Source organism: Crinia signifera, chromosome 6, assembly GCF_055691185.1.
Source record: "Crinia signifera chromosome 6, ASM5569118v1, whole genome shotgun sequence".
In the NCBI taxonomy this organism is placed as follows: Eukaryota; Metazoa; Chordata; class Amphibia; order Anura; family Myobatrachidae; genus Crinia; species Crinia signifera.
This window is the reverse complement of record NC_139222.1, coordinates 72,328,871-72,389,818: the sequence shown is the minus strand read 5'-3', so window position 1 is coordinate 72,389,818 and position 60,948 is coordinate 72,328,871. Positions and strand designations below refer to the sequence as shown.

Genomic DNA, 60,948 nt, shown 5'->3' with positions numbered 1-60,948 from the left:
TGTTTGGCATTTAATAGAAATTTAATAGAAAGGAGTTGATTTAATAAACCATGCAAAATATGACCTTCCATTGCCCTTAATAATGTATTCAAACCTTATATTTGTAGCCAAATGTGTTTCACCGAACTTGTATTATTATTCTTTTTTTCTTTCTGTACGATGAGCGCTGTCTGGATACAGCCAGCGCTTATACTAGACCATTGGATGGATTTAAATTCAGTCTGTATGTTATTTTCTAGGCAAAATTTGAGTTTGCTTTGTCCTGACATTGGCTTTGTATTGTTCTTGTATCGATGACTCTGCCATCTGGTTTATATACACCTTGGAGGAGGTGGATGGTTTACTTTTTTGGGGGAATATGAAGGTGAGTCCTTTTCTATTTAAATGTCTTTGTTGTAGTGACTATCGAGCAATTGAGTAGCAGTCACCATATGGTATGCTCTATGGAAAAGGGAACTGTTGTAGGTAAAGCAAGATACTGGTAGTTATAGAGGACTCATTGCAGAAAGCGGACCATCATATCCACCACTCCTTTATAAAAAAAAGTGCTAAATGTTTACAACAAGGAAACCTGGTGATGAATCAATTGCCTGTAACCCCAAACATCCCCCACCACTACCCGCACAACCTCCACCACCAACATCAACATGTGTCCAGCTTCGAAAAAAAGGAAACTTCCCTGTCTCTACTGTGTGTAATCCATCTGCAAACAATAAGTCCAGTATACCATTAACTTGAAACAATGTTTTGATAGTGAATTATTCCTGATCCTTCTGATAAATGCATGCCCCAAATTGTGATTTCCACACATACAGTATCTTGATTTTATCATCATATTGTTTTGGCTATTTTACTGTTTATTAGATTGTTTAACTGGTTTGTTCATATCTGTGAAACCATTTTTATCTTTTTTTATTGTGCATCCTTCTTCCTCCTTGAACTCTCAATGTTGTACCCATTTAATTTATGCAAATAAGGAAAACATTATTAGTATATAAAGATCACTCAATTCTATTAATTCTTGCGGAGGTTACTTACTCTCAAACTGTTCATAGCTGATTAGTAAGTATTGTGCTATTCTACTTATATGAATATTTTATTACTCAAAAATGTGTAAGTGTGGATTTGTAAGTATGGAGTTGCTTTACCAAATAGTTTTAATTATTAGTAATTAGTGGAACAATTCAATAACATTTGGAATTTGTGTTTTAGAGAATTGATTTTGCAACGCAGGAACAGACAAAAAACAACAGATTTATGTGCCAAATAATATTTTCTATGTATTTGTAAATACATTTTTTTGTTTAAACCAGCAATTTAAAAAATGTAAATTTACCCATCTGTTTTAGGTATCATAAACATTTATATTGCCTCCAATAAAATTTATATATTTTCTCATCCTCAAAGGACCTTCCACATTTGGAAAATGCAAGCTCTTCAGGTTTTCTGCAGCCTGGTCAGTGTGTCCTTGGTGTTATCTAGTACCCAGATATGTAATGACCCAGACAACAATGCTTATTCAATCATTACATGTGGGGCTCCAGGAAAAGATGGTTTACCAGGCAAGGATGGTAAAAATGGGCTTAATGGAGAAAAAGGAGTACAAGGTAAAACTATTCTATGGTATTCTATATTAGAATGATATTCAATCTAAATTTTCATGTCTGTGCAACTTTGTTTTTTTTTAATTGTTAAGCAGTGTTTATTCACTTTAGTAATATTTAATTAAAACTTTAGTAAGCTTCTGCTTGTAGATGTAAAAATATGTTTCTTTACTTTCAAAAATTCTCTATATATATTTTTTAAGGACAACCGGGACCAGCTGGACCACAAGGCATTGGTGGACCTCCTGGAGCAAAAGGAGAACAAGGTCCTTCAGGCCCGAAAGGGGAAAAAGGGGACAGTGGCGCTCCAGGTAAAACATTCTGGAAACAAATCTGAAATTTTGTAGTTAAAGAATATTTTTGGATACTTAAATAATAATAATATTGTATAGAAAAATATTGATATCGTCTGTGAAATTGAAAACTATGATATTTAGTGAGAAAATATAATACATCATGCAGGTATACTCGAATGAAATTAATCAACTTTTATTGATTACTATAGTTAGGGGCGAATTCTTGATTAAATGGGTGCCAGGAAAAAGGAAGCAGTTATCCCGGGTTTAAGAAAAATAAGCTTACTGTACATAGGGGTACATTAAAAAAATCACAAGAATCACAGAATGGTTATTAAATTATCTCAAATATAACCACACACAGGATTCCACCACACTCGCTATTGTTAGGAATAGGGCGCACACCGGCACTCGCTGGGGGTGGGGGTGCAGTGGTCTGTGACCACATTACTTATATTAAGAAACCGAGAGCTCAGCACTCACCATAGTAAACGAATTTACCTTAATACACAAAAAACTTAATCATTTAAGTACTCTCCTTGCATAATTATTCATGCATATGCCAGTATTGAAGCGATAATGGGTACAATGCAGCCCATGGAATACACAATACATGATACATCCAGCCCTAATGTTAAATTGTGTTTTTTTGCCTATTTGGAAAGTCTGTAGTCATCTATATTAGAATATGTGCTTTGCAAAGCAGTCTAAACTTTGGGTTCTAATTTTGCAAATATGAAGATTTTTCAGAGACCTAGCTATGGGATTTGAAGGAGAGTTTTTTAAAGGCATAACAAGGTTCATTTTATTATAATGTTTTTTTTTTAAATTAAAATAAAGTATCAATGATTTAAATACAGGAGAATATATGCAGATAATTGACATTAATACATTTTCCCCAATAGGACTAAAGAAAATGCTTAAGAAAATTGTTTATTAATTATAGTCTCTTGGTCACACAAAGTTTCATTCATATTTTGATGTACAGTAAAGCTAACAATAAGCAATGTTTTCCGCAGCACTCCAAGTTCTTACAACACAACTGACAAGTCTGGATGGAAGAGTAAATGCATTGCAGTCAAGATTAACAAAGCAACAAACAGGTTTGTGTGCCCAGTAAAATTGTTTGATTCTGGTTAATGCACTCCACTAGCCACTCCGAGATCTAGGGTTCAACATGGTATGTGACCACATTGTGTAAATACAAATCACAGAAACTCTTCACTCACCATAATAATTAGGTTTTCCAGGGATCTGGGAGGGCCACCTGATTTTGAGGAGCCTCCTGACCATTTGGGGAGGGTAGGCAAGAATAATTTCAGTTCATATATTGATCAACCTATTTAAGATTGCAGCCCCCATTATAACCCAATTGTTCTGCAAGTCCTACTCTCTATCACTTAGAATTATAACATATCATGTCTATTTCTCCACGGGCTTGAATTGTTTTGGACAATGACCACTCTTTTTGTTTACGTTTGTCTATTTCTTTTGTTGTACAGTACATGTTTAAAATGTCTGTATAGGAAAATCACATTAATAAACCTGCTGAAATCTAATGGCAAAAATATTCAATTGTTATAAAGCTGTATTATAAATTATAAATGTCCACCAAACATCACTCTGCACTTATTCTACAGCCAGTATAACCTGCAAAGAGGCAAACAAGGTCAGATAGGGACATGAATGGCTCACCAGGAGAAGGCAATGTTAGGTGGCTCACTGAAAAACTGCCAGTCCCTAGTGGAACACATGTTATTGTCCAATCAGAGGGAACTCTAGATAGGACAAGCTGACAATTACTGTATAAAATAGGCATAATAATGGAACACAGGCAGGACAGGGAGGCATCGGATACAGAACACAAACAGGACAGGAAGACACATAGGATATGGAACACAGGCAAGACAAGGAAGCACAGGTTATGTAACAGACAGGCAGACATAGGATATGGAACACAGACAGAACAGGCAGACAAAGGATATGGAACACAGACAGAACAGGCAGACATAGGATATGGAACACAGACAGAACAGGCAGACATAGGATATGGAACACAGACAGGACAGGTAGACATAGGGTATGGAACACAGACAGGACAGGCAGACACATGATATGGAACACAGACAGGACAGGTAGACATAGGGTATGGAACACAGGCAGGACAGGCAGACATAGGATATGGAACACAGGCAGGACAGGCAGACATAGGATATGGAACACAGACAGGACAGGCAGACACAGGTTATGGAACAGACAGGCAGACATAGGATATGGAACACAGACAGGACAGGTAGACATAGGGTATGGAACACAGACAGGACAGGTAGACATAGGGTATGAGACACAGACAGGACAGACAGACAGACATACAGTAGGATATGGAACACAGACAGGACAGGCAGACAATAGGACAGGCAGACATAGGATATGGAACACAGACAGGACAGGGAAACACATGTTATGGAACATAGACAGGGCAGGCAGACACATGTTATGAAACAGACAGGCACACATAGGATATGGAACACAGGCAGGACAGGCAGACATAGGATATGGAACACAGACAGGACAAGCATCAAATATCTGACCACTTAGCTGTTATATTTGCAGTACTGCTACAATGGTCACTGCAGTGCTGGCATCTGGATGGATCATCCCAGTGAAGCAGATGGGTTGGAGGGCTGAAGGCTGGACAGCATTCTGTTGAGGCTTTCTCCTAATCCATTGTCGTTGAAGCCCTAAATCAGGGGTGGGAAACCTCAGGCCCGGGGGCCATATGCGGCCCCCGTAGCCGGTCTGAGTGGCCCGCCCACCCACTTCTAAACTTAAATATTACATAATAAACAATGAAAAAATCAACAGCCTCAAGAATACTTCAAATGTACAATCACCCATTTAACTTTTCCTTTTCATTTGATTTCAGCTTTTACGTTTTTCAGGGGAGGAGCAACAAGCGGTGAAAAGATCTATATCTCAAATGGTGATAAAGCGAATTATAATGATGCGAAGATAGCTTGTGCCAGAAAAGGAGGCCAGCTGGCATTACCAAGGAATGCTGATGAGAACCAGGCTGTGTTATCCATACAAGCACATTATTCCTTTCCTCCATTTTTGGGTATAAATAGTATACAGACTAAAGGCATTTTTAGATATCCAAATGGTGATGTAATTACCTACTCAAATTGGAGTACCGGTGAGCCTAATAACGAGAAAGGAGTGGAGTCTTGTGTAGAAATGTATGCCAATGGGAAGTGGAATGATAAGAATTGTAAAGAAAAACGACTTGTCATTTGTGAGTTTTAATCTGTTTTAGCTCCATTTCTAAATGTGGAACATTTTTTATACTCACAGTTAATGGAGTGATTCCTTTTATTTTACAAAATGAAATATTAATTGGAGGATCAGTTATTTTAGGTTGGCGTACTACAGACAAATAGACACTGCTGTTTTATGGGGGGTTAAGGTATTTTTTCTAAATACAGACTTTTATGTAGCTGCCCTTCAGTCACATACTGTATGAGCATATTACAGATGTAATTTTTAAAGAGTTCTTTTTGTTTTGAAGAATTGTAGATCAGAAGAACCCAGCTTAGAGGAGGTGCGGACACTTTCTAGCCTTATCTGTTAATAATAACAATGTATCTGTTAATAATAACAATAAGTTTGCAATAAATTCATGAGCTACTGTACACCCTGAAGTGATCTCAAAATGCCATATAATATCAAAATAAGAGCTTTGGGGCTACATCATTTATTATGGTACTGTATTATCATTTCTCTTAAAGTAAGAACATTTAGCATGTTAAAGCGGTAAGACAGACTGATACCTCCCAACTTTTAGCAGCCAGGGGCAGAGCCGGCCCTAGCCTAAATGACGCCCTAGGCAAGATTTTGGCTTGTGCCCCCTAGCACCACCACTAGTTCCGCCTCGGACCTTGCTCCCCTTTCCCAGCACCATCAACCGTCATCATAGCAGTCATCATTTTGGTGCTCCTACCCGCAATATTTTAAATAGAAACCGTGCACACATTCGATGTGGAGCCAAAACAGGGGTGTGTTCTTGCTGGGAAGGGGCATGGCCACACAAAAGTACCCCCAATTCAAATTATGCCACACAGTAGTGCAACTTTATTCACATTATATCATGCGATGGTGTCCCTTATTTATACATGACACACATAATGACCCTTACACATATGCCGAACACTATTGCACAACCAACCCAACTCGCACAGCCGCTAACACTGTAACCTCGGCCACTGCTTGGATACAGATGTTTCCTCATACATCTTGCCTCAATAGACCATGCAGTTCCTGGGTGCATGTTGGGTGCCTTTTTTTTCTGAAAATTCATCTTATTTGCATTGTTATGTGACCAGGACACACAAGGAGCTTCCGATTATTAAAATGATATACGGCATGCCTATATTCTGTGTGTGACTGTGGCTGTACCTGCATATGGAATGCTATGTTACAGTGATTTCCATGAATACACTATTTCATATGCAGGTACAGCCTCACTCACACACAGAATAAGGCATGCTGCATATCATTTTAATCAGCAGAAGCTGCTGGTGCCCCTAGGCGTTCCAAACGCCCTAGGCATTTGCCTAGTTTGCCTATGCCTAGGGCCGGCTCTGGCCAGGGGAAGGACAAAGCAGCATGGCTAGGGGGTGTGGCGCCTCTTGCACACTTCCCACAAGGACACACCCTGTTTTGCCACTGAAAGGACATCCCACTTTCCTGGTGTATAGCTGCTGTGTGCATGAGAAAAGCATCTATACACTGCTGCTTTGATAAGCAGGGCTGTGAATGAGAGATGGGCTCCCATCTACCCCACCAACACCAGCACAGCAGGAAAATACTGCCCTAAGGACAGTATGAGAAAAAAAACAGGTCTGTCCTGCCAAAATTGGGACTGTGGAAAGGAATGGGTAGGCACCAAATTGACTAAATAAATCAAATATGTCACCATACATAAGAGAATTGGAGGGCAATATACATGGGATCAATAGGTTGCAATTTAAAATGGCAAACTGTAGTGGTAGTAATATTGAGGATTTGCATGAAAAACCACACACACACACACACACACACACACAGAAAGGATTCACTTATACCCCTTTCACACTGCAGCTCTTAACCGGGGGTGTGGTATAGGGTCCTGACGTCAGAATCCCGACTGCCCAGACTCTGACAGCATGGTGAGCGCAACAAAGCCCCTTGCGGGCTCTCTGCCCTCGCCACGCTGCGGGCACGGTGGCTCGCTACGCTCGCCACCTATTCTATTCTCCCTCTATGGGGGTCGTGGACCCCATGAGCGAAAATAGCGGGTGGCCGTCGGACACCTGCCTGTCAGTGTTTTGACAGTCGGGATCCTGACATCGGGCCTTATTCTGGTTGGAGCGGCCGGGCCGTACGCGTACGTTCCGGTGTTTTTCATGATCTGCGCATGTGCAGATACGCTAATGCGCCGGCGCGAACACTCCACAACGCTTACGGCCGGGGTCTCAACGTGCGAAAAAACCTGTACGCGAGTGTACGGGTAATGGGGCGGCATAGGGGCGTGTTGATGGGAGCGGCCGAAACAATGAGGGAAAATGGGCGTAAATATGGGCGTACACGGGGGTGTGCACCAAAAATGAGCGGTGCTACTACCGCACGATCGCCTAAAGCACCGTTCATTTCGGACACCAGACAGGCGCCCGGCAACCGCCAGCTCAGACCACCCCTACAGATACCGCATGCCAGCGTGCGCCTGGGATTGCTAATTAACGCTAATTACTACTCAAACACATACACCTGAATGTAATAAGCAATGCTGCAGTCTATTAAGTCCAAAGCATGATTTCACTACCTGCAAGCCACACATACAGCACGCAAACACATTGGAAGCTTCTCTTTCTATACTTCTCCACATTTAAACGTTTGTTTAATTTAAGGTAAGAATCTTTTTAAGACCTGCTTATATACGCTAAGGTAGGGATTTGCTAAACAGTAAGACACATTCACTACGTGCTTTCATAGACTTTACACAGTAGCACACTCAATCTACACAAGTCGACATGTGTCAACGTGTTCACTCTAATACAAACATAGGTTTTCTATTTAGGATACCATAACATAAACCACATCTAACACCTACAAAGGATGTTTCAGCAATGTTTGAAGGCCATCACCACTATTTTGCACACAATCTTTGTATAGTACCCAAAATACTGAACTGTACCACTATCTTATCTGCTATGAATTGGATTTGACTACACTCTGGATGTAAGATGCCACCAATCACATTATTGCACTCACATCTCTCTAACAAAGGATTCCTACATCTGCTTATGACACTGTCAAATCATATATATTTAAAAAGTTATGCATGTTTGTTCACAAGCTATTTTATCATGTTTGGCCCATTCACACATCTTTTTTTAGGGAGGACACATATGCATTCCTACACAAATGTACCTTTTCACCCTTGTTTCTCTGCCTCACCCACTCCATGAGGAAAGCATTGTTCTGGACCTGCTTTTACCTACTACTGTAGGAGCTACCTCACCTGCACACAAACTGCTTTCTCACCTATGAAGTTGCTCTGCACATGTGCTGACACAAACTAATTAGCTGGGAAAAGTTGGATAGGAACATGGTAATGGCCATGGAGAGGGTTACACATGGGAAACTTCTACCACACTTCATCAAATGTTCAAAAATACCCTGGTCAGTAAGTACACATAAATCTAGTATTTGTTTCACACAAGAAATTACACAGACCACAATTTTGATTTAATTGGGAAAAGAAATTTATTTGCTGTTCAGCATCACAGCTTATTTCACACTTTAATGTAAGAAATCAAATAAACAAATAAAATAGACACAAAAATAAAAAAACTGCCAGAACAAGAGGTTGCATATCTCCAAACATGTGTTACCCTGCAAATGCAATGGTGAAAGAAATGGGGACACCAGAATACGTACTGCAACAACCAGGGTGAATACTAAGCAAGATACACACCACCAAAAAAAATATCCTGCATTTGTAGAGGTCAAAATACGAACTTTCATGCCCATGGCACGCAAATGGATCGATGGCCAACTCAGGAAGCGGATGTCCAGTGCAATTTAAACCTTTGGGCTCCAACCACAGAGGAAGTGAACCAGGTCTCATTTGGGCCCTTTTTTGCCCCTTTTAGATGGGGCCTTGGGGACAGGGGCCTTTGGCTCAGCTGGCTTTCGGCGTCTACCCCTAGTCGACACAGGAGGGTCATCAGAGGTGGACCTACCCCTAGTCGACACAGGAGGGTCATCAGAGGTGGAAGGTTGGGGAGCAGCTTGGGGTGGGGCAGCAGATGGGGGATTGTCCCTTAGGGACCTGGCGGTGGACAGCTGCTCCGCAAGAAGTTCATTCTGGCGGCTGAGGTGTTGGCCAATGCTTACTATGCCAGCCGCCAGAGTTTCATTAATGCGGTTCAAGGCCTCAACCTGCAGCTTGTTTGTGGCCTTCCACTCCGCCAGAAAATCCGCCACCTGCTGCTGACGGATCGCAGCATCCACCCCTTGCTGCTCGATCCTCTCCAGCGTCACCAACAGGCTCTCATCCCATGTCTCCTGTGGCTGGGGCTGGGGGCGACGTCTTGGTGGAGGCTGGACCACTTGCTCCACCTGTGGCTCTGCAGAGGAAGATGCTGCCGGTACATCCTGGGTTTCTGCTAATGCTAGGATAAGAATTGAAAACAATGTCACCATCACATACGCAATAAAAAATATCTTTCTAAATACAATGCATTACTGTGACTTACCATCAAAAGCAGCAGCAAAGACCTCCGCCGGGAGCTCACTGTCCATATTGGAGATCCCCCTGATCTCCCCCACATCAATCACGTCCAAGGAGTCCTGCTCCAGGGGGGTATACTCCAAATGGTCAGGCATAGGACCTCTCCCGGTGGACATGCTGTGGTTGTACCGGTCAGTCATCTTCCTCTTCAGTGTACTTTTGAAGTCAGTCCACCTACAAGTTTAAAAATACAAATATCACCATGAGATATGTGCACCACTGTGCTACGTGTAGGGTTACCACCTAGTCCCTTAAATTCCGGACACATGTTAATTACACAGGTTCTGTGGCAGTTTAAAATTAGGTGAAGTGGAGTCTTGAAGTCAGCCAGCCACAGAACCTGTGTAATTAATATGTGTCCGGAATTAAAGGGACTATGTGGTACCCCTAGCTACGTGACATTTCCTAGTGTGGGTGCTCTTATGTTTTTTTGCCATATGTGTCCCACACACACATTCATGTCTAAATTAGGAGGCATTTCAGTGTCTCATCTCATTCATTAGGCCACTAAATGCACATACATACATCACTATGCAGAAATGACATCATCCATGGCCAAATTAGGCACCTCCACCTGGTGTGAAACTACACATTCCACCATAGCTTGACAATGTGGTTATTATGGAGTAATTTAACTATGGAATGGCATACTGGGATGTGTAGTTTCTCACCAGCTACATGTGCACAGTTTGGTCATTCTTGTTTCAGTAGCATCATATGGAACATGTTACAACAACTCTTTCAAAAACACACTTTCTCTTGTCCCATCACATACTTCACATGAGCAGAACTGTGCCCATAACCTCACATCACACCAATGGTGCATGTTTCATATATCAATGTGGGTTATTAGACATGGTTGTGTTCACATGTGACATTGAAGTGTAGCACTATCTACAAACACACCTTTCTATTAGTCTCAAAACATACATGTAACATATGTACACACATATGACATCAGGGGGACAAAGACCAGGGCAATTTTTCAGCAGTCTCCAGCAGGAACTGAGGCCCTTATTCTAGTTCACTCTTTCTGCCCAAATATTTCTTTGATGGACAAAACCATGTGCACTGCAGGTGAGGCAGGTGTAAAACCCCACCCAAATCTGATTATCTCTGCACAAGTAACACCTGCCTCACCTGCAGTGCACATGGTTTTGTCCATCTAAGAAATATTTGGGCAGAAAGAGTGAACTAGAATAAGGGCCTCAGTTCCTGCTGGAGACTGCTGCAAAATTGCCCTGACAAACACACTAACCTTTTCTTCACCGCGTCCCAATTTTTGACCACTGGTGCCACCTGGTTCACTTCCTCTGTGATCTTCTCCCAAAGGTTTCTCCTTGCACTGGCACTAGGCTTCCTGGTTGCCAATTCAATCCATTCGCGTGCCCTGGGCACTAGAATTCGCATTTCGGCCTCTACAAATGCAGGGTTTCTCTTTCTGGTGGTGGTATCCTGCTCAGTCATCACCCTAGATGTTGCAGCACGTTTTCTGGTGGCCCCAGTTCTCTCACCATGCACCTGCTGGGTCACACCTGTTTGGAGAGATGCAACCTCTTGTTCTGGCTGGTTGCTTGGCCCTTGTGGAGCTGGTGGAGGTTCAACAGGGCCTGTTACTGAGGGGCCCGCTTGATCTTGCAGGCTACTCCTCTCTTGGGCCCTCCTTCTCCGCTCCTGTTCCCTCTTGTTCAGGCATCAAGCAGGGATTGTGCTGTAGCTCTCTGCAGAGCGTCCTCAGCTGCGGAATCGTCTGAGTCAGACATGTTTGCAGCAATTGTGGGCTGCATCTGACTGAATATTTATATGTTAATCTCCCGCCATGAACAAGGGGGCGTATATTTTTCCACGCAATGTAGATGCAAATTTACGCCGATATTTCCCGCCGATAATTCCCGCTTACATTACGCAGGTCTCAACGCACCTGATCAATCACCTGTATATGCACATACACAGGTTGTGGAGCATTGTGGGCTACATCGTGAAATGTGTGCACCTGTCATTCCAATGATGAGTGTTGTCAGCTGGTATCTGTTGGAGTTCGTGTATGCTTTGTGAGTCACATTTCAAAACATCACGTTACAATGCTTTCCTTACATATGTAATGTGTATGAAATTGTCATACAGCAACATGTCGCATTGTGGCCCTTTAAGCAGCGTAGTTATAAGTAGAGGGTTGCGTGTATTATTTTCCGCACACTGTAAATACAGTACTCCTCTCCATGGAAATCGGTGTATCGTGCCCCCTTTAAGCAGCGTAGTTATAAGTAGAGGGTTGCGTGTATTATTTTCCGCACACTGTAAATACAGTTCATCTCTACATTGAATGCATGCTGTTGGTTGTGGTGTGTGTATATCGGAACGGTCCGCGTAAGTTTCTATTCGCATCCAGTTTGTTAATGTAAGAGGGATTAATAAAGTTAATACCAAACAAACAATTTTTTCGACCAATCAGCAAGCACCAAAAGTGATATATGTACCTGCAATTAATAACTGCGCTATTGCCAATATGACTTGTAATCGAGCTAGGCCCTTTTCCACCCCTGAGCTGTTGGCCCTGGTCGACGTTATGGACCGTCACCTGGGGCCCAGGGGCCCATATATTAGCAATGCGGACAAGCGGCGGGCGTATACTGCTGCCCGCCGCCTGATCTTCTCGACGACCGGCGTCCGCAGAAGCCTGGGGCAGGTTGAGCGGCGCTGGTCAGACCTGCGCCGGCGCCAGCCAGTGTTTCTCAGCAGCCTTCGCCGCCATATTGCCCGATGTAAGTTTTGATTACTAGTGATTACTTAGCAATTACTAGTGATTACTAAAAAACAGCGTTTTTTAGCAATGTTTTGTGTACTTTTTATAAATATGTTCCTGAGTATGGGGGTGTATATGGGGGTGTATATGGGGGGATATGGGGTGTATATGGGGGGTATATGGGGTGTATATGGGTGTATATGGGGGGTATATGGGGGGGATATGGGGTGTATATGGGGGGTATATGGGTGTATATGGGGGGTATATGGGGTGTATATGGGTGTATATGGGGTGTATATGGGGGTATATGGGGGGTATATGGGGTGTATATGGGGGTATATGGGGTGTATATGGGTGTATATGGGGGGTATATGGGGGGTATATGGGGTGTATAGGGGGTGTATAGGGGGGGTTTAAGTAGTTGCTCAGTTTTTGGGTGTAGGATATCAATTAGTTTGCATGATAAATGTTTGAAATATCACAGCAATGATAATTTTGAAGGTTATGAGCATGACTAATGTGAATTTTTCTTTTCCCCTTTTTTATGAAACCCAATCTTCGATTTCTATGCCATCAACATGAACATTTCAGCACGGGCAAGGGCACGCATGGAAGCCCGGGAGCAGGCAGCCCGGGACCAGGCAGCCCGGGACCAGGCAGCCCTGGAGGAGGAAGAGGAGGAGGAGGAAGAAGAGGAGGAGGAAGAGGAGGAGGAAGAGGAGGAGGAAGAGGAGAAGGAGGAAGAGGAGGAGGAGGAAGAGGAGGCCGAGACAATGGCTCAAGCTTGGTCCCACACAATTTCCCCATCCCCTTCCCCCACCCCCTCCCCAACCCCCACCCCCTCCCCAACCCCCACCCCCACCCCCTCCCCAACCCACACCCCCACCCCCTCCCCAACCCCCGTAAGTAAATAATGTGTCTAATGTTTACCTACACATTTCTACACATAAACAATCACAACAACCACATATGTGTATCCAACATCAACATTAGTTGCAACATATCACTGCAGGGCGACCATGAGGTGTGTCCAGTGGCGTAACTATACCTCCGCAGCCCCCGCGGTGGCGGGGGGGCGCAGAGAAATTGGGGGCGCTGCCGGGGGGGCTGCGGAGGTATAGTTACCTGTGGTCTTCGTCTCGCCCGGCTCTCTGCCGGGACCTGCCTGACGTCATGGTCCCGGCCGGCTCCTGCTGCAATGAAAACTGACTATTATAAAATGGCTGCCCCCATACTGCAGACAGTTTTCTGTCTGCAGTATGGGGGCAGCCATTTTCTAAGAGTCAGTTTTCATTGCAGGAGCCGGCCGGGACCGTGACGTCAGGCAGGTCCCGGCAGAGAGCCGGGCGAGATGCAGACTGCGGGGACAGGTAAGTGTGAGAAGGGGGGTCAGGTTAGGTGGGGGGGTGGCGGGTGGCGGGCGGGCGGCGGCGGGGGCGCCGAAAAAACATCCGACGGGGGGGCGCTGAAAACCTAGTTACGCCCCTGGGTGTGTCCTGTCCTTCTCCAGGAACAAGGGTCCCCTTGGTGGTTTTTTTGAGTGTGGCCATGCCTCACCCCTTGAATAATTGACATAACAGTACATCCAATGAGATATCCGACATTAGTGGTGTGGTAGTAATGTGGCTCCAGGTGTTGGGTAACTCCAGTTCCCAGCATGATGTGCAACATAAATGTAGAGATTGTTTTGTTAATAGTGTGTGAGGCCATGCGGATGCATGCTTTACAAACATAGCTGTAGGCCTATAATTTGTACAGCAATGTCCTAAATTTTAAATAGTAAGGAGTGCTTAAGCCAGTGGTTCCCAAACTGTGTGCCGTGGCTCCCTGGGGTGCCTCAGGACACATGTAGGGGTGCCACGGCTTGGTGGTCTAGGACCAACTCAAATTATTAGTGGTTAATTATTTATGAGCAAAACCAGTGCTGGTAGTTGGCAATCATAGAATGTGTACCAACAGAAGCAAATCCTGCCCTTTACCACATAACTGCCACTAAGAATCGCATATAAACCCAATCAAAATTAAAAAAAATTGACCTAGGGGTGCCGTGAAAAAAAGTCTGATTTTCTAGGGTGCCGTGAATCAAAAAAGATTGGGAACCCCTGGCTTAAGCCACAACAATGTCATAACCCTTAAATAGCACAGCCTAATTGTGAGGTTAGAGGACAGTCCCCCAAAACCAAACTACCAATTGGGTCTCAGCATACATACATTCAAGAAGGAGTAATTGAATTAATGTTATTTACTATGTACAGTATGTGTGTGTTAACATATTATTTTTTAGTACTGTGTTTACAGCAGACCCATCTTCAATGTAGTTTCAAAATGTATGTGGCCTTCACACATAACTCAGAACTTTTTATTATGTACAAATACAACAAACATTTGTGTATGTTATATATTAATTTTTTTTTTTTTATCCCTTCACTACAGACACTGAACAGCAGCAGGAGGAGGTGGCAGCCCTAATGCGGGAGATCGTTCTCACCCTCCTGTACCTCCAGATCCTGTTTGGCCTTCTGGAGGCCCGCATTTAATTTTTTTTTATCCCCCCCCCCCCCCCCTTATTATTTGTGTTATAAATAAAAGTTTATGTACAGTTCGAAATTGCCTGTGTTTTTAATCAGAAATATGTTAGAGGGCTTGTAAGGGTAGGTACATACAGATGTGTACTGTAAGTTATACAGTACTTGTAATTTGAGGTGAGGGGTAATGATTGATGTGTGAATGTGTGTGTTTTTGAGTAAAATAACACATAGTGAAAATGCATGAATGTTTAATGTTGTTCGATTAAAACATCACACATAACATCAGGGTAGGTATACATGTTACACATTGTGGACAAAGTAATTATGGACATAATTTAGTACATATACTGAAACACCAACATAACTTGATTTAAAAGTAACAGCAATATGGGGACACATAGATAGGGATTAAAATGCCACATTAGAACATAACAAATATACATGTAATGAGGGTTCAAATGTTGTTTTATTAGGTCTTTATTAAGGTAGACAATTGAGTTAATAGAAAACAATAATAGATTAACAAATAGATTAATTAATCAATTGTCAGAATTGTAGTTGAAAGGCAAGATTTGCAGGTCCATATATGTGAAGGGTATGGCAGCGTACACGGACGTACGCTCACTCTCACGAGCGGTGACAAGCTGTGTTTTCCATTGAAAACAATAGGGACCCGTCCGTGCAAGCTGGCGTACGCTCAGATCTACGCAAGAAGTCGGTGGGAAGACGGACGAAAGACGTCCGTAAACGGCGCCGTACGCTCAGTTGTACGCCTGTTGTCGGAGTGCAAGGCTGAGCCGTCCGCGTACGTTGCCGTACGCTCATTTGTACGCCACTCCCCTTCTGCGTTATTTCTGCCCGTACGTAAGCGGCTAATTTGTGGGTGGACCTAACCCTAACGGCCGCGTACGGCTAGCGTACGTTAATGGCGAACGTACGCACGTTTGGCCGCTCCGATCAGAATAACCTCCATCGTGTAAATGACTGTCGGGATCCCAACTGTCAGGACCGCATCCGGCACCCTTAACTGGTATATTGCCGAATTTTTAGCCATTTAAAACAGTTAGTGTGAAAGCACCAGTCTGCATTTACTGGTTACAAATAATCAGTATTTGCAAACTTGTAAAAAGCAGAGTCCTACACGGTTCAAAGCCATTTTTATACAGTGTGAAAGGCTCTGAACCGGTATATAGGACTCAGACAGTAGCTATGAGAGTGCAGTGCATATGTAATGAGCCGCTCATTACATATGTGCATATGTAATGAGCTGCTCATTCATATGCACTGCACTCATTACATATGCATATATGTAATGAGTGGCTCATTACATATGCACTACGCTGTCTTATAGCTACTGTCTGTCCTGCTGTCACACTGCAAACCTGCTTGAGACCCGGTATATATGTTCGGTGTGAAAGGGGTTTAAAACGGTAATATACCATTTTAAATACCATTTCAAAATACCGGGTCTCAAACGTTTAGGCAATGTGAAAGCAGCACCAGTTGTTTTTGAATTAATTTATACATATAATAAACTGTAAGGGGCCATACACACAGGGTGATTACAGCCTCATTTCTAAGTGATCTGTCTAGATCACTTAGAAATGAAGCACGGATCGCTTCATGTGTATCGCTGCACACTGCTCCTGTTGCCCCGTGTATAGGGGCATAAGAGTTGTGTCCAGCTGCAGCATCTACCATGAGCTGCAGGTGGGTATCTCTAAGCATATATATACATACATGTTATTATGGGTTGGGATCATTTGGTCTATTGCATTATGGTCGAAAGTCATTAGGTCGAATCCATTAGGTCGACATGCTAAAAGGTCGACATGACTCTAGGTCGACATGATTCTAGGTCGAAAGGTCATTAGTTCGACAGGTCATTAGTTCGACAAGGTCATTAGTTCGACATTGTGTATGTCGACATTCACAAGGTCGACATGGGGTTTTTCACTGTTTTTTTACCTGAATGTCAACACAGTCGACATGGACACAGTTTAAAGTGCACTGCATCCCCTCGCATCGCTCGCTGCGCTCGCGATGCGTCGGGCACGGTGCCTCGCTACGCTCGGCACACTATTTTATTCTCCCACCACGCCCTAGTGGATGGTAGGGCATGAAATACCGCCTGTCGGCACATGTTGGCTCAAAAAACAGTGAAAAACTCCATAGACAATGTCGAACTAATGACCTTGTCGAACTAATGACCTGTCGAACTAATGACCTTTCGAACTAGAATCATGTCGACATTTTCCCATGTCGACCTAGAGTCATGTCGACCTTTTAGCATGTCGACCTAATGGATTCGACCTAATGACTGTCGACCATAATGCAGTAGACCAAATGACCGCATCCCGTTATTATGCATGTAATATATGTGCTGGACAGGTGTGGATTATTAGGCATGAGTTGTTCACATTTTTTTGTTGCCAATGTGGACAACTGTTGACATGTATCCCCAATTAATTTACCGTATATACTCAAATGTAACCACCTTTAACAAAGTTACCTTTATCCAGTATAAAATAAGGTTATAGAGCATGTAAACAAAACATATGCACAAATGTATTACTAATGTGTACAGATATTTGTTATGGTCAGTTAATATTGTTATAATAATATTTTGAATGAGAAGTAAAGGACTTTTCATTTGAGCAAAGGAGAGTTGGAATGAACGTTAATATTTAACATTAAAGCAGGGGCACTATACATATATTACTGTGAGCTTTCTACAGGTTTCCAGAGGCCCCAAATTCTGGGAATTAGACAGCAGTGAGGGGGTTAAAACAGGCATGTCCATTATGCAATTGCCTGTGAGCTGATTTGAAGGTGTCCATGGCAACTCATAAAAAAACTATAAACAGCACTGCAGCAGTGACCTCTGACAGTTGGTGTGAGGTAAATGACTGGACAGGCAGAGACCCGCTGGCTGCCCTAATTCTGCTGAGGTGAAAGAGGGAGCAGCATGGAGCATCCGCAGCACTGTTGGAAGCAGATGTCTCTGAGGGAGAGGAGTGGAGCAGAGGACCAGCTGGTTGTCTCTGCCACAAACAGCTGATGGTGGGTGTGTTTGGGGGAGCAGCCAGAAAAGGTGCTGACTGGAAGAAGTCTGGAGAGGTCAGTACCTGCACCACTAATTAAATCAGTCACCTACATCCTGATAACTGCTGGAAAATTCGGATACAATGTCAGCCTTAAAAATATGTTTGTATACACAGTATAACCCACCAGAAAAAAAGTTTTTAGAAACATATGCCAAACTATCCCTCACCATCTCTGTGAAAGGACTGTACTTATACCGGCATTACACCTGCTGGAAGATCAGGCAGCGCTTTATATACTGGAGTTACCTCAGGAGGGGGGCAGTCACTAAGCACAGTTCCATCATCATCCTCACAGAGAACTCATTAGGCCTATAATAAAGGAACAGCCTGTACTATCACAGGTTAAGGAATACACTGAGGAGAAATTACCAGGAAAACCTCTGACAGCTGTGGTGCATAGTACATTACAGAGGAAATAGACATACACTTCACACCTACTGATAAAGATATCTTTCTGTGAATACTTTAATCTCCCCCTATCTGCAGAAGTATAGATACAGTATATATATGGCTAAAGTGGAGCGATGACCAGGTTATTTCTGAAAATAACGATATATTTATCCAATATATTTTGGAGGTCATTCTAGTCTGATCGCTCCCCTGCGCGTTTGTACAGGGGAGCGATGTTTTGCTACTATCATGCACAGAAGTACTTATGAGTGTGTGCAGGCCCCATTTGCGAATGGATGCGTCGACTTGTATAGTCGCCAGCCCATTAGCATGGAGCAGTTCAGGTGGGTGGCGGCAGGCACAGGTCCCGCCCATAGGAACGCCAAGTGTTTCATGGGCGTCCCCAGGAAAGTGCCGGGTGTTCCCATGGTAATTCACCCGTGACGCTGGTGCGGGGGGGGGGGGGGGGGGGGTGGGATCCTGGGATTTTGACCTAACAAACCAGAGATTCCGAGATTAGTATGCCCTTGAAAAGTTCACTTCTTTTTTTTTTTTTTTTTTACCTGGGCAGCGCTAAGCATCTTATATGGTTAAGATGCTGCCTGCTACTGACCCCCAGTGGTGCAGATGTGCACAGCACAGTGGGAAGTGGTGCCAAGGGTCACACTGCGCAGCCTGGCCACTGCCATGCTGCTTACTGTTAACACACTGTGCTGAACCTGCCCACTATGCTGAATCCGGTCACCCGGTTGCCCGACTACCTGATTGCTGTGCTGCACTCAGCACAAGAAGACAGCTATGTAAGAGACAGTACAGGGCAGGGGGGATGGGAGGATTGGGGGGATTATTTTGCCTTAATTTGACATGTGGGAAGTTTGGGTGTGGGGGGTGTATTTTTTATTAGGGAGGCTAATCTTGGGAATCCCAGCATTGAGCGTTTTTCAATCTCGAATCCTGGAATTGAAAAAATGCCCCGGGATTGGCATCCCTAGTTGCAGCCATCCTTGTGTCTTTTCCTGCAGTTGTACCTGTGACTTTATTCTTATTGCACTACAACGCCCTTCCCTCGCTGGTGTCATGGGCAGTTTGAAAATTTGGAAGAGCCCAAGAAAAATTCCCCAAAAGTGTCCCTCTTACATACCCACATATCTATTTAATTTTATATCAGTAATACATTTACTTTATAGTCTGCTTTAAAACCTCTGAACAATAAATACTTGCTCATAAATGTCATTAGGTACATTTGCAGACTTTCTTAGGAATTCTAAAAATCATGTAGTAAAAAGCTGCAGTCATTGAGATGTACTAGAATGTTATGTGACTGGTACGAACTTTTTATTTATTCAATTATTGGGTCAAATGCTGCGTACACATGGTGCGAGTACCGTGCAATGCGATCCTGATGCAATCTGCATACAACTTTGGCTATATAGTGCAGATCTGCCAGTGGCATAACTATAATAACAGCGCCCCCCCCCCCCCACCACCATAGGTTTCAGCGCCCCCCCATCCCCCATAAAAATATACCCCCCCCCCAGGTAAAATTAAGCCCCTCCCCCAACCCTGCCTTACCCACTGGTGCTGCTTGCCGTCATTGCCAGATGTGTGGCCGGGTGGCCGGGACCCGCAGATGTACCAGTCTGTGGTCCCGGCTCTCCTCCTGGCTGGCTCCTGCAGTGCTAATGAAAAGTTAGCTGTTAAGGGGGTGGACATTTTGTGTGAGTTTCTTTTTTCCATTAGCACTGCAGGAGCCAGATAAGAGGAGAGCCGGGACCGCAGACTAGTACATGCGGATCCCGGCCAAACACCCGGCCGCGGCAACGGCAAGCAGTACTAGTGGGGTAAGGCAGCAGGGCAATGCATAGCATCAATAGCCCCGCAGACCCCCAGCGCCCACACCTACTCGGCACCTCCCCGCGACTGTGGGTACTGCGGGGCTGCTATTACGCATCTGGATCAACTATGTAGTCAAGGAAGCCAAGACTTTCTGTTTGCGATACGTGAACTAACATCGGGATCGCATGGATAAAAAACCCGATGAGATTTTGACTATATACTGTAGTCTGTTCACAGAATAACTCAGACTGGATCACAAAACAGATATTTTTTTCTCAAACGGACAAAACCGTGCTGCACTGCAGGTGGGCAAATGTAACATAAGCAGAGAGAGTTAGATTTGGGTGAGTTTTTTTATTTCTGTGCAGGGTAAATTAGATTTCATTTTATGGGCCCCATCCATTAGTCAGACTTGTCTGAGCTACATGTTGCATCATATTTCTATTGAACTCTCTTGGGAGCTTCCTGGGAATCAGATCTGATCCTGGGCTAAATTTTCACTAGATTTGCTTCAGATATATTTGATGCTATCTATCCTGTGTAGGGATGCCAATCCCGGGGCATTTTTTCAATCCCGGGAACCGTGATTGAAAAATGCTCAATCCCGGGATTCCCGGGATCCCGGGATTGGCATCCCCACCAAAAAAAAACATTTTTAGCATAGGACCCACCCCGGCCGACCCGCACATCTACTTACATTAGGGTGCGGGCGGGCGGCCAGGAGTGGGTTTGGAGGTGCACGGTGCCTCCCGGCAAGTGCACCTCCATAGAAGACAGCAGGCGGGCGGAGGCAGGCGGGCGGCGGAGAAGAGGCGGGCAGGTGGGCGGAGTCAGACCGGCGTGCTGGCGGGCGGCGGAGAAGAGGCGGGTAGGCGGTCACTGGTGACGTGTGGCCTGCGCAGAGTGACCTCTACTGTCACGCTACGCAGACCGCACGCCGGGTCAGGCTACGGGAACAGCCGGGCAGCGTCTGAGCGAGTGCTCAGACGCTGCCCGGCATTAGACTGCGCATGCGCAGTCTAATCCCGAAATCCCGGGATTGGATTCTCCAATCCCGGGATTGAAATCCCGGACTTTTTTAGGCCAAATCCCGGGATCCTGCCGATCCCGATCCCGGGATTGGCCACACTAATCCTGTGCCAACAGATTGTAACAGATATAGCTGATGCACACATGCTATTAGCCTAGGCAGCTGGAACCCTTAATCAGGTGCTGCATGGAAGTCCTTTATGTTTTCAACCAAAGAATATCTCAATCTTCCTCTTGTACTTTGTTTACCTTTAAGATTAAGATCAGGGCATAGACCCTGATTGCACTTGAATCATGCCTGGCTGCAATTTCTCATGGATCTTTTTGAACATTCCTCTTGTGTACTTCATGGTGATGGACTGAGCAAACCCTGTGATACCCACCATAGGTGTGCGCAGCACATATTATTAGGGGGTGTACTGTTAAAGGGGTGGGTCTAGTACCGCCAATCAGGCATTTCTACTATCATCTTTTGGCACTCGCTACAATATAAAATGTCTCCCAGACACACCATAATCTCCTGCCTATTTCAGTTTTAACCTTCCAATTACTCTGGGTAACGGTACATGCAAATAAAGTAAAAAATACGCAGGTATGTAGACAGCGGCGTAACTATAGCACCACAGCCCCCCGCCACCGCGCCGTTACAACCCCCCCATATAGCACTCAGTTCTCTGAAACTGTCTGCTGAATGGGGGCGGCCATTTTGTGGTGGTCCTCAGCAGAAGAACGGAGCCGCCGGGACCAGCGAGATAGGTAAGGCTGCGGGGGATTGGGGGGGGGTTGCATGGGCGGCGAGGGGGTTGCTTGGCAGGGCGGTGGCGGGCCCCCCCCCCTAACGGCGGGGGGCGCCCACAACGTAGCTACGCCACTGTATGTAGAGCTATGACAAAGGTCTAGTACAATTACCAAAGCAAAACACACATGATCTATCTTTTAATGGAATACAGTTGTAAAAAGCAAGTCTTTGGTAAAAGGTATTACTGGTATTGCTAGCGGCAGGAGGGGTTCATAAGGGTGGGCACAGCATTAACACTCCATGTGCACACACCTATGATACCCACACTTTATACATGGAAAATGCTTAAATAGGCTGGTGGATCAGATCAATCCACCATCCATGCAATTTCTGTTACAGCATCGATTTCTCCAGCAGCCCCAGCCTGCACAGCCTCCCTTGTAACTTTGTCAAAAATATGACTAAGGTAGCTGTAGTGCGGTCATAGAGATCACAGCTGCATGCTGGAACATGGTTACATGCCAATGACATATATTGCTTCCAATCACCTCCTGCCTTCCACAAGTCATAGTGATGTCATATGCAAATTCATACACCATCACCCACCTTGGTTCATGTGTGTGCAGTAAGTGTAAGGGAAATAGTCAATCGACTGTGCAAAATCTGCATCTACCACTGAATCAGGCCCATAGTGATTTCGGATAATCGTGAAAAATGTCATCCCTTAATAAGTTTAGCAATTCCCAAATGAAAAATGAATAAATACAGTATTATTTTAAGCAACTGTAAGGTCGTTGTGGGCAGGTACATACCGTATCATACCAAAAAAAGAAAATCGGGCGCTGTAACTGTGTGTCCTCTCCACTAATATATAAATTATATAATGAAATGATTATAATAATAATAATAATGATAGTTATATAGCACTTTTCACCCAATGGGACTCAAAGTGCTTTACCATTGTCTTTACAGCTCAAAATACAAAACAAGCTTAGCAGTAGAAATCAGTAAAATGCTTGAGTAAATAGGTACGTCTTTAGTCTATTTTTAAAGGATTCTACAGTGGAGGCTACTCGCACAGTGTGAGGAAGAGAGTTCCATAGAGTTGGAGCAACAAAGTTGAAAACTCGACCCCCAGATGAATTCAGAGAAATTCTGGGTTTTGTTAGTAGTCCTTGTATTTTTTAAGGTGGACATTACAAATACTACTCCGGAGTTTGCCTAAATTGAATGCGATTAACAATATATCTTTTTCTGAGGAGTTGACGTAATTTAATTTTATTGATTAAGTGATTTTATTGTTATGTGTATATGTGATTTGTTCAGTTTACTATTTCATACATCATAAAGAATGATTTCTTATATAAAATTTTGATATTTCTTGACTCTCCAATCGTGTGGCGCTTATATATATATATATATATATATATATATAAGCAAGCCTCGGTACCAATGGTACCCGGGACGGGACTTCTCAATAAGGTAAAAGAGACTGCAGACCACAGCAGTATTCACACAGAGCACATCTCCTGAAGGCGAGAACTGTACCCTGAATAATCCCAGACTCTGTATTGAGATTTTATATTCATTTCCAACATTGACCTAACAGACATAGCAGTCTATTTGGGAAACCCCGGCAGATCTCGGAGAAACGGCCAAGCTGTTCCATTTCATATGAAACAGAGCTGTTAATATTTCAACCTAATTAAGGTGTATCTTTGTGTGTAAATTGAGAGGCTCTTACGCTGATTTATGAGTGAAAAGAGTGAAAAAAGTGATAGAGTACCCTCAAACAAATTCTTTATAAGGACCTAACAAATAAACCAACTCATTGTAGACACTTCCCCTACCAAAATCGTTGGATTTGATTATAATGACATCCGCAAACCCCTGATGAAGTCCCACGTAGGGACGAAACGCGTTGGAAACATTCTGTTTGCTATCCTGAAATAAAAGAAATATCGTGAACCTTTTTAATAAGTCTGGAAACGCCACTTACACTGTTGTGGAACAAGAGACTTTTTTTTAATAAATGTTTATAAACTTTGGACTTTACTTTACTTGTTTTAACGTTTGAATACAAGGCACTATTGACCCAATTATTGAGGTCATAAAAAAGGGCGCCATCTTACAATTGTCACCTATACTCTCCCTACTTATCCCTATCCAACAGGGGATCTTGTAAGTCAGGCAGCCCTAACATAGTAACCAAAAAACCCGTGGCACGAAACAAGAGTCTGTCCTCTATATATATATATATATATATATATATATATATATATATATATATATATATATATACAGTGGTCGAAGTGGGGCGGTATACGGGGGTATGCCATACCGCCACTTTAATCTGAAGATAAAAAAAAAACTTTTTTTCCCCCTCAGGATGCTCTCTGATCACTCAGCAGCGCATATTGTGCTTTTGTAATACCCCTGTACAACGGGGCAGTCTGGCAGGGGACGTTGATGGACAGGGGGGTGTCCGAAGGTGCGCACTATATTCACTCTTTACTTTTCCATACCCCCACTTCAAAATTTCCATACCCCCACTTCAAAATTTCCACTTCGACCACTGTATATATATATATATATATATATATATATATATATATATATATATATATATATAGCCAGTGGAGACGGCGGCACTCAAAGGGACTTTGAGAAGAAATCAGACCACTCTGGGGTTCAAGTCCAACGTTTCAGTCGGTTAGACCTTTATCAAAAACTTAATGCATACACAATTCATAATGTCCAAGACACCACATATATACTGCCCAAGTGATTAATGGTTGACTTACCCCCTGTCCAGGGCAGGCGACAGGGGGGGTCAAGGGGGACAAGTGTGATGGGCCCCAGCAATCTCAAGAGCCCCAGAGCTTCCATGCCCCATCACGGCCGCTGGCCTGTCAGTGACCCTCGCGGCCAGGCCGTCTACTGTGCACCATCTGTATGTGGCTGAGTCTGACTGACACTGTGTGCCACTGTTGTCTACTGTGTGTGCACCCTGACATGCGCAGGTCATCTGTTCCATGCCTGCTTGTAGTGCTCAGCGTTCTTTTGTGAAAGTGACAGGCCAGCAGAAGGCAGCAGCCAGGAGCCAGGTCAACAGGACTGAGAACAAGAGAAGTCTGCACCTGAAAGCAGGATCTGGAGCAGTGAAAGGTTAAATGAGGCTCGTACAGAATAGGGTTGTGTGGATTTGGGATTAGGTGGGGGCCCCAGAAATATAATTGTAAAGGACCCCAAGATTTCTGTTGCCAGCCCTGCCCCTGTCCACACGTGTGGCTCGCCCGCCCGTTCTCTCGCTGGCTTGATGACGTCAGCCCCCGCCGGTGCATCACCTCCGTGTGCATTGGCTGCAGCTGCGGGTATAACCCCGCCCACTGGGGGCGTGCCCAGCATTTGATTGCTTGGCTCGCGCCAACCACACCAGCGTGCGTCCATGCTCTGCGCCGGTACTTTGGCAGTGTCACTGGCGTTGCTGTGGAAACCAAGGGGAAGCTTACCTACAAGAAAGAATACAAATACAGTGATAATACATACATGTGAATCTTACAGTAGCTGTAAAGCACTTTAAAGACAAGACATATTAAAGACACATTAAAAACTGCTGTTGGTAGGAATGGGAGTCAAAGAACTGCAGATGAAAAGATGTTTGAGAAAGAGCGTGGTTGTGTGTGTTACCAATATCAGCCAGTGTGCAGGACTGGGTATGTAAGTGTGTATGATCGTGGTCCCTATGTGCCCGAGGGATTTCGCTGTTGCTGACAGGAATCACCTTCAGGGCACCAGAGTCCCAATTTATCAGGTTCAAAGGCTAAGGGCTCTATGAGGCGCCTGCCGACATGTACTGTGTCGTCTTAGATGTGGTATATATACCACTACCTGGATCTCCCATCATTCGGATTAAGCCCCATGGATGAAAAGACTGAAAAGGGTCTACCCCTTTCACTCTTTTCGGTACTTGTGTATTTTGGCGGTGCCCATCGCATCGCATACCATAAGGTATGCGATGCGATATCGCGCGATATTGTACAATGTCATACAATTTTAAAATTGTATGATATTGTATATGGCATACAATGCCCTACCATGCGATGCGATTAAACATTGTATAAGCACCCTAATGGGTGCTTACAATGTTAAATGCACCCCCACGACACCCCCCCCCCCACCCCACTATAAACGCGAACCCGAAGCGTGGCGAGCGCAGCGAGCCCGCGAGGTGCGGCGGTACGCGTCCTCCGACCTTTTCATACCCCCACTATCCACGTCGGCGTGGAGTTGAGAATAGAAAGTGTGGTGAGCGCAGCGAGCCACCAAGCCCAAAGCGTGGCGAGGGGACGCCGATACCTCTGAAACCCGCGAAGGGACGCGGATACCTGTCAAGGTATCCGCGTCCCCTCGCGGGGCTCGGTGGCTCGCTGCGCTCGCCACACTTTCTATTCTCAACTGCACGCCGACGTGGATAGTGGAGGTATGAAAAGGTCGGAGGACACGTTCACGGTTATAGTGGGGGGGTTGCGTGGGGCATTTAACATTGTAAGCACCCATTTGGGTGCTTAAAAGCACCCTTTAGGGTGCTTATACAATGTTTCATCGCATAGGGTGCAAAAATCACATCGCATCGGGTGCATGGCATGCGATGCGATAAAAAAATCGCGCGATGGACATCGGGGGCGCCGCCAAAATACACAAGTACCCTCTTTTCATCCAGGGGGCTTAATCACCCCCTGGATGTCTTATATACTGTATCATGAATTATTTACAATATCAGCCCTTTGGTAGTTAATGTTTAAAGCGCAGAAGTAGTAAAGGTCTGTTGTTTTCATAGAACAACATTTCTTTGGAGAGTGCTGATTATACAAAATAATATATTAAAATATAAATGAAGAACCATGAAGACACACTGGAGACCTGTGTTAATACAGTATTATCGGAGTAATAAATTTGTGTTCTTTTATTAAAAAGTTTATAACGGTATAGTTATTAAATAAGACAGAATAATAATCAGAAATCACTTGACACATAAGCCCGCATCAGCAGAGAGAATAACCATGGCTTGACCCCTTTAAGGACACTAGCAATTCAGCAGGTTTTTAACATAGATCTATAGCCAAGAAAGTGACTATGGGCCTGATTCAGCAAGGCTCACTAAGCAGCAGTCGTTCGCTGCCTAGCGAGCCCATAAATGCTACCTGCCGCCAAGTCAAACATCTGCCACCCCGGATGTCCCTCCCCTATGCCACTAAATCCCCTTGTTACCATGTGAGGGGATGTACGCGAACACATCCCCCTACATGAGGCCTAAACTGACTTTTATTCCTGTCGGAGTCTGCTGAAAATGGTGGCAAATGCTGACGCCAACCTCCAGCCCCAGACAGGCATCTGCCCGCATGCGTTCTCGAGGACACCCATAAAATGCTGGGCGCAAACCGCCCGACAGTGGCCATAAGGTATGACGTCATCCTGCTGCGTGGCTCCACAAGCAAGCGGAGGTTTCCACGAGCGGCGACACTAAAGGCACCAATGGAAATAGCAATAAGACAGTATTAATAGATAAATAAAAAAAATCAGATACAAAGGGTATAGTGTTACGCTGCCCGCCTGGGCACAGGGTGAAACACTGGAGGCTGGAGTTCAGGCGTGAGCCTGTAGCCGGGACCGCCGGTTAGGACGGCCACAGCGAGTCCTACACTGACTCTACTGAGTCCCCCGGGCAGATGGCAAACCCCTGCAGGAACTAGGCTTCACCTGTGGCCGCCGCTTCCGAAGGAGGCGGTTAAGCCAGCTCCAACCCCGATGCAGCTAGGTTTGGACAAGTGGTGAGCAATCGTCAGGGGGTAGCTCAAGAGGATGTTCTAACTACTGGGCCTACCTGGGAAAGCACCCCTGACTGCCGGCACCTGGCCAAGGACGGGAAAGCGACCCACTCGCAGACACTCGGAGACAGATGGGGAAATCTCCAAACAAGCGATAGAAACAGAAACGAATCCCCAAAACAAAACCAGGACCGAACTAGGGGGCTCTACCTTTAATGGAACAAAGATTTACAGGGAATGAGAAACTGAACGTAAAAGGACTGGTAACCACCAGTAGAGGAGACAGGCTAAGCCCACGGCGGGGCAGAGACTGGTACTCCCAAATGAAGTAATAGGCTGGTCAGCCAAACAAACCAAATAGCAATGACAGACTGTCAAAATGCAAACTGAAAAGAGAATAACCAGGCTCCAAAGGAGCACTTATGTGGACCAAGGCTGGGGGAACTGACAGGGCAAATCCTGGCACAAGAGACGCTGAACCAGGGCAGCAGGAACAAGAGACCAGGAGCAGGATCCCAGACCGGCAAGAGCTTTGGGTGAAACTATAACTGGCGCCATGTTGCCTGTGTCCACCCCTTAAAAGGGATGGAGCCGCCAATCCATGGCCGCCATCAGCAGCCCCCAGCCTAAATTGACTTTAGGTGGCCGAGCGCCACACTACTAGTCCCTCGGCATCCCCTGTTGCCCAGCAACCACTGAGCGGCTGCAGGGGAACGCCGAGGACGGGATGACGCGCTCCCCCGCCGGGCGGAAGTGACATCCAGCCCCCGGGCGGAAGTGCTATGCGGACGCTCGGTGGTGCCGGGCGGAAGCGTCCTGTGCACCCTCCGTGCACCGTCCCCCTGCCGCCGGGCGTCTGCCACCCTGACATATAGAACAGAAGCAAGAGCAGACCATCAAATACATATATATCAATATATATGAAAAAGAATATCATAGTGCGCTAAAAATATAGTACCACCCAACAGCACAATAAAATATTTTTAAAACACAAAAACACACTTCATGAATCCATGTATTCATGTATTGTTCAGGTTTAAAGCTGTTTAGTAAAGAAGATGGCCAACGCGTTTCATCAGATTGACTTAATCAGGGGCATGAACAAAATAAAAGTATCTTGTGATCTGTATCCAAACATCTAAGAACATTTTCTAGGATACATAGTGACAGATAAAATCAATTAGAATCGACAAGGAAAATATGAAGCAATCAGTTCAAGTTAGAAACAAGCACCACTGGGCTTCCCTTCTTAATATTTAGGATTTCCATAACAAAATAATGAATTACCAGTACATCTGCTCAATAGCATCCTAGCCTCATCTCTTCTTAAGCACAAAGTCGCTTTCTGAAACAAAAATTGCCCCACAGTGTTTTCGTGCCTCTTTATCCAAAACAAAGATGGCCGCACAAGCTTTTCTGCCCACCATACTGTTCGCCCGCAGTTCATTCCAAATGCAGGGAGCGGGGATCAGCTCATTAAATATTCACTGCTCTGGGTCCCTCTCATTAGATATGCATGGAGCGGGACCTCCGTGCCATGCCCTAAATACTAAGGCTTTTATAATTGCAGTCTGAAAATGGGTTGAAAGGGGTTTAACCTGCTTTGACCCGTTTTTTGAAACGTTTCAAAAACCGGGTCAAAGCAGATTTTGCGGTGTGAAAGGAGCATAACGTAACAATGTAAACTTATGTGGTTGCTTTACTGATAAAAAGCTAGTTTAACTGGATTTTCACATTCTGCTAATCATATCTACCCATCTTATCGCTTTTGAGTCATTGTAACTTTCAACTCAGAATATCGAGTTCCATCTATAAAAATTATGCAAAGAAAACAGTTTAGTAATACAGGATTCTTTCATGATTGTCAGGGCAAGCTGGGCCACCAGGAGTTGATGTGATATCATGTGCCAGAAAGGTGAAAACGGGGTAAGTGGAGCCACAGGTAAAAATATATATTATATTCTGCACTAATTGGATTTATTCCTAGTTACTTAATTTATTATTATTATTATTATTATTATTATTATTATTATTATTATTATTATTATTATTGTATGAATTCTGAATTCAACAGTCAACAATTATTAAAAATGTATACACATATGCTGTATTATATACAATATAGTTAGATTTTTCAGAATATGGCTGTTGACATTACCAAAAGACCTTGATACAAAATCTAAGCCAAACATCACCACCTGGATACTATATTGAAGACATTTTTTTTTTACTTTTCATGTGAGAGCTGTTCAAAGATGCAGTTGCAAACAGAATTTTGGAACCAAGGAGCCTTGGGCCTACATAATATTTTGAGATCCTACTGGTGAATGGGACAAGGGGGATGATTCTGATTCACTCGTTCCCCAGCTTGTTCGCACCAGGGGACCGATATCTTTGCATATCTGCATGTGTAGGGCTGTTGTGTGAGCACCTTTATCGACTTGCATAGTTGTGCTCACACAAGGGGGGGCAGGATGGAGGCATGCAGGTTGCATTCTTGGGTGAGCTCAAGAAAACGCTGGGCTTCCCCATGCGAACGCAGATGGGCACCTGCCTACCGATGATACATCAGCCGCACGCCCCGTTCTCAAACCCCGATGACACAAGTCTAGGTCAGTCCATTTGCATGCATGGCCAGTGACCATTGAATGATTTTGCCCTGTATGCTACCCTGCAAATGGATGTTTATGCAAAACATCCATTCGCAAAGCAGCGGGGATTGCGTGCCCAGAGGGTGGCATTAGGCTCATTAAGCTGCAAATTTTTGCTGCTTAGCAAGTCATTCAGAATCACCCCCAAGGTGTGATCACTACAACTATCACCTCTATTGCTAGACCACTGTCTTTGATCACCAAAGTGTAAAGAAAATGCAATTAACATATGTTTAAAGGGGATACGGTCATATTGTCTACAGCATTTAGGTCTACAAGCATTAGGTCTACACCACTAGGTCGACCTGCATTGAGGTAGACATGCATTTAGGTCTACATGACTGAAGGTCGACATGACTTAGGTTGACAGGGTCATTAGGTCAACTTTGATAAGGTCGACAGGGTCATTAGGTCGACATGGCGAAGGTCGACAGGCAAAAGGTCGACATGGGGTCATTTGACTGTTTTATGAGTCGACATGTGCCAACAGGCGGTATTTCATACCCTACCATCCACGAATGAGTACACCATCGAAAGAATATGGCAGAAATCACCATTCAAAAGAATGGTGGTTCCTGATTTACTAAGCAGCCATATTGATAATACGTCCGCTAATTAGTGTAAAACTGCCACGTATATACGGCAGGAAAATACACTTTATTTTCCTGCCGTATTTGGCAGAAGCCTGCACGGATCAGTAAGATCCGTGCAGGCTTCAGTGTTAAAAAATAGAGAAAAAAATAAATAAATAAAAAACAGCGTGAGGTCCCCCCCCCCCCCCCCAGAGCTGTAACCAGCACCAGGCTTAAAGAGCTGGGCCGGTAATAAAAAATCAGGGAACCCAACAAATAAGAGTTCCCCGATTTTTTAAAACCAGCCCCAGGCTCCAGGTCAGGGCTGGTTCCCTAAATACAGGGGACAAAATGAGTAGGGGTCCCAGGTATTTTAAGAACCAGCCCCAGGCCAAACCAGCCAGCAGGGTAATGCCACACAGCCAGGGGGAGACTTTTTATACAAGTCCCCCCCGGCCAAAGCATTAACCCCCTGACCGGTCAGCCTGGCCAGGGGCCCTGGGGGAGTGGGGACCCCCAAATAAAGGGGTGTTCCCCCCTCCAGGACTTACCTGACCAGGCTGAAGCCTGGTGCAGTCCCCGGTGGCCCTGTGCTGTGGCCACCAGGCTGATTCAGTGTAAAAAAAATAGACTAAAAACTATTGTTTTAAACTGTGGAACTATGAGTCCCACAGCAAGCCTCCCCCGCAAGCTGGGACTTGGAGAACCACAAATCCCAGCCTGCGGGGCATTAAAGGGCCGGCTGGCACTTGTAGTTCCAGCAGCTGGTTACTGCTCCAGCTCCACACACCTGGTATGTAGTTTTATATACTCGTTGGCAGATTGCTCTGCCTCCTGAACTCTGATCCCCGAGTCACCAATATCATTTGGTAGGTGGGATTCTCTAGTTTTTAATTCCTGGAAACTGGAGATATCTGCAGTCAAGCAAGCTGTCCTCCCACCAGAAAATTATGATTAATAAGCCCACTCCACTATACACCCCTCCTCTGCATATTAAACATCCTCTACCACCCTGGAAGTTATGTATCAGGGCCCCTTCATTCATCCCAATGCCCCCTTCTCCCACCCCATCTACCACCATCTGTGCAGTAAAGGTGTAATTAGTGGAAATTACTGATCTAGGCCCTACATGCTGAGCGGTTGATATAATACCCCCTACCACCTGGGGGACATCAAAGCTACCCCCACCGCTGGAGGTTGCCCCAATACATTGCTATGCCCAGGGGTCTACACTGCTGTTGACGTCCCTGTATATATATATATATATATATATATATATATATATATATATATATATATGTGTGTGTGTGTATATATATATATATATATATATATATATATATATATATATATATTATTATTATTATTATTTATATACATTTGGTCTATCTATAATACTTTAACTGACCCGGCATATACTGGGTCACCTAAGTGTCCATCTCCGTGCTTTGCTCCGCCCCTCTGGAAACCCCCTTCTGAAAATCCTGCGTTTGCCACTGGTATATGACTGCTTTGTAAATCCCCCTCCGGGACACAACTTGGCATTCAACTTATTAAGAATACGAATGCAACTTTTTGCATTCGTATTCTTAGTAAATTTCCCCCTATGTGTCAAATGTGTTGCCTATAAATGGCCATTAAGCACAGAAACACACTTTTCTGCATTTTCTAATCATGGCTGCGTTTATCATGAATGAGAGGATGAGAATTGGGGCTGTAACATACCTGATGCACTGGCAGCAGCGCAGAAGAAGACAACAGGGTCTAAAACTGAATATGATCAGCAGGATGTGCAGGTACCACTGAGGCTACAGAGGCCTAATTTATTTAATGTGCATTGTCACATACACACAATGCCAGATGATGAGGTCCTACAGTTGTTCCGGCTCTATCATACCAACATTCTCCATCTCTATGACGTCATTAGACTGGAGCCTCAACCTGTGACAGGACGCTAACACGCTGTCTCAGGCCTGGACGTTGGACGCTTTAAAGCCGCATGCTGCTCAGTCTATCTGCTTCTCTAGGGGTGCCAGATGGGTGCCCGACAGTCGGGATCCTGACAGTCATTAGCCTGATGTCGGGATCCCGACTGTTTAAACCCAGACACTCGGGGTCCCAACAGCCACCAGCTATTCTCCCTCGTGGGGGTCCACGACAAGGGACTTCGTTGCGCTCCCCCCCGCTGTCTGAGTCCGGGCAGTCGGGATCCCGATGTCGGGCTCCTATACCACACCCCTTTCCTAGATAGGATTCACAGTGGCATAATATCAGTGTAGCATTCTATAGCACATTTGTCATTCCTAATGTTCTTGGTGTGATAGATTGCACACACTTCCCGCTTATATCACCTAGACTCTAGAGGTAGGCAGACATCCGCTCTCGATAGAATAAGGGCCACCCCTAAGAAGTTCTGCCATATATGCTGGTTTTTTTCCTGCTTACATGCTGGTAAGTACAGTATGTTGATAAAAAAAATGTAATATTGACAATGAAATAATGCATTTAAGAACATGTTCTATGACATACAGTAGGTGCTTCATTATTGTTGACTTATGGTTTTCATATTTTTATTAAACATATTTAACATGTAATGATATGATAAGAAGGCCAAAATGCATGTTAGTGTAGCCAAATGTTTTTTACTCTGAAGAAAATATTATCCATATACATGAATACAAACATATCAATTGTATGAAAAATACAAATATAAGAAATAAAGCTAAGGATACTATAAAGGACAAATGACCAATACAAGGCTTTTTAGCTTGGGTCCTGCTACAGCCCCCCTTTCCTCCTTTGGCCATGCCACCCCTGGTTCTCACACTCCAAAGTGGCAGAGTAGTTGGAGACATCCTGATAGGAGTACTGGATACACTGCTTATTGTTGATGGGCCAGGATTAATTATAGTATCTGTCTGGTTAGTAAGGTGCGTGTGCATTGGTTTGGGCATTAATGGCTTGTGTTTGTGCACCTACGCTTTCATTCAGTCTCCTAAGGGAATCATTTTGTGCCCTTAGGGCTGACTGATTTCAGATCTATAGTGACTATCTATAGTTGCTGTCAGGCAGATTTTTATACTGGCAGGTACCCTTGCGCAATTGCTGGCACATATTTCGTAGGTACCCTTGAATATTTAGCATTTGGTTTGTTTGATTTGAAATGAGCTCAACCTGTTTGGTTTTGAAGCTGTCTAAAGATCTAGCCAGATCATCATCACTATGGGCTGCTTGTGTTTGGGCTGGATGTTGGGGTTCCATGCCACTTTCTGGCCTTTGTGTGATGGATGGTTGTGTGGTTTCCTTCACAGGATCAAATGTCTCCACTGTCTCCAGAATAATTTCCTGTTGGTCGTCAATGATTTCTGGCGGAACTTGTGCCTGCAGGCGTTGTTGTGATGTCCCTGTGAATATGTTTGTCACGATCCGGGTATTACGTCAGGTCATATTACCGGCTAAGTGCCTCCGCAGGCTCAGTGTGCGCCATCATCGCTGCCATCCTCCAGTCCTCTCAGCGCTGCTGAATCTGCGGCTGCGCGGCGCACCGCTTCCTCCACCAGCAGAGACAGTGTCCAGTGCTCGGCAATCCACCTGTCCGCCGCCATTGCTCCCGGCCACCAGCATGGTGCATACAAACAATCTTTCCCGCCATAGCCTGACATGAGGGCTGCCATGTTTTCCCAGTCACATGTCATTCCTGTCCAATCCTGTTTGATCTGATCTCCCTGTCATACCTGCCCGGCCAATCCTGGCCACACAGTGGGTATAAGTATGCTGGGAGCTCTCAGATCAAGGCTAGTGCTTCAGTTGTCATTTGTCTATGCAAGTGTTACCTGCTGGTGCATGTTCTCCATTGCTGCAGTGTGTTCCAGGTATTCAATCTCCTGAGAAGTCCGGGTGTTCCATCTCCTGTGATCCAGTATCCACTGACCAGCAATCCAAGCCTAGCTCCAGGACCTTGGTCCTATTTGATGTTCCACCATCGGCCCTGAAGTCCGATATTCCGGACCCACAGTCTACAGCTTCCGTCCGTTGTTCCGGACCTACAGTCTCAACTACAGTCCGTCATTCCGGACCCACAGTTCCATCTTCAATCCGATATTCCGGATCCGATGTTCCACCGTCGATTCCATCATTCCATCCAGCTGTAAAGTATTGCTATCTACAGTGACTGTATATATTCCATCATTGCATACTTTACTGCCTGTACCGTGACAACCTTCTGCATAATAAATCTGGTTGTACTTTTACCTCTGTCTAATTACTGGCTCTGGGTGCACTGTCTCGCATCAAATGCGAAAGGGTCCTCTACAACCTCCCCGGTTCAGGTACCGGTCCAGGTCCCCACCAGAGGTCTCAGTCTCTGCGACTCAGACCCCTGATAAATATGTTTACACTACTCTTGACTATGCGTAAGTGGACAATTATATAGAAATGATATGCATCTTCGTAACCCTGCTTAATTCTGAAATTTTGACATCATCATATGGCACTAGTTCCCAATCTGTGTGCCTAGGCACCCTGGGGTGCCTTGGGACACTTGCATGGGAGCCTTGGTTTTATGGTCCAGTTGTAATTGAAATGGTCAGTATAATAGGCAAAACTAGTGCTTGTGGCTTCTCATCATAAAATATATGGAAAAACAGAAGTGAATCCTGTCCCTCACCACATAACTGACCCTAAGGATGACATACAAACACAATTTGCTTAATTTAATATTTTTTCCTGCATTTCTCAATTAAAAAATTTGGGCCGAAAGGCGCCGTCACAAAAATTCTGATACTCTAGGACAGGGGTGGGGAACCTTTTTTGTGGCAAGGGACGTTTGTATGGGGAAAAATCCTTCGGGGACCATAAGTAAAAATTTGTCTTACAAATTGTCCTGCTGCAGCCGTCCCACGTTCCAGCGGCTGCTGCTGAATAGGACTGACAGTCTCTGGCTGCTGTTGATGAAGAGGAATCTCGTGAGAATTACCGACCTCTTGCAAGTAGTCCCCTGTACTTGACTCCCGGCAATGCTGCCGGACGGGTGGGAGGGCCACGCAGACTGGCTACGGGGGCCACATACGGCCCCCGGGCCTGAGGTTCCCCACCCCTGCTCTAGGGCAATTCAAAAAAGTTTGGGAATCACTGCCATATGGTTTAACATTATGTGATGTATACTTATATTGATGGGGGGATGCGGTTAATTTCCCGGCGGTCGGGATCCCGGCGGTCGGAATCCCGACACTGGAATCCCGACCGCCGAAATCCCGAAACTTTCTCCCTCCGTGGGTGTCCACGACACCCATAGAGGGAGAATAAAATAGCGTGCCGAGCGTAGCGAGGCACCGGGCCCGCTGCGTGGCGAGCGCAGCGAGCCCGCAAGGGGGGGCGATCCATGTCCCCCCCTTGTCGGGATTTCGGCGGTCGGGATTCCAGTGTCGGGATTCCGACCGCCGGGATCCCGACCGCCGGGAAATCATATCGGATCCATTGATGGGCTACCTTTCTGATTATTAATATTTCTGAAAAAGTAATGTTTGTAGTATTAAAAGTGGACTGCAAACCATTTGCCACAATAATGCTAACTAATAAAAAAAAAACACCTTTGTAATGAAGTCTGTGCATGTTTACACAAAATCCAGTGCCTTACAATGGGACTCTGGAATTTATGATAAAGAATAATATTTTAGAAAATCAGTAATGTCGGGGTGTGTCTGTGCTGTGCTATTTTTTTTGTTGGGGAAACTCTAAAAGTCAAGCCTACATAGTTAGTGCATTTGTCATTTTTTTCAGGAAAAACTCACCAGCAGTTTGTGAATCCACGTTAACACGTTGCGCACTCTTTGGAGCAGGACCCCTTCTTAGATGTGGAGCTGTGAAGACCTAGGTGGAGACTCATTTAATGTATTGCATTATAGACATTTGTTACCAACATGCATATACTGATGTGTTAATTGATCAGAACTACTTGACAACATGGCCGAAAATTATTATGTGATATTCCTCAAAACTTGCGTTTCAAACAAATCGTGGATAATCATCATTTTTTCTTATTGATTTAAATAAAAAAACTGATTTCTGTTTATTAATAGATGATGGTGTTACAAATTTAGTAAAAAATATTGCTGTATCCGCTATTGCAATGATTATTTTAAAAAAATGTCATAACCAATAGTTGAGGAACTACATGAACTAGCAATGCCACAAAACAGCTATATTCCCCCTTATATTTACATTAGGCCACCTTGCTGGGATGTGTAGTGCCGCAGCAGCAATCTATTGTAGAAAACATACCAACACTGCATAAGATTGTTTTTACATTAGAATGCTTACTTGTTTGCCTAAATATGACAACACTTACCAGCTTGTGGTGGTGGTGATGCAGGCTGATCAGTGTCGGCAATGTGTAGGTCAGGAAGGACCTCTGGTGGGGTCACTCGTTTCAGTTTCTCCTCGTAGGCTGTGTATGTTATGGGCACACTGGTTACTCGACCTGTGCGACCTGCTTCTTCTCAGAAGCCATTTTGGTTTTGAGGAGTTGTTTGATGTTGTTAAAGCACTTTTTTTTTAACATTCCTGACTTTGTGCTGGTGATTGCTGACTGCATTGACTGCAGCAGTAATGTCTTCCAACATTTGGAGCTTACGCACCATGTTAGTGCACTGATTTACCTTCCCTAGGAGCCTATAAAAAAGTGGGACAATGGCTCTGACAAGGGAATAGTTTTCCTCATAGGAAATGCGCACATGGCACCCACTTGGAGTGTGTCCTGTGGTAGAGCCACCCTCACCCACCTCCTCATCCTGGGCAGCATCACCCTCCTCCTGCTGCCAGTCTACATCAGAGATGTCTGCCTCCTCCAGCTCTTCCTCATGATGTGTTCCAAACAGCTCCTCCTGTGCCCTGCTGTGGCTGCTTGCAGCACCAGCCTTCTCCTGCTCCTCATACTGAGGCTGCTCCTCCTGCCTCCTCCCTGCCACTGTCTGCTACTGCCTCCTTGGCACCATGCTGCCTCTGTCACTGCTGCTGTCTCTGCCTCTCTTTCCTGCTCTCCTCTCCATCTTGCTCTCCTCACAACCTTTCTAATGGTGGTAATACAAATCCCATTCCGGTCAGTCAGAAATTCGCACATTGCCTGGTCATAATATCGCTCCACATCACATGTCATCGTATTTTTCTGCCACAAAAGATTAGCATTTCGAAAACATGTGATATGGTGCGATTTCAGAACCTTACTAAAAATCGCACCCTGTTAAATGTCACCCATTATCTTAAATTATAACCTCTGGTGCAGTCATTCAAAAAATGGGCCCCAAGGCTCACTGATGCTCCATCTTTTAGGGATATCCATGCTTCAGCACAGGTGACTTAATTAGTACTTTAGCTATTTTGATTGAAACACCTGTGCTGAAGCAGCTCATTGCTGCAGATATATTTTTGTCACATTTGTTTTCCCATTGCAGTGTGCTGCTAGGTCCACTTACGTGCATCTGCCCCTCAGGCTGAAAGTTGCCATTCCGATTGGTTAGAAACTTTCAGCCTGGTGGGCAGATGGAAGTAATTGGCCCTATCAACACATGGGATATGGCTACTAGGTTGACTCTATTTATGTCAACATGCATTGGGTCGACCACTGAAGGTCGACACCTGAAATAGTTCAACAAGGCTAAGGTTGACATGGTCGGAAGGTCGACACAAGCATTAAGTCAACAATGTACATGTCATGTCTATGTTGACATTCGGGACAAAACAATGTGAAAAACTCATGTTGACCTTTTGACTGTAGACCTTCCCATTGTTGACTTAATGCTTGTGTCGACCTTCTGACCTGTCGACTTTACCCATGTCGACCTATTTTAGGTCTTGACTTAAGGCATGTCAATGTTCATTGATCGACCCAATTACACATTGCAAAATAGTTTCTGGCGCTCCTCCCTCCCCAATATTTTAAAAATTATAATATTGTTCATATACAGTATATATATAAATATATATATATATATATATATATATACACATACTGAAAGAGAGCTGGAAGCCATGAGGGGAGCAGGGTGATTGTCATCCTGGCTGCAGCACATGAAGGGAGGAAAGAGCGCGGACATTGCTGATGTGCTGCTGCCCGTCGGCTAGTGGAGGCTCGGGTGGGCAGCGCACCATTATATGAAGATGAGGGGAGCAGCAGGGCATCCTCTTACCGCTGTTGCTTCTGGAGCACAGGCATCTGCTCCAGCTTCTGCCCTCCCTCCCGCTGCAGGCTAGGCGGGATATGGTCATTGGGTTACCAGTATGTTGGTTGATAGTCATTAGGTCGACATGCATTTAGGTCAACATGAGTCTAGGTCAGCATGCAGGAAGGTCAACATGAGTCTAGGTTGACATGGGTTCGGTCGACAGGGTCATTAGGTCGACATGGGTTAGGTCGACAGACAAAAGGTCGACATGGGTTTTTTAAAATATTTTTTGAGCCGACATGTGCCGACAGGCGGTATTTCATGCATTACTGTCCACTAGGGCATGGTGGGAGAATAAAATAGTATGCCGAGCATAGCGAGGCACCGTGCCCGACGCATGGCGATCGCAGCGAGTCATACAAGAGAACCCTGTGCTACGTTTCAGTGTCAATGCCGACTGTGTCCACATTTGGGACAAAAAAAAGTGAAAAACCCCATGACCTTGACGACCTAACCCATGTCGACCTAGACTCATGTCGACCTAATGGTGTCGACCTAATGACTGTCGACCAACATGCTGGTGACCTAATGATCCACACTCAGCTTGGCTACAGGGTTCTGCTCTGCCTGTGAGCAGTCGGCAGCTCATGCACATTTCTGCCATGTCCCGGACCCTTTTGTTACACCATAGGGTTAATTGTCATATGCTCCCATACAGTACATCTTACCTCCCAATATGACCCATGCCAGGAAGGACAAACTACTCTACTCCTGGACTTCCCTCTTACTTTATGATTGCTGTCACCTGTTTTGAACTTTTTATCTAATAAGAAAGGTGTTTCACCACAGGTGATGGCAATCATACATTTAGAGGGAAGTCCAGTAACAGAGCATTGTGTCCATCCTGGAGAAAGGGTCATGGAGGGAGGTATGTATACATTACCAGATTTTTGAACTGACTACATAGATTGGACAGATAAATCTTTAGGTGTGCACCCAGCTTAAGTGTGTGGTAGTCTACAATGATTCTAGAAGTCAAAGCATTAACTGCACTTGATTATGTATCTGAAATGAATAATAATGGTGAGGAAAATGACATGAGCACATTAAGTTACAGAAGGGTAATGTGGCAGACTGCCACCTGTGAGGATGGGGATGATCACTGAGATATTAGGTGCTGAGTCCGCCCCATCTCACCAGGTGGGACACTAATGACTCACTTAAGACCCTTGTAGCAGTGTGCAGTTGGTTAGTCAGGATGCAGGTACTGTATGCTTGTTGCTGTGCCTGTATAAGAAGTATGCAGCAGTTTTCCAGCATACCATACTAATAAGTACTCGTACATGGCAAAGAAAAGGCTTTTCTGCAGAATTATTATTGGTAACTGATTTCTTAGTTTATTTAATTAATAGGTGATGTGGCAAATATGTTAATCTGTGTTAGTATATAGTATCTTTCATAAGGAAAAAGCTTTGTTCACGCATGAAAATAACTGTATGCACAATGCTAAACATATCATTAACTGTCTTGTATTTATAATAACAAGTCCTAAAAGTATAATGTTGCTGTGAATTTTGGATGTCCTTTTAAGGCTTTGGATGTCCAAGTCCGACTTTTTTTTGTTTTTGTTCCCAGTGATTGCAGCAATCAATCACAGGAAAAGAACCCAAGTTGCAGGTAAGTGACAGTGAGTCCGATGTAATGCGTGGTCCTGTGCCCATCGCACTGGACCCTCCGAGTCACCCATGCTGCAGTAGCAATCTCTGGTATTGCTACTGAGCCAGGCAGGCTGGGATTGCATGTGATATATTGCATACTAAAGAACTGCATGCGATCCTGCTGCATGGGAAGGTCCTGGGCTGTTCAAGGGAACATTGTGTGTGACTTCTCCTTGGAGAAGCTGCCTAATGGTGTGTACACACGGTCAGATGTGCCTTAAGATCCTATCCACGATCTGATCAGATAGGATCGTGGATAGGATCTTAAGGCACATCCGATTTGCATCCTATCTTGACTATATAGTGCAGATCTGCACTATATAGACAAGGCAGCCAAGACTTTCTGGCTTCCGATACGTGAACACGCATCGGGATCGCAAGGGTGAAAACCCTTGCGATCTGCATCCGATGTTGCCTATATCTTCAACATCGGATCAACATCGGATGCAGATCGCAAGGGTTTTCACCCTTGTGATCCCGATGCGTGTTCACGTATCGGAAGCCAGAAAGTCTGGACCGTGTGTACACAGCATTAAAGTACAGTATGGGGGCCGTAACAGCTTGTGCTGCACATTCTATGTAATCTGCTGTACTACTGTCTCCTCTGTGTGTAGAGACTGCAAGGTCATATTCTGTGTGAGAAGATAACAGACCCCACTATTATGTTGTCTGTGGTAATGATGATGCTTTCACTGAAAGCAGCGAGACGTGATATTAGCACTGAAACGTTTACTGATGCTACAGCTCCTATCATCATTACCACTATAAGTATGTTGTAGTTGTGTCCTTAGCTTATTGTTAGTGTACATACAAGCAGTGGTGGCTTGTACCTTCTTGGGAGTGGGGGCTGCCCCTGGCTGAAGCTGCCGCAGGGGTACCATGATGCAGGCACCCCCTCCCCATGTCGCTGCAGCTGCTGTCTGACAGGCACCGGGACTGGCACATGCACAATGCAAACATCTATACTGCGCATGTGGCCAGATTCTATGGGCTGCTTCGACAACAGCCCATAAAAGGGAATCATGGTCCTGGCGCCTGTATAATACAAATGACAGGCGCGTGCGCAGTAGCGATGTACGAAGTACTGCACATGTGCAATCTGAAAATTTGCTCGGCTTCCTGGAGGGAGGGAACACCTCCTAATGGGACTGCTTTGGTGACTGGCAGATCAGACTTCCATTAGGAATCACTGCCAGTCACAGTGAAGCCAGTGCAGTCTCACAGACTTCGTCTGACTTTACTACAGTGGTGGATTTTACCTTGGGGTAAATCACCACTGCATGCAGGAGTCTTATTACTAAGCCAGAGAGAGAGAGAAAGTGGATGTAAAGTATCAGCCAATCAGCTCTTAACTGTAATGTTGCAGCAGGATTATGTTTGGTACTTGTGTAATATCTGGGCGCCCGATTATTTGATTGTATGCCTTAACTTAAGGCATACAATCAGATGCGATGCGACGCGATTTTCAGCGAAATCGCATCGCGACCAAATCGCATGCGATGTGATTGACGCGATTTTCCATAGGATTCAATGTTAAAATGGTCCTGTTAATTTCCCCACTATCCAAGTGGGCATAGAGTTGATCTTAAATAGCGTGGCGAGCGCAGCGAGCCACCAAGCCTGAAGTGTGGCGAGGGGACGCGGATTACTTAAAATGTATTCTGCGTCCCCTCTCGGGGCTCGCTGCGCTCGCCACGCTATATAAAATCAACTCTATACCCACTTGGATAGTGGGGAAATGAACAGGACCATTTTAACATTGAATCCTATTGAAAATCGCGTCCATCGCATGCGATTTGGTTGCATGCGATGCGATTTTTTTTTTTCCGACCCGATCTCAAAATCGGGCGCCCAGTTATTACACAAGTACTTTATGTTTTGCTAATTTTAGTTTGCAATCAGTAATTGTGGTTCCTGCTGTGCTTTGTGATGTTATTAAGAAGTTGTATAGTGTATGCTGTGCATGATGCAGGCTTTTCTTTCATACAGTATGTACAGTTATGTTTCTATGGTGCCATTCTGTACTGACTGTCGCCCAATGCCAGTCACACACTTTCTCCAGCTATATACAAAGAGGCCCATTTACTACAGAATTGCACATGCTCTGCGATCTGGGTGGGATATACTACCCAGGATTGCAATGCCATATGCGATCCTATCGGCTTCGCCAGGGGTCTGCGCAGTTTGCGCTGACTACATGGGCTACTGCCTTTTCAGATTGGCGGCACCCCAGTGATGCTGCCCAATGTTGATACATCAATGTTGTATTAACATTGTAACCTATGGGGAAAGTAGCTGATGGCGGGGCAGGAGGGATCGCAGCAGGGAATGGAGATTCCTGCTATGGTTCTTCCTGATACATTTGGGGGATACTTCTGTAATAGCCTAAATTTAGTAACTTAATTTACTTGGTTTATATGGTTAATAAAATGATTTCTACAATGGTTTGCAGTTCTCCAGTAAGCCCTGAAACGGAGAAGGGGCCTTATTCTAGTTCACTCTTTCTGACAAAATCCTTCTTAAGCCCTGTACACACGCTTAGATTTGATGTTAGATTTGATTTTCTATTAGATCTGGCATTAGATCATCCCATTCGATTTGGCATTAGATCTGCACTTTTGCATTCAATTTCACAATGTAGGCACAATGTACTCATTCGATTTACTGGATTGAATTCGAGATTTCCTTGGCTGCACAGTAGATTTTTCTATTCGATTTTGAGTAAACAGGAGCGCGCATCAAATCGAATGCAGATCGAAAGTGTCCTAAAAACCATTCGATGTGGATTCAATTTTGCTTCTATTAGCAAAATCGAATCGAAAACAGGGAAAAATCGAAGCATGTGTACACAGCTTAAGATGGACAAAACCATGTGCACTGCAAGTGGGGCAGATGTTACTTGTGCAGAGAGAATTAGATTTGTTTGGGGTTTTACTTCAAAGTGAGATCTATATTGCAGTGTAAAAATAACGCAGCCAGTATTTACCCTGCACAGAAACAAAATAACTCACCCAAATCTAATTATCTCTGCACATTTTACATCTGCCCCCCTGCAGTGCACATGGTTTTGTCCATCTAAGAAGGATTTTGTCAGAAAGAGTGAACTAGAATAAGGCCCAATGTACCATGCAGTACTTGCCTATTCATATTTTTAGAGAATGGCAAACGGTGACTTAACCTTTTAGGGCACACAGCACATCAATATTTGCTGAGTGAATGGCTTTTAAGTGTGGATATAAACCTATGGAGGACAGTGACAAACTCTGGAACAAAAGGACAGATGATGAACTAGTGGAACACACAGGTGTTGAAATGACAATCGGGGCTCCCTGGATGTGTGATCATTGACTGTTTGACTTCACTGAAATAACCTCCCAAAGTCGAGTATAATAAATCAATATTGTATTGGTTAACTGTTGTGTTTCTTTGCTGTCCATACAGTATGTTAATTCCTTGAAACTTAAATGACCCTATATTCTCACCAGGAACACTTGGTAAAGCACTGGACAGGTATTAGTAGTGTATTCTTTCTTTTCCTCCTTCGGTAAGCATTCTCTTAGCACGTTACTTTCGTTCAAAAAATTCCACAAATTTATTTACAGATAATATTTTTGGCAAAGGATGACCTTTTTACAGTAACTTGTATAATCAATAACTTCTAGCACAATATAATCAATAGCCTCTAGTACAATTTAACAAAACTTTTTCTTTTTGTTGAACTGCCACTGAATCTTTCTCTCCTCCTTCCTGACTACTGAGCAGTCCTTTAGCTAGAATGTAGCATTTGGTTTAGTATCAACACAACTTTAATGTTTCAATCCAAGACTAATAAAAAGTTACAATAAAACTTACAAGACAATAATATTATTACATCAATAAATTCAATTTTCTTCCTTACTATTGCACAATTTGTCTTTAAAGTACTCAACCTCAGTTTTTATGTGCACATAAACCTCTTTATATCTATTTATGTAATTATGTTCTGCAAAACGTTTTAAATCAAATAACATCTCCCTCCTGGAATCTTTTATATGTTGTAACAATTTAACTTGAAACTTGCACTTCCTAGGTAATTGGCTTCCTGAAAAAGTATTTTGCATTTTTATTTTTTTATGGAAATATGGAGCTTTTAGTAATGTAACATTTTCCTTATTTTGCAGGTATCCAAAATGGCAGTTACTTCTGCTGGACTGCTTACTCTGCTGGTAAGCTAGTTAAGAAAGAAACATATACTTAGTTCTCCCATGTGTAGCATAATGTGTCAATGGCAAACTTCTTTCTCTGTTCAACTGCATCTTGCCTGAAGATGTTTAGAGTGTACAGTAGCTTTTAGAGATGATAAAGATTAGTCGCTGTTTGATATCTGCTTGGGATAGGGTCACTACAGTATGTCGGCAAGCATTAGGTTGACATGGGGAAGGTAGACAGTCAGTTGACATGCGGTTTGCACGTTTATTTTTAGAACCAACATGTGCCGACAGGCAGTTTATTATTATTATTATTATTATTATTATTGTTTATTTATATGGAGTCACAAGGGTTCCGCAGCGCCTTACAATACATAGATAAGCAAAAATACAAGAAAACAATGATTGACAGTACAAATACAAGTTACGACAAGTACATGGTAAATAAAAAATAAAAAAAACAGTTGCAGTAGGGTATACTGACATTAATTTACCAGCTGCAAAGATATACAGTATTCTTCGAGAAGAACATGAGGAGAGAAGGCCAAGCTTGTGAGTGCTTGCAATCTTTTTAATGCCCTACCATCCACTAGGACGTGGTGGGAGAATAAAATACAGTAGTGTGCTTAGCGTAGCGAGGCACTGGGCCCGAAGCATGGCGAGCACACGCGGTGCTACATTTCAGTGTCCATGTTGAATGTGTCGACATTCAGGACAAAAAAGTGAAAATTCTTATGCCGACCTAATGCTTGTGTCGACCTAATGTCCCTGTCGAGCGTCCTGCATGTCGATCTAGTGGTGTCAACCTAATGCTTGTTGAGCTAGTTGATGTCTATCCAATGATCAATACCAGTCTGCTCCTATCACTGTATTAAAGCTCAGTAGAACAGGGAGATAATACAGTAGCTCCTTTTCTTGGGCTCTCCTATTGTTTTTCCAACTTTACGGTGGATGCATCGTCTGCTCCTAAATTGAACACTATAAGCTGTGGGTGCAGGACAGTGTGTAATATAAACTGTGACTCACTGAAGCCTTCCTGGTCCCTGTGCTAAGAGGGCTTAATCTTGCTACCCTCTTTACTGATAGCCTGCTTCTGTAAATATTACTTGGCTGTCGTGTCTGAATATCTAAATCTAAGCACAACCTTCTGTTAGCTTGGTTACCCATAGGCCGGAGTCTTCTAACTGCTCCACCGCTGTTGTCAGTACATTTTGGCCTCCAAATCAAACAGCCGCTGCTGGATGTCACCCAGCCGTCCAGACTGACAATGTAGAGAATGCGACTGGAAGGGGATCATCAGTCTTGCCATTAATGTCCACCGCCACCCACCTTGTATCGACCACACCTCTGGGACCACCCACCACACTACTGTAGGTCATGCCTCCTGATGGATCAGTACCGTTGATCTGCCAGAGCTGCACCGATCAGTGCCTGGGAGCACTTTTGTAGATTAAAACCCATGCTGCATCACTCTTTTCCTCGAACCACAGCACACTCTTCTACTGTACTTTCTCTGACACCATCCCAGAGACCGTTCAACTGTCAGAGTGAGCCTCCCCCTTTTATACCCTCTCATCTGGGGGCCATGTAAGACACTTGCGCTGTCCTCTAGTCTTATCCCAATCTCCTAAGTCGCAGAGCAGTTCCTAAACACCCTGGCGCCTCCTTGCAGGATCTGCTGAGTGGGTGGCACCGTCCCTGTTCAGGACAATGCTGCTACGGCCCAAGGACCCCTCTGATCCTCTGCGCTGGAATAGGCACAGCACTCCAGGGACTCCATGATCTCCTGCAGCAGCCGCAGATTCCCATGCCTGGCGATCACCACATATGTGCCCGCATTGATGAGTAGGCTCGGGCGGACATGGCCGCTACTGTGCCCGACCCTCATGACCCTCTGCTACTGGTACTGTCCCCCGTTCTTCTGATTTAGGTGGTGGTGCAGAGAGTGTAGGGCGGGTGCCAGACTGGGGGGGGGGGGGGGGGGGATTACATTACCCTGCGCCAGAGCTGGCCCTAGCCAATTTGATGCCCTAGGTAAAAATTTGGTTGGTGCCCCCCAAGCACCAATGCTAGTTCTACTATCACTACATTACTGATCCCTCTTTACCCGCCAGTATGTGTGAGGCACGGGGGCGCGCTATCACTCGCTGCGCGGACTCACCTCGCTGCGCTCTGTCTCTCACCTTCGGGCCTATGGCGGTCCCGGTACCTTCCTCTTGCTCCACTAGTTTCCGGAAGCGACTGCACCTGTAAGGGAAACAAAGGGGGAAATCCCCTAACGGGGGGAGGGGATGCTCATCACAGGCACTATTGGCCTCAGAATGGTTACACCCACTTGTGGAACGCGACAGGTGTAACTGGGGTGGGGGAACGCTCCGGGAGGGGAAGGAGCACAAACAACACGACAACAGATGCAATACAATTTCTACTCACCAGTCGTTTACTGGTCTTCTGTCACGCTTCCAATGCGGATACCGGTACCTGAAAATGAAGTCACGTAACCTCCTGCTCCCTAGGGCAGGGCAATACACCAACGCGCCTGCGGATTAACGCCCATGCACCCTGCGGCCTGAAGCCGTCTTAGGTACCTCGCGACCTAGCACTGGATCCCTAGATGCCACAGCCTAGTGTCGCGCCGGATCTTCCGATGCCATGGCCTAGCGTCGTGCAACCTGCAGCTTGACGCACGCACAACCTGAAAAGAACACAATCTGCAACGGGCCACAATTGGTGAACCCAAGTACAGCGTACAGTACACTGTGTCAAATAAAACAGTACGATGTAAATCGACAACACTGCACCAACACCTAACGAGGGCCTACCTCCCTCTGGCTGCTCCTAGCCATACCACAATAACCCTTGTGGCGATACCTGAATTCGCGGCCTGTCGACGCAGGCCTATTACTTCTTCGGAGAGGCCTCAGCCCTCGGAGGGTCTGGGCCTTGTGCACAACCAGGGCCTACCTCCCTGCAGCCGATGGGCCTGTTGCCCAGGAAACACAGGTGGGCTTGGTGCCCAGCAACACAAAGAATTAGGCCTAAGGGCCGACTATATGGGCCTAAGGCCCGGCACACACAAAGGGGCCTAATGCACAACGCACACAACGGGGCCTAATGCCCAACGCCACCAATTATTTATTTATTTATTTATTTATTTACTTACAGTTTCTTATATAGCGCAGCAGATTCCGTTGCGCTTTACAATAGTAGACAGTCATAAAACAAACTGGGTAACAACAGACAGACTTGGAGGTAGGAGGGCCCTGCTGCAAGCTTACAATCTACCAACCTGAGGCCCCCCACGGGCCTAGAGCCCGACTATGGTCCCGCAGGCCGAGTGCCTGAATTGGGCCTACTGCCCGAACACCTGGTGGTCTAGGGAGGTGACCCACATGTGGACTTACCCGTCCAAGGGACTTCCGCTGGACCAAGCCTGGTCCAGCCACGTCGGGGGTCCGTCTTCACCGGAGGTGGGATGCTTCCCACCACCTCCGGGCTTCCTGCAGTCTTCACCAGGGCCGCGGGGGCCGGGGCAAGCTCTTTTGCTTTGCACCCCGCCGCACCCGGGCTTCTTCAGTCTTCGCCGGCTGTCCCCGGCACTGTGTACTTCGCCCGGCGGGCGGCAGCGTGTAGCAGTCCTGCGCACACAGCTGCTGCCTCCCGGCGCTTCTGGCGGCTGTCTCTCTCCACTCCGGGACTCTCTGCTGTCCTCCTCCTCCGTCGCCGAACTGTCCTCCTCGCTCCCGGCGCTGGTTAGTCCAAACCAGCGCCCGCGGGCGGGGCTCGTGATGTGGCAAGCCAGGATTGTCTCGCTGACGCCGCTTCCCATTGGGCGCCAGAGCGAGAGCCATGATTGGCTCTCCTTTGGCGCCACATTTGAATTCCCTTTGTTCGTGGGGATCGGTGCCGAAAGTTTGCCGCTGCCCCAACACCCGGCGTCATTGGAGGGTCTGCTTCCGGCTCCCTGGGGTGGCACCAGGCCACCCCAGGCCAGGAAGCATGTGCAAACCAGCAGCAGGGCCAGTGACCGCACGAGTACACTGGCCCTGACTGCAGGGGGCGGCGCCACCCGGCGGCGGCACTGCCCCTTCCGTCCCGGTGCTACTGCAACCGAGGCGTACTTCTACAAGTACACTACTGACTGCTATATACCCTCCACTACACTTCTGCCCAGTCCACACTACATCCCTGTTGAAAAGGAGGGTTAGTGTACCTATGGAGCCCCAGATGTGATTGTCCATATCAGGATGTCGGGGCAAGTCTTTTGACTTTCGGCACCTGGACCGCAGTATGTATTCCCTACTCACACTGAAATCCCGGCTAGCGGCAATAGGTAGTGCTCACCAGCTGTAGCAGTGGCAGCTTCTGGTGATCAGCATGAGGGAATAGGGGGGGCCAGCTAAGCGGGCTGTCCGTTCATTCCCGTGGGCCAATCTGACACTGTGCAATGCTTCTTCCCATGAGAGGAAGAGCTGGTGCCCCCCCCCCCCCTCCACCCCGGAACCTTAAGCTGGCTCTGGTTAAGTCTATAAATACACCTATATCCTACTTTTCTGCCTAATGAAATGGCCCAGGGGGCTCCCATAAGACTGGTGACAGGGGCAGCAAAGTAGTCAAGTGTGATATAAAGTAACGTACTGTACATAATTAGTGTTTTACTAAATTTTGAAACAATTTGTCAAAGCATACTGACCGCCTCACGGACTTCTTCTGGTGAGCCTCTACATTAACTCTCAAAACATGTGAACATTGCTTGGCTTTATTTGGCTAAGATTTGAAATGCTGGTTATTGCTACATTTTCATAGCATAACATAGCAGACAAATTCCATAAATGGGGAACAGGTGGCAACTGGAGCCTAAAGTGAATGGAAACTTTGGGGTAAGTTTAATAGGATGAGAGATTTGGTGAGAAATCTCCAGGTTTTTTAAAGCAGCAATCCGTTCACACTGAAGTGTGAATGATTGCCGCTTTAAAAAAACCTGGAGATTTCTCTCCAAAGCTCTCTCTTTCTGAATCTCTCATCCTATTAAATGTCACGCAATATTTCTATGTTTCAGTGGTCTCTAGCCCCCCCCCCCCCCCCCTCCATTGTCAGCATTCAAGCCAACAGTGCAAATGAGAGAAATCTGCTCCCCGCAGTGTGGACAATGGAGATTAGTTTTTGATGCCATAACGGATGTTTTGATTTTCAGGGATAGTTGGATGTGCATTAAGTGTTCACGCTCCTGTATATAGCCTTTTCTGAACTTCTATATGAAAGTCACTGCAATACATGTAAGTGCATGGGGCTGCCAAGATCATTGCCTTTTTTTTTTTTTTTTAATATATTTTGGAATTATCACTACAGAAGTATAATATTATGTGCCATAAATAAATAGAAATATAAATCTGCCTTACACTGTACAGAATGTTCTTGTAGCCCTGTAACCTCTACTATTCTCCACAAGATGGCGTTCACCAGCTGTCTTAAATAATTTCCCTTCTTTATTATACAGCATAGTGTTTTGAATATTGTCTTCCTAATGTCCAGTATACATGGTTCGATGTGGTCTATTTTTCTATTCAATTTTGCTTACATAAGCAAAATTTTATCGAAATTGAATGCTTTTGATTCAATCCCGATGTATGGCATCGAAATCGAATAGAAAAATAGACTGTTCAGGCAAGACTATATAGTACAGATCTGTACTATATAGTCCAAATCTAGTGCATTTGCCTTGCCGTGACATTCAATCCCAACCGAATAGCAAGGCAATCACACTGTGTGTAAACACCTTAAGGAACAATATACAGTTTACATATGTGAACACTTAATTGTATCTGTATTCCAAAACAATATAAACAACATAAAAATACAAATGTACAGTACAAGAGCACCTCTCTGTTTTTGGCACAGAATATAATATCTATCTATATAGATATATATAATCCAAATAATGGGACTCAGGAGGTAAAGCAAAAAACAGGATGTGTATTACATGAAATGCCAAGCTTTCGGGGTGTAACCCCTTTCATCAGGACACACCCCGACAGCTTGGCATTTCATGTAATACACATCCTGTTATTTGCTTTACCGCTTCGCATCCTGAGTGCCATTATTTGTATTTGGTGTCTGTTATTGCTCTGGGCACCGGGGCCTGGTGTCTTTAACCATTTGAGTGCCGCAAGATCTGGATATATATATGTGTGTGTGTGTGTGTGTGTGTGTGTATGTGTATGTATGTATATGTATATGTGTATATATATATATATATATATATATATATATATATATATATGGAAGAGAAAAACCGCACACTGTTCATGTAGAAGAGTGGGTGCCAATCACATTATTCATTTGCATATAGTAACCTCCACTAGGAAGGAGAGAGATCCGCACACCTTAGGATGAACGTCCAAAAAAAACTTTTTATATATAATGCAAAAAGGATTAAGAGCACATGGCAGCATATTGGGTACAAAAAATAACATAGTACAGGTACAAAAAATAACATAGTACAGGTAAACTTATCTACTAAGGATCCACTCCTGCATGGTGAAGTCCAGACGTGTGACACATACTGCAGCCCAGTGAGCCCGACAGCCTGTTTCTGTGGGACACCCACCTTTTGTCAACTGCAGCCCACTGAGCCCGAAACAGGCTGTCGGCCTTGTTACATCACTTCCTTTTTTAATTAATCAATCTTATTTAATTATAAAAAGGTTTTATCTAATGTTATCAGTTGTGAAATATATATATAAAGTATTAATTTAATTATAGTATGGACATTACAATCTGAGTGGCATCAGCATCCGGCGGATGTGCGTCGCCGCCAGCCTGCCGGTTCCCTTGGCAACGAACAGGGTTTACAATCTGTGCGTGAAAAATAAACAAAGTGCTCAATATGCATAAAATAGATACTTTAGCGATGTGACATAATGCTAAACATTGGTTGGTGTGACATAAAGAAACACAGAAGTCTGAATAAGCCTGAGGTGACATAAACCACTGAGGGTTCTCACAGGGTACACTCTGCTGTTGGTCACATGCTATGCTAATGAGGATGGGCACAAGGCCTATCAGAGCAGGGGGAGGGTTTAGGCAGGGTAGGAATGATCCTGAGTTTAGAGTGATCACCCCCTGTCCAAGAAGCCCCACCCACCCTTCCCTCTTTCTCTTCCTCTTCGGCGGCGGTAAAGAACGGTCATTCTTTAAGAACTCTGTATGTGTGTAGGTAGTGGGGTGCACTCTCCCTCGACATCGATTGTCATGGGCCACACTTCTGCCCGGGGGATGGCCGTCACCACCAGGCCTGGTGGCTGACCAGGGAGAGTGGTCACCCAGAGTTGTATGTATGCTTAAGTGATCTTTAACCCCACCTTTCCTATAATGACCGTTCTTTAGTGCCGCCACCATTCATAGTCTTAGTTAATTGTCAAAATAAATTTGACATTCTGTTTTGAAACGCCAGCACTTTGTGTCGTGTCTTTATTTTAGGTTAAGTTTTAGATAAGGTTTAAAGTAAGTTTGTATTTAAGTGTATCAACAGACAGGGTGGGCCAAGGGGATACCCGATGGTGAGTTTATGATAATCTTTTAGTTAGTGCTGGCAGATTCAAAAGGCGATCGTATGTGATATAGGCTGACTCATTCTTTTGTACAGCCATAGATGGCGGGATGCTGCCGCTCCCATAGAAAAACTTGCTAAACACCTGGTGCAGTGCTGGATACTATTCATAAAAGCTACTAATTAAAATAGATACAAGAAATTGCTGCATCTGCCTCCCCTTGTGGGACATTCTCCCATGTTGTTTTAAACTTGAGGGCTTGTGCTTAGAATAGGTTTGAGCTAGTGTCAACATATGATGTCGACTCTTATCCCATACTTTACAATAATTCTCAAAAACGGTTTACAACATAACCATTGCTGCACTGCATGCACTGAGGGACCAAATTTCATTGCTATGAGAATTTTACTTAGAGGGTATCCAATTAGATGTGATAGCCCATTTACTCACAAAAAAAGCAAAAATGCAGCTTTTTTCGCATCTGTCAATTGCTCATATGGTAACTTTTTTCCCCATCGGGCTTATTTATCTTCACCTACTCTGAGCAGGTGAAAAGCTGGAATTCACTATTTTTTTGAGTAAAAATTTTAGGACTTTGGCCACCCCCCTTAATGACCTAATAGTCTATTTCAGGGGTTCTCAAACTATTTTGCTCGGGGACCCTGCTAGACAATAAAAATGATTACAGGACCCCAGCAAGTTACCACAGAATGGCCGCCACATGTGTGGTCAGTGAAGTGAAGTGACCGCTATTGTAATAGGGAGGCAGTGGGCAATGAGGGGGTGTGAAAGGGGGAAAGGTGGATGGAAGAGGAAAGCAGAGGGTGTTTACTTAATGAGTTATCCCCTGACCCCCCTCCACAGACACATTAATCGGATGGTCATCAACATGGAGTCGTGACCCCATGCTGAGGGGGTTGGGACCCACTTTGAGGTCAGGACCCACAGTTTGAGAACCGCTGGTCTATTTGAAGTTTGAATTATTTTTTTTCTTAGCCAATTATTTGGGTGTGAAAAAGTGCAGAGTGATGGAAATGGGGATATGGGGTATGGTACATATATATTTTTAAGCTTGCAGGAGCGGTAATCTATGGTTTTTGAAAGTGCCTTTATTTAAACCAAATATTTATCTCTCAAATCATAGATTCAGTTATGAGCTATAATGTTCCTGCAACTGTCCAGATTGGGAGGTCGCGTCAACATTTTAGTTGGTGGAGACTAACTTTCCCTGTTACATAACAAACAGCCAATCAAGGCAATAACTAATAGTGTAACCAGCGAATTGACAAAAAATTATCATACAATGTAATCCATCAAACACTGATTTCAATATCCTGGTGGGACTTTTCCTTCCCAGTACACCAAGCCCCACTACTTTCAGCTACTTCTACCTACATTTTAAATCTTAATCACACAATGTATTTCTTTTTCTCACTACGTGTGTGTATGTCAATGTAGTTTTAACCCCTTATTTTACTACCTGTGTGGGTGTCTCCTTAGCCATTCCACGTTTCATAAAGATAAAAGAAGCCCCCACAATTTTTTAGAAATAAATGAATTTCAAATTGACAATTTTTTGCTATGGCCTATTAGGAGTGCATCCATAAATAACTTCTTTCCAAATAAATTATGAAAAGGGGGGGCCCTAGATTGCACTGTCTTGGGGGTGCCCTGTGCCCCAGGCATGAACCCCATAGTGCTAGGGACCTGCTCTAATGAGGAGACCTTAACGTGGTGAGCAGGTAGATATATTTGGCTAAATGTATGCTAACATCCTCATAAATGAATTATAAAAGGAATTCATGTTAGCAGTAATGATTGCATAGTGCACCTGCAACCCCCCTCTGTTTTGCAAATAAATTATGATCAAAATATTTAATTTTTTTTTTTTTTTTTATTGATAACACCGGCCTGAAGCCAGTCCTTTCCAGGTGTCTTTAATTACTAACAACCTGTCAGTAAAGCCCCGTACACACAGGGGAGATATATTGCTCAGTTTCTCAGTTTCGACCAGAGATGGTTGCTGATGAAAGGGAACCTCTGCCGGTGGTGCCACAGAGGTAATCAGCGATTAGAACGGGGCTGAAAACGGGAGCGTGCACCCGGCAATTTATCGCCGGGGCACACTCCCATCACTGGCAATATGGTCACCAACGACCATATTCCCAACGATTTCAGCCCCTATCGCCCCCCCCCCCCCCATGTGTACACTGCTTTACTGCTACATTTCTGCTTCTCTTTATATCCAGACAATACAAAAGGAAGGCAGCATTAGGTTCAGATCTCTCTAATAAACAAGTGATGATGATTGGCTAGTGTGCTGTCACATCAGCAATGATTTAGGCAATCCTCGCAAAATCATCAAATTGCCCAAATCCATCGCTGGAGTATTGCCAGTTTAACATTCTAGATCTACAGGTGCTACTATTTTTCTCTAAGAATACAAAAAACGCTCACTGTTAAGATGGGTACACATCAGCCAATATCATTAATGATTTCCCTTGAATTGTCAGGAATTGCCTGAAGAAACGATCTAGTGCACAGGTTCTCAGGACCCCACACAGTGCATGTTTTGCAGGTCCTCTTATAGACTAAAGAAAAATAATTAGCTTCGCCTGTGGATCTTTTTAAAGGTGTCGGTCAGTAATAAATGCACCTGTCGGGTGACATGGAAAACAGGCACTGTGTGGGGACCTGAGGACAGAGTTTGACAACCACTGATCTAGTTCATACACCTGAAACGATCAAGGTACATGCAGTCATTCGTGATGTAGTCAGGATGTGAAAGTATGTACAGACAAACGTGGAGGTTGTTTTAGCATGTTCTATGTTGACAAACAAACCCCATGGAATCTTCAGAGAGCCTGTGGTGCCAGCTTCCCTCTGCCATGGCTTGGACTCTGGGGCTATAGTTACATCACTACACTTGCTGCTTTATGTTTACACTGCAATTTAGATTTCAGTTTGAACACACTGTATATGGTGCCCATATACAGGTTTGATTTCGACAGATGAGGCCGATAAATTGGGTAAAATCGTGCCAAATCGGAGGTGTTTGATATATCATTGGAACATATTTTGACATATGATTGGATCCGATGTACATTCCCATGTGTGTCGGATCAGATCCTGTAGAAAATATGTGCAGCACGTATGTTATTCTATAAACACGAATCGTAGTACATAGCGCACAAAAAATCCTCAGCTTGGTATCCACTAAGGAGCACCACTCCGAAACACAATTAACAACAGAAAACAGGATGAATGGTGAAGATCTATCAGGAGGCAGAATTCATATGTCTCCAAGGCAGTGTCAACTTCTGAGTGATATTTCCTATGGGATCACACCGACTTGAATGCTGGTCCCTATGTTCACACAAAGGTTTCTTTATGCCACATCAGTCATGGGGGACGACCAATTATTTGTACTGACCTAGGAAGTGGTCCCTATATGCCCATAAAGGTATCTTTACTTCCTTCTCATACATCACCATACACTCTTATATGTAGGGTACTAACCTGGGACATATTCCCTGTGAACATGTAAAGGTTTCTTTTGCAGTTGATGATACAAGTGGGATGCGGATAAATATATTCCTCCAAAGTGGTTTATTTCATACAGCCAAAAAGTATAAAAACAATAGTAAAAAAATGTGTTAAAAAATTAGAAATGGTTACAGGGGACCCATAAGGAAAATTATTCTCACCTGGATTGAGTAGGATCAAGAAGAATGCCAACAGATGATATGGATGTATTTGGGTATCCTCCTGCAGACCGCTTCCCTTCACACAAAAGCGTTTCTAATATTATCCTTGCTCAGGGTGTGAAGAATACATGCACTGACTGGGTTTTTATACCGTATTCAGGGCCGTAACTAGGGGGGGGCTGAGGGGTCACGCGCACCGGGCGCATTCAGATCCAGGAGACAGCCAGCGGGGTTCCGGGTGTGATGATATGTTTAATTTGAAGACACTTTACGGCGGCCGGGAGAAAAGGTGAAGGAAGCCTGACGCAGGTTGAAGAGGCGCGCCGGGAGTGACAGCCGGGCGCCTGTATTAGTGAGAGGGGACGGAGGTCGCGGGAGTGAGAGGAAGTGTCGGGCAGCGTGCGGAGTGGAAGGCAGGGCAAGCTGCTCTTGTAGAGAGTGCCCAGCAGCTTGAGGAGAGTGACGCGACCCCCCAGATCACAGGAGCCGAGAGAGAAGGTGGCCAGAGGAGAGCCGCGGTACTGGGCACAGCAGCACCATGGCGGTACCGCATGAGGCGGAGGTCAGACGGGAGGCCACAGTGACAAGAGCAGGGAGCTGGTGAAGGCACTGCTGAAGAACCTGGTGAGTCCCTAATCCCCTTAAGCTCCACGCACGCGTTACCAGGGGCAGCCATTATAGCCCTCCCCTTATAAATCAGCCTATCGCCCAACACCATAGTCCCAGCCTGGGGGATATTACTCACACCGGGAACTGGATCACTGGGGACACTTTCCCCTTCACACATTGCAGGACTGTGAATAATTAACCCCTCCATGGCACACAGCATAGATATATCATACCTCCCAACAGTCCCGATTTTATCGGGACAGTCCCGATTGTCAGGGCCTGTCCCGATGTCCCACCCGCGGGCGCCAGTGTCCCGCGGTGTGGGGGGGCTGTTGGGAGTCCCCCCTGTCAGCTGCTAAGCAGCGGGGAATAAACGCTGTGCGCATGCCAGGGGACTGGGGGCATGGCTAGAGGCTCACAGAGCCTCTGGGTCATGCCCCCATAGCGGCAAAATGGGCGCGTGACCTCGCGGAAGAGCTGCGAGTATAGGCCATGCCCCCAAATTAGGCCACGCCCCGGAAATTTCGGCGCGCCTCCGGTGCGCAGGAGCATCATCCCGCCTGCAGAACTTAAAAAGTTGGGAGGTATGATATATGCATCTACCAACAGGACTTAACAGGTTGTAGGCTCTTAATACACAGTCACTATAACCCGCAGAGCTGGCAATGAAGGGGTTAACCGAGCAGGGAACTGTACTAAGGGAATAATAGCAGAGTTTTGGCAGGGTAAGGGTTTCCATGCAGAGTTCTGGCAAGGCGGTCATTTGGTGTCCGTCCCCCCCCCCCCTTCCCCCCCGTTCAGGGGGTGGGGGCACCAAATGACTGCCTTGCCCCAGGCGCCGGAAACCCTAGTTTCGGCCCTGCCCTATTACCTAATAAAGGGGTAAAATCCTAGACTCCTTAACATATGTTAAATCCAAAACCTGGTAAGTTCCATTATAAATAATATACAGACATTCAATACATAATACAAAACTTTCTATGCCATCATATATAAAACGTGCTATAATAAAAATCATTCCATAAAATTCACAAATAAACATCCCAAAACATATATTCAAAAAATATAGTCCAGCAGTTCCAGTTCATATATTTAATCCGTCTTTAATGGGCGTTGCAATAGAATGCGTCCTTTTCCCGCACTTTTCTATATCTTCTCCCTGTTTAGCTATTCTCTCCGTTGTACTGGAAGTTGTTCTCCATCACTTCCATTCAATGAAATGCAATCCGAAAGCATTAGTATAAAGCAAACCGCGGTAAGTGGAATTTTCCACTGTCCGCTATAATAGTCTGCATCCTTTATGTAAGAATGGGTTTAATTTTTTCCTCAATGGGGATATAAAGAACAATTAAAGTATGAATAAGTGATGGTATTTATGAATGAATGCATATGATATTAGTGAGAGAGAGATATGTTCTTTTTTTAGTAAAAAAAACTCTATAAATAACACCAACAACTTCTGCGCTATATAAGAAACTGTAAATAAATATATTAGAAATAGATATAGGACAATCACATCATAATTACTCAAGCGAGTTGGTTTTATCGATGAAAATTACATAATGGGTAAAATTTAATAGGATGAGAGATTTGGTAAGAAATCTCCAGTATTTTTTAAAGCGGCAATCATTTACACTGCAAAATTGAAACTGGTTTTGCAGTGTAACTGATTGCGGGCTAGATTCTCTAAGCTTCAAAAGTGATAAAATGGAGAGTGATAAACAGCCAGCCAATCAGCTCCTACCTGCAGTGGTGTAAGTTCATACCAAGTGCCCGGAGGCGACATTGATGGTAGTGTCCCCAATCAAAAATACACACGGTGGTGACCCCCAGAAAACACAGATTGCATCAATGACTCCCAGATTCTACATACAACACTTATGATTCCTACATCATGCAACAGTGGAAGCCGCTGCCATAGTCATCAACTGAAGCCGCCCTTGTGCCTGGAGCTCGCCCTTGCTACTCAAGGTGAGGTGCTGAGAGAGAGAGGAAGTGTAGAGAGGGAGAAGAAGAGCGTTTCTTCAGAGGAGCTGCGTGCTGCAGCTTCCTCTCCGGGTTCAGCTAGCCTAGGCTGCGGGAGTCGGAGGCTGATATAGAGCCTGCTGTGAGCCTGAGCTCCTCCATCCAGGGCTTATGGATTGACACGCAGGGGGGTTGCAACATTCTTGCAAACCTCCCTGTGTGCGCAAATGGAGGTATTTCTCCAGAACTTCAGTGGCTCGTGCCGGCTTGTGCCCCCCCTGGCGTTTAACGCCCGGCGGCCAATGACTCCATTGCCTCCGGGAGTTACGCCACTGCCTACCTGCCATGTCACAGAAATGTCAGGTAGGATCTGATTGGCTGGCTGTTTTATCACTCTCCATTTTATCACTTTTGAAGCTTAGAGAATCTGGCCCTGCGGCTTTACATATAATGGAGATTTCTTACCAAATCTCCCATTTTCTGAATCTCGCATCCTATAAAATTTCATCCAATATCACCAGCTACAGAAACAATTTTAATTCAGATTCGACATTCAGTCCCTGTGGTCCCAGAGTCCTCAACACATAAATCGTCTTCATTTCCATTTTAGCTAGCAATACAGATGGAGCCAGTCTCATGCTTGCAGGGGCTGGCAATTCTATCACCAGCACCTGCGATCCACCAGGCCACACCAGCCGTCAGAAGGGGGCTTGCGCACCCCATTCCGATGGCCACTGTCCGCCGCCTCCCCGGTCCCCATCGCCCGCCCCCCACCGCCTCCCCGAACCCCCCTAACCCTGCCCATCTCCCTGAAGTGGAGACGGACAGGGCCCCGCCGCCCAGCCGCCGACTGACAGCACTCGCCAGCGGGGATGTTCTGGCGAGCACCGGCAATGGAAGAGAGAGGCTCCATTTGTACATCTCTATTATTCTCTCTCCATTGATTATGAGCAATTTTTATGCCACAAAATGATTCAAGATGTTTAATGTCAATATTGTGCCCAATTTAAAATGCATCGGGACACTATGGGTCTCAAGGTCATTTTTTACATTCCTTGCATGCTCTGCTAATCTAGTTTTAATCATCCTTGTGGTTTTTTCCACGTTGGGTACCACATATGCACTCAAGTAGATACACACAGTATTTTGAGTTACATCATGTCAATTTCATATCATCTTCCTGTTTGCGTTGATCTATAGTGTGTAATCTTAGTGGTGTCACTTTTACAGAGCCTACATAGGCTACATGAGCCACATGGGCTTCTTATTTTTTAATACATTTTTACTATTTTTTATACTTTTTGGCTGTATGAAATAAACCACTTTGGATGAATATATTTATCCGCATCCCACTTGTTTTATCAACTGAAAAAGAAACCTTTACGTGTCCATAGTGAATATTTTCCAGGTTAGTTACCTATATATAAGCTTGTATGGTGATTTATGAGAAGGAAGTTGGAGTAAAGATCTCTTTATGGGTATATAGGGACCAGTTCCTAGGTCAGTACAAATAATTGGGAATCTTTCCTCCTTCGTCCCCATGACTGATATGGCATAAAGAAACCTTAGTGTAAACATAGGGACCAGCACTCAGGTCAGTGTGGTCCCATAGGAAATTTCACTCAGAAGTTGATGTTACTTCATAGACCCTGCCCTGGAGATTTATGAGTTCTGCATACTGATAGATCTTCACTGGGTTACCACTTATCTTGTTTCCTGCATGCATGATATATTGGAATCTGATGATTGGTGGCACATCGCAGGCATCTGATTACCTTTGAACTCCACCGGCAGCTCCCCGGGAGATTTTACATTCAATAAACCGCATGCAAAAAAAAAAAAAAGTAATGTAAAGTGCCAAATGGGATGGAGAGCTCAAAGGAAAACAGGTCTGAC

The 60,948-nt window shown here is 44.8% G+C and overlaps 1 protein-coding gene and 1 long non-coding RNA gene across 2 annotated transcripts; both read left to right on the top strand.

The window, feature by feature from the left end:
• Nucleotides 1-255: 255 nt before the first annotated feature.
• LOC146006971 (pulmonary surfactant-associated protein D-like) lies at nucleotides 256-5,278 on the top strand. Its single transcript, XM_083145396.1, has 5 exons — nucleotides 256-364; nucleotides 1,408-1,607; nucleotides 1,808-1,915; nucleotides 2,920-3,003; nucleotides 4,827-5,278. Exons 2-5 carry the CDS (start codon nucleotides 1,427-1,429, stop codon nucleotides 5,204-5,206), a joined length of 753 nt encoding a protein of 250 aa, XP_083001522.1. The 5' UTR covers nucleotides 256-364; nucleotides 1,408-1,426; the 3' UTR covers nucleotides 5,207-5,278.
• Nucleotides 5,279-17,922: 12,644 nt separating this feature from the next.
• LOC146006970 (uncharacterized) lies at nucleotides 17,923-35,370 on the top strand. The gene is made up of 3 exons (XR_014444152.1): nucleotides 17,923-18,125; nucleotides 29,803-29,860; nucleotides 34,469-35,370. It is a non-coding gene; the product is annotated as an uncharacterized LOC146006970 (long non-coding RNA).
• The last annotated feature ends 25,578 nt before the right edge of the window (nucleotides 35,371-60,948 follow it).

What these genes read in the sequence shown, in the direction of transcription:
- LOC146006971 (XM_083145396.1), top strand. Translation starts at nt 1,427, where the DNA reads ATGCAAGCTCTTCAGGTTTTCTGCAGCCTGGTCAGTGTGTCCTTGGTG. An exon ending in TGGAGAAAAAGGAGTACAAG is followed by an intron (nt 1,608 to 1,807) that starts GTAAAACTATTC and finishes ATATTTTTTAAG; the next exon opens with GACAACCGGGACCAGCTGGA. An exon ending in AGGGGACAGTGGCGCTCCAG is followed by an intron (nt 1,916 to 2,919) that starts GTAAAACATTCT and finishes TGTTTTCCGCAG; the next exon opens with CACTCCAAGTTCTTACAACA.